General features: G+C 34.1%; 1 protein-coding gene across 1 annotated transcript; it reads left to right on the top strand.

The window, feature by feature from the left end:
* Positions 1-31,078: 31,078 nt before the first annotated feature.
* LOC141547687 (serine/threonine-protein phosphatase 2A catalytic subunit beta isoform-like) lies at positions 31,079-41,060 on the top strand. The gene is made up of 2 exons (XM_074276162.1): positions 31,079-32,113; positions 41,000-41,060. The coding sequence occupies exons 1-2, from the start codon at positions 31,169-31,171 to the stop codon at positions 41,021-41,023; spliced, it is 969 nt and encodes a 322-aa protein (XP_074132263.1). The 5' UTR covers positions 31,079-31,168; the 3' UTR covers positions 41,024-41,060.
* The last annotated feature ends 31,029 nt before the right edge of the window (positions 41,061-72,089 follow it).

Here is a 72,089-nt window from a genome sequence, read left to right as displayed (position 1 = left end):
GAATCTAAGTGGCTTTTCTTTGCTGCACCATTACCTAGATGCAAAATGAAATCATATCCTTTTACTAGAAATTTTAGTCTTTTGTAAGTGTCCTGCATGTAAAAGAACATTTTACATATTGAGTTTTAGAAAAGTCTTTCCTTTCTGTGTAGACACTACTGGTTTAGTCACCAAAAGATTTTCTGCATTTTTTTCTCTCTTATTTTGTCTTTCCTTCCTTATTCTTTTCTTCTTTGTTTCTCTTTCTTCCTTTCTTTTTCTTTGTTTCTTCTCTCTCTCTCTCTCTCTCTAGCTTTCTTTTCTGTCAAGATTTTAAAGAAACAGATGTTGATAGAATAGTAATGATGTGGTTGCACTGATCAAAGTTTATCAATCAATTAGGGCTATTATGGGAAATCTCAATATGGGAAACCCAACTATGGAAGGTCTTCTATAGAAAAGGAATTGAGCTTAATTTTGGATATTCTAAATCAATATAAGAGATTTAATTTTCAAACATATAGCATGGGCCTAATATTAAGTGGTCATATGCTTCCTCAGAGGCAGAAGGAAAGACACAAAACATTTGTACAAAATCTTAAGTAATTTGAAAAGCAAGGTAAATTCCTAGTTTAATGGGCAGGTGAGTTCTGGTTACATGGCCCTACTTTATTTGGGACTGCTTGAAAAATGTCAGAGTGTTTCTAGTTCTGTTATTGCTTGTGGGTGTGCAGAAGAGGGTTTGCCCCACCATTGGTATGATGTAGAAAAAAAAAAAGTGTGCTACATTTAAATCAGAATACTCAAGATGCAGAATACTGCATCTTGGCTGTATGATCTTCAGCAAATTACTTAAGTTCTGTTGGTTTCTTTATTTGTAAAATGAGGGTTAGAGAACTTCTAAGTCATTACCAGATCAAACATCCTATGATACTTTTTCAATGATTCTAAATTAAATTGTTGTCCAAATAAGCAGGTGACTTTGCTTGTGTCTTAAAAAACTAAAAGGGATATATGATTGTTGTTTAAAGATTACTCACAAAACACTGAGTCTAGTTCAAAAGTTCCCAGAGAGGTATACATAAAACATATTAAGGGATTATGGGGAATATTTGGTAACTATTGGAATGTCCCACAACCAGAATAATGCTGGAAAAATTATATACCAAATACAATTTACTTTATGAAATATAATAGATTTATTTTTTTCTTCTCATCTCCATCCAATGCACATTTATTAAGCACCTACTATGTACTAGGCACTGTGCTAAACATTGGAGATAGAAAAAGAAAAAAAAAAAGCCTTTCTGCTTTCAAGGAACTCATAGTCTAAGGAAAAGTCAGCATCACAAACAATTACATATATATGCACAGAGGTCTAGAAAAGCATCTAGTAGAATGTGGAATTTTATCTGGGACTTGAAGGAAGCCAAGGAAGCCAGAAAATGGATCTAAGAAGGAAAATAATTTCACATATGAGAAACAGAGGAAATGTCCAGAAGAGTGAAATGGGGTATCTTGTGTGAAAAATATCTAGGTAGCCAATGTTCTTAGATTGTGGAGACTATCTATAGAAGGAAGGTATAAAAAGATTACAAAGTTAGGAAAGCTAAACAGCTTGGATTGACAAAAAGAAGATTTTTATATTTAATTTTGAAGATTATATGTAGCCATTGAAGGTTTTTTGTTATTTGTTTTTAATGGGGTGGGGTAGCATTGCCATTTTCAGATATGTTTTAGGGAAATCAGTATGACAGTTGAATGGAAGATAAACTGGAGTAGGGAGAGACTTGGGATAAAAAGACTAGGCAGGAGATGATGAGGGTCTATACCAGGCTAGTGGTAGGCAGAGAAGAGACAAAAACATCTATAATAGATACGGGAAAAGTAAAATTATAACAGATTGGTTATAGGATATGAAAGTAAGGAGTCCAGGATGAACACAATTTACAACCCTGGGTGACTGAAGGATGGCAATAGACTTTACAATAGTAGAAAAGTCTGGAAGAACAGACATTTGAAGGGAGGGGGTGGCAGGTATTGAGTTCGGTATTGGCTAAGGTTGAATTTTGGATATCTATGGAACATCCACTTTGAAATTTCCAACAGTCAGCTGGAAAAGCTTTCCTGAAATCCTAAGGAAATATGTGATGAAAAAAGATTAGAAATCTGGAGTTTAGGAGGAAATAACACTGAACTTGGAATTAAATGACTCAAATGTTAGGCTTTGTTTCACTGCTTATTGGCTATGAGTGGGCAAATTGTTCAATCTTTCTGCAAGTGATTCCAGTTTTTTAAACCTCAGTTTTTCACCTGTAAAATGGAAAATATATCTCAAAGGAACTTGTAAAAATCCCACTTCATAAACCCCAAAGTGTTATTTTTTAAAAAAGACTTGTCTGACTGTTTTTCAGATCCTCATCGAATAGGTTACTAGAAGATTTAAACATCTGAGGATAAATTAAAATGCTAGGATTCTCAATACATGCAGCTTACTTTCCTAAGCAAGGCTTTTCAAATAAAAATCCAAGCTGTCTTTAATTTCCAAGGGGAAGAAAGTTCTGGCACTAGAATAAATAAAAAAGGTTCATGTTTTAGAACAAGATTAAATCTACGTGAGAAGAATGGAAAAATGGGCAGTGGCACTGGAGATGTTCAACCAAAGCTAAGTTCTAAGGTTAAGTCTTTGATGGGAATGGTAACTAATGTTTAGTGCAAATGAGCTATCAGTGGTGCTGAATTTTTAAATTAAAAAATCTCTAATAGTTTCTGCAAATAAAAATCTTGGGAAAAATTTCACAGGCCATTATCATTACTGAGGAATGAAACCTCCAGGTTTTCTCCATATCATATCTCTTATCAGTTGAATAAAAAGAGTGGAAATACAGGGTATACACCCTAGGAAAACTCTTATAGAAAGAACAAAATGTGTTCATTTTGATATTTCTATAATCTATTTATTGTACATGATTCAACATGCCACACACCATTTGGCTATAAATCTTTCTTATCTTTACAATAAGCTTAAGAAAGAGAGGAAGAGAAGAGGATAGGAGAGAAGAAGAAGAGAGGAAGAGGAGAGGAAAGGGAAGGGGAGGAGAGGAGAAGGGAAAGGGAAAGGGGAAAGAAGAGAGAGAGAGAGAGAGAGAGAGAGAGAGAGAGAGAGAGAGAGAGAGAGAGAGAGAGAGAGAGAGAGAGAAGGAGGAGGAGGAGGGAGGAAGGGAGAATGTGTTTGTGTATGAGTGTGGTATATTTTTTAAAGGAATAATTTCATTTTTTCCTTTAAAATTATTTTAATTCTTAGATTGTATTTTAACAATAATACAATTATACATTGACTGTTTTCTCTTTTAATTGATTTTTTAAATAAAGATGAATTATAATGTTTCTTATCCAAATTATACCTTATATTTAGAGAATGAACTATTTCTTCTCCTTTCTCTCAAAAGAAGGTAAGAGAGGAGAACCAGATGAGGCAATGAGGCTGGAAAAATTCCAAACCAAGTCAAATACTTTTTTTCCCGGACTTGGGTTGTAATTAACTGACACACTGCAGCATTAGCTTAGAATAGCCTGAACTTGCATAACCAAACTAATATTCTCCAAAGCATATTGATGCCCACAGGCTGATACCTACCTGCAGGTGTTTAAAAAAAAAAAAAAAAAAACTATATGGAAAGTGAATAGAAATCAAGGTGTTTTCCCAGCAGTAGGAATTAACCTTCAGAAGCCTTGTGGATAGTGGTACCTATACCAAAACATATGCAATGGCATATGGAAAGCCCACCTCTAAGCCTGTGCCAACATCAATAAAATAGGGTTGGCAGTTTACCCAAAGAATTACATTTACCAGAAAGAAATTTGAGAATAGTGACTCAAATGGTAATTTAATAATAAGCCATCTTTAAAACGCAGTAGACACTCAACAAATATTTATGAGATAAGATGGAAAGAGTTTGGGGAAGGGGATAGGCCAGAAGGGAAGGAAGAATGGAAGTGAATACACATTCACATGATGCCTATTATGTTTCAGGAATATTCCAAGTGCTAAGGGATGGAGGTGAGAATAGAGAAAAGAAATAATGGAAAAGTCCCTTTCAAAGTTCAGGTTCTATGATGGGAGTAGAAGGAGAATATTGGAGAAGAAAAGGGAAAGGAAGGAAGAAACAGAGAAAGAAAGAAAATAAAAGATGAATAAATGGATTATTGAGCTTTATTTTTTGTTACATATTTTAAATGACCAGTTCTTTCATCTAGAAGGCTTGACTTTTAGTGCAGGGATGTACTTTCATCACAGTAATAAAAAATTAGTTTGAAATAATCTAAGTTAAATCCTTAACATCTTCTGAACAAATTGATGTGATAGTTATGAGTCTTAGAAACATGTTCCTGATAGGACTAGAGGCTGAGGACTTGATTATGCAATTGTCTTAAGTCCAAGAATATATAAAACAAGATAACATGCCTATTAGCTCAATGGGAGCTTTGTGCAGACTCTTTCCTATTCTAATTATAATCTTTGAAGGCTCTGGACAAGATGAGATTCTTTTAGCTCTTAAATATAAGAACTTATGATTCTTTTGAAAATGAAGAAATAGTCCAAGTACCATTGGGTATAGGATAGACTGCTCTGGTAACAGGAAGGTTTTTATACAATGAGAAGATTATAAGATAAAGAATTAAAACTTAGTCATTTTTCCTCTTTTCAGTATATGAAATCCAATTATATCATGTCATTGACATTTTTGTTGCTGTCACTCTCTCAACTTCCTCAATTATTTTAGTATTGTTTCAATGTTCTCTACTACTTCTTTACCTCTTTCCTGCCATCATCCCCAGTAACTTCAGTATTCAGATTGGCCACATAATGTATCAATTGTCTCAATTCCAAAGACTTCTGCAGACCTATTGTTATTGCCACTCAGTTGTTTTTCCAGTCACATTTTCTCTTCATGACTCTTTTTAGGGTTCTAATGGCAGAGATTCTGGAGTAGTTTGCCATTTCCTACTTCAGCTCATGTTACAAATGAGGAAACTGAGGTAAACAAGGTTAAGTGACCTGCCCAGTTTTACCCAGTTAGTATGCATGATCACATTTGAATTCAAGAAGATGAGACTTCCTAATTCCAGGACTATCCTTATCTACTGTGCCAACTGGCTGCCCTTTCTCCAAGTCTTATACAACCCAAAAAGCATTTCTTATAAGTCTGTGATATGAAAAAAAAAAATGGCTTTCACTTCTGGGGACACAAAAACAAAAATGAAAGTCATTTTGTACTCTCCAGCAGCTTACATGATCATAACTTTATAACTCATCTTCACTTGACCTACATTACTCCAGTTCCAGAGATATCAGCATTTTTCTGTAGGAAGTCATGGAATTGACCAATCACTACAAATTCATATTGATGAGGTTTATAATTGAGGTACCTAAATGAAATTAGATTTAATTGGGCTCTAGTGGCAGGTTCGGGTACAGGAAGTCAAATGAGCTCCCCTGAAACCCTTTGATTCGGCGCAAGGATACAGAGTTAAATGAGGTCTAGTAATGGCTCAAAAGTCCCCTGTAAATGAATTTACAGACCCAAAAACCTAGATTGATGAAAGAGGTTTATTAGGGTTTGGAAATAAAGTCTAGTTAGTAAAGTTAAAGGTAGAGATAAAAGGCACTGGAACCAGAGTTCCAGTGGGCAGAAATCCTTTGACATGGCAGGTGTAAGGATGCCATGTTTGGGACCTCTGAAAAGAGAGGACTCCAGCTTGGCTCTTTAATAGGATCTTTGGCTACAAGCTGAAGGGGGCTTGTGGGTGGAGTCCCAGATTGGCTCTGTGCTGGGTTTCAGCCAGGGTTAGAATGTGAATTAAATTCAATGGGTTTCCGGACTGAGCCAGATAATAAAGATGAAAACTGTTTGTGCTTAGAATGGAGTCCCCTCCCTGAGGCAGAGTCTAAGGACGTTTTCTTTTTAAAGATTTTTTTTTTCAGAGTTTTGGGGTTTCCTCGTCAATATTACCTAACCTCAAGTGACTCTCTGATGCTAATAAATATTTCTTTTACTTTATTTTTCCCAAATTCTTAGCTCATTCCTCATAGAAGCTCTTCTAAAATGTTTGATATAGAATTTTAATATTCTATTTTTTTCTCACCTCTTATCCTTCTATCTCTCTTACCCATCTATACTTTTAATTTGCCTTTATCATGTCTTCTGATCTACTGACCCATACATATTCTCCTATCACAAATTTTATTTATTTATCTCTGTACCCAGCTGCCACTTTAATGTTTTTTTTTTTTTGTTTTTTTTTAGCAATCACTGAAGAATCCTGGTCTTGTTTAGTTTTCCTTTATTTATGTCCTTATTCTTCATTTAACACTCTCCTTTCAATTTATTCATCCCTGCTGCATTTTGCTGCAAGGGAAAATCATAAAGTGGACTTGGTTTTATCTCTACTTTATTATTATTGTTGTTATTCTAATTGTAATTGTTTATCATTATATTTAAATAGTTAAATATTATTAATAGTTTAATAATGATGATGATATCCAGTATCCATATAATACTTAAGGTTTGCAAAACATAAAGCATATATTAATTCATCTATAGTACATAATGTCATCTGGGCCTTTGCTATTAATTATACCACTCTTTCCACTCAGTAACTATTTTAAACTTGTCTGGCCTATTTTTGATCCCAATCCCACTGATTCCCATTTTTCCAAAAGATAATTATACCACACTGAGGCCATTTGATATAAGTTTCCAGTTTCCCTACTCTTACTTTGAAGCTTTCCAGCATTAGCACAAACTCTCTTTTGACTCTTAAGTCTCAAAAGAGGCATTACTCACAGAATCACAAAGTTGGAATGGACTGCATAGGCTATGTCCTCCCTAAGACTCATCAATCCACTGGTATCCCACTATCTCCTATTGACTCCATGCAATCTTTTTTTTCTCTGGGGCATTTGCAATTTCTCTCTCTTCATTAAGTCTTTTCCAACTACTAAAAAAAAAAAAAATCTCCCTGATCCTAAAGACCCTGTTCTTTTATCTTCTTCTATTCCATAACATCTCCAATCTTGAACTGCTAAAGTTCTTGGAAACTATATCCACACAAAATGTCTAAATGATACTTTCTCATTATATATGCTTTAATAAACTCTTTCATATGACTTTCAAATGAATATACTTCCTTAAAAGTCACCAGAGAACTCTACATTGTTAAATTCAATGACCTTTTCATCAGTCTTCCTCCTTAATCTTACTGGAGCATATGGCAGCATCAAACACCCACTCTATAGACTAATCTCTCTTCTCTTGATTTAGGAGACATCTTGTTCTCCTTCTTTAACTACTTCTGTTTTATCTCCTACACTTCTTATGCTTCCTCTCCACCCCCTTAATGTCATTATTTTCTAAAAAAGTCTATCTACATTGACCTTTTCTTTTCTACTTTCCTTGTTTTACCTTTCCTAACTTATCTCATTCACTTCAAGTATTTAATAACAGCATTCTTCCAAATGACTTCCAAATCTAACAGTCCTAGCCTCTCTTCTGAGGTTAAGGTTCATTTACTACTTCATTCAGGATACCTTCACTTGGATTCCTAATCAACAGCATAAACTCTCTTTTCCCCAATTCAATTTAGAAAGTAAATTCTGCTTCTAACATGAAGTTCCCTCTTCCTAACTCCATTGAAAATAAGAGGAAGGATTTTTTTTTTTCCTTTTAGACCTCACTTAATATTGTGTTTAGTAATTATATTGACTACATGAATACAAAAAAAAAAAATAAGCACCTCCTACCTTCATATTGTTTCAGGAAACTAAGATTATAAATTTGTCAACCTGGGTGAGAGAGGAAATTTCCACAAAAGGAGTTCCCCTATAGCAATGAAATCATAGGCTCAAATACCATTTCTCTTTCAAAAGAGAAGTCCTTGATATAAAGATATATACTATCAAAATGTAGCAACAAGGATCTATCTTGTCAATGCTGCAACCATTTTCAAAGTTATTATATATTGTGTATCTAAAAAAGACTAAACCTATTAAATAACAGTCTTCATTTAATTGCTAAATTTTATGTTATACCTTACAGAATCTTCACAATGCTTTAAAAAGATGTGACTTACTATGGAAGATGCAGAAGAGCTTCCCTTGAGTAAAAACAACTGTCCAATGTCATTTGAGAATTACAAATAGTAGCTGTGCTTAAGATTAAATGTAAAAGTATAAATCTTTGGCTATATAGACTTTTTCCTAGTGTTACAAGGCACAAAACAAAAACCAGAAAAGAGATGGAAAAGTAGCCTAATGGAAACAATTCTTTTTCTTCTCTGCTATTTAATGACAGTACTCTGTCATAAAATGATATTACAATGAAAAAAGTGATACCACTTTCTGTAATACTAAATCCATCCATTGAAACTTTTTATGTCTTTTACCTGAAGTCATATTTGCTTTAAAAGAGTACAATAAGATCTCAACAATTTGAAATAATGGAAAAAGACCACTCTGAAAAGGGAGTCTGAATTCTAGGATATTTTTTCTTTTAAGAAATGTAGTGTTAGAAATCCAACAAAAAAAGATGCAATTTCATAAAAATCAGAAAGATATAAAACAAGGTAAACTTAAGATATTACCTTCCATTTACAAAAATGAACAAAAACAGCATGGCAATAGGAAACAACATTGCTGAGGAGGCTACATGAAAACAGTCACATGAATAAAATTTGGTAGGGTTGTACATTTGGTGCAAACTTTATAAGACAATCTCACAACTTACAATGAGTCACAAAATGAATTATGCCTTCTGCCAGTAATTTCATTTCCATTACTATAAAAGTTTATAGATAGTTATGCACCACAATCCAGAAACTATATAGTTATTGTAATACATATGATTATGTGACTATAGATAATATATTTGTTTTGATTCTCAATTTCCTAATTCAGGCACTTTGATTTCATTAGTATTAGGAACTCAAAAATGAGAAAAATCTTTCTACCAATACAGATAGGTACTGCTTCTTCAATTTATAGTCTCAGAGATTTCCCTAGTACAGTGAGAGATTAAATAACATTCTCAAAGTCACAAAGAAGAACTTGAATCCAGGTCTTTTAACTTAAAGTCCTACTCTCTCAAGTAGTAATGGTGATTGATTACTTTTGGGTGGTTTTGCTTATCAAATAGAGTAATGCAATAATGTTTCTGAGATCTTAATACATGATTTAAAGATCAAATACTGAAATGATTTGTTGATTCCATAGATTTTGAAGTTTCTTCCAATGACAATGGTAGTGCATCTATGACTTCCCATATATGTGAGCCCTGCACATATTCTTTCAAAAATTCATCATAGTGTTTTTCACATGTTCAAATAGAAACATCAATAAAAGTGAGTATTTGAAAGGCCTTTGTTTTCATAGGAAGCTTCATAAGCAGAAGAATGTTTCCATCTATTTAAAGCCATCTAATCTCTATTCTTTAAAACTTTAAACCCAATTTATTGTCTGCCTCTACTATTTGTCCTATATCTGTTTTTACATATTAATATTTATATATCACCTATATCTTCTTCCTATCTGTCTACCTATGTATAAGTTCTAGTGGATATCCATTCAAATATATGTTAAAATCTTAGCAAAAGACATTCTTTATCCATTAGTATCTCTTCCATGGGTGGACAGAATAAACTTCTTTGTATGAGTATAAATCTCTTTTAAAAGGCTTTGCAGCATCCTTGAACTTGATGCAATTAGCATAATGTCAATCATAAACAGAAGCTTCTGGAATATTTTACTATCTACAGGGCATGACTCTTCAATGATCTTTGCACTAAATCTCCTCCATTTCAGGTGTATTTGTGGCTTATAGCTCCCTGTCTTGTGCCTCATTTGATGTTTATTAACATAGTATCATTGAACAAGACTATTTCTGTTGATTATTATCTTTCCCATGGAATCCTCAAAAAACAATATATGGATAAAACAAATAATGTAAAAGCTTTTGTAATATCAAATGTTGTTCAGTTGAGTCAAATTTTTTTCATAATCAATAAATAAGAAGCAAAATTGGATACAATATCAATATAATTGTCATTTGTGATTATTATTGAATAGTAATTATCTGTTAAAACTGTGTTTAAATTTCATTCTTTGGCATTTCTATGTGGCACTGAATAAGCCAGAAATAAAATGGATTATAAAAAAAAAAAATGCTGGCTGTCTTTCAGATATGACCTGAAGAGATTGTAGACTAGGATGGAAGAAAGAGACTAAAAATGACAAACCATGTGTAACTGTGAGTATAGTGATTGGGGGGTGAAAGGAACTTAGTAGGATATTATATTTTCTTATCTACTGTGGGAAAATGAAATAGAAAGGAATTGAAAATTAGTCTATAAAGCTGGGGAGAAAAGGAATAGGGCTCCTGATGATAGCAAAAAAAAGCAAGTCATAAATGCCTATTTTGATAGGAAAATGAGAAGGTCCATTTAATGAATTTCAGATAGAGAATAGATATCTAATTGTCATATGATTTCTATCAAAGAATGAAAGCACAACTCACTAGCAATGATATTCTATGGAAATCAGTCATGGGTCTGTTTACAAGTTTTATTTTCTCAGCAGAAGGTAAGCTTTTTGAGGGCAAGGATTATATATATATTTCTTCATTTTATCTTTTTCCCTTAAGACCTATCTCAGTCTTGCATAACAAATGCAAATAGCAATTAAATTTAGTCCTATCTCCCTGCTGAGAAAGAAAAAAAGTCCTTCAGGCAATAAATTGCTAGATAGTAGTACAAAGAATCCAAGACTGAACTTAGTGTGAAGAAACTCAGGGATTAAGACAGAACAAGAAAGAAATCATTAATGGCCTTAACAAAAATAGACATTAGTGGAGTTCATCACAGCCACAGCTGATTAACTCAAGCTTTTACCTACAAAGAAAGTTTTTGTAAAGTATTATTGCAAGTGATTTGCCCTTCTAGTCTTTGCCAGAAATCATTGTCATTACAGTTTCAGCTATTATGAGTCATCCTATAGGGAAAGGGCCAGAAGTACAAAAACAGAAAATACAAAACTACATTCCAAGTGTTCAACAATACCTCTCCTTTACTCTGGACTCTGACACAATATTCAATCATTCTTACAACATGTGTAGGTAAAAAGCAAAATCTCAATATGTCCTTTAGTTTCATGATCTGTACACTGACCTACAACACTAAAGCTGACAATGACATGCAAAGTTGCTGAGTTATAGGCAAATACAAGTCTCACAGTAACAGATAAGACAAGAGCATAAACTAAGAGAATCATGATAAAACTGTGATGTTATATATAATCATCATTAAAAATAATATTCTGGGATATTTAATATTAAATAATTTTCTTATCTTGATTCTTTTAAAGAACAATAACCATAATCAGATCTTTAACTTGGTATTTTTATATTTCAGACAAAAAGCACAAAGTAGGACCGAGGCAATCAACCCAAAAATGAGTCTGGATGGAATGGTTCCTTCATGGAAGAAAGACAGAGATCCTGGAATCCTTACATGATGCTGCACACATGAAGGAAACAGGGTAGGGCAGCAATCTAGTTTACTAAAATCTTGTTGCTTCTTATTTTAATTCAAAAAAATTATTGCTAACTAACTGCTAAGTGCTATTGTTATTTTCTAGGCTACCAAAGGACTGAAGGTGCTATCTGTATGCTCTAAATTTGACATCCTTAGCAGAGTCTCTGAGTCTCATCCTATTTATGGATCTAACTGTAATTCTGTTGTTGTTGTTGTTGTTGTTGTTTTTTCATTCCATTTCTAAGACAATAGAACTCCTCAATTTATTGTCACAAGGTAAAGGATGGTAGCAAATTGATACCCTGAAAAAAATATTGGTAATGGAGTCAGAGAACCTTCCCAATGAAGGCGCTTGACACTCACCTTGTCATTTAAATTCTGTGGACATTAATTCCTTTGTGTATACACTAAATGATGTCTACTGTCCCCATATAATTCCAAATTATTGATTGAAGGTATAAATCTCATTTTTAAGCCTGATGTTGTGAGTAAGTCAGGACTTCTTAAACTTTTTACACTCAAACCTTTTCACCCAAGAAATTTTTACTTGAGCCCCAGCATATAAGTTTATAAAATAGACATATAAATCAAACATTTACTGATAATAAATCATAACTTCATTACCTCCTCACATTTAATTATAAGAGCCCATATGGAGTCACAACCCACAGTTTAGGATCTAAGTCCCTTTGACTTTTAAGTGGGAGATCCTCATTTTTTTATATATATTGACCACTGAGGCAGAGAATGATTAAAAACAAAACAAAACAAAACAAAAACCTGCAGGTACTAGAAGAAATAAAAATAGTGTCTGACACCAGCTGGTAGCTTCCATTCAAATGGAAAAACAATGAACTACACAGATACAACTGGGAACCTAATGCTCTGCTTTGTCCATGTAGCCATAACAACAGTACTTCCTGGTCATAATTAAAAACTCTCTGGAGTAATTTTTTTTTTTTTTTTTTCAGGACACAAATCCATCATCCAACATTAAGAGCAGTAGCATGCTAAATAGTAGGCACCCTTCCATTTTCTCTTTTATTAGCAGGTAGAGGGCAATATTGTTACTAAAGAAGTTGTAAAGAATAAACTTCTAAAGAAACTTTATAGATTAACTAAAATCTTCCTTCTGATGTCAGCTTTAATTAGCTTAAGCTACTTGGCTGGAATGCCACCCTACAAGCAAAATTAATAGGATTTATTTAAAATAAGGCTGTCCTGTTTCCAGTTTCAAATTTATAAAACTCAAAAAGACTATAGGGAATTTGGAGATCTGAGTCACATTCACTATCCATTGATTAAAAAAGAAAGAAAGAAACATACCTAAAAATGACAGGAGACAAAATTATTGCACTCAAGTCTTTTTCATAGCACAGATGTAGGACAGATGTACACCAAATGTCAATCATTCTGTCAAAAAAAGATTAGCAGTGATCAAGTTGGGCACTGGGCTTTCCATGCTTTTTAGTGCTTTTATCACTGGCATAGATTGGGAAAGGATGATTCTTTCAAATAATGCAAAAGAAGTATAAAGAAAAGAAATCTAAACAAGCTTCTATTTTTTAATATGCAAGGAATTTCATTTTATGCAAGTTTTAATTTTTATTTTTGAAGAGAGTGTAACATTCAACTATTACTCCAATCAATGGATGTCTTTATACTCCCTCAAAAGTATTATTTTAAATTACTTGCCAAAGTGTTTTCTTTTGTATGTGTAGCTCCTTTTTACTCCCAGCAGTTAATGAATCATTATCTTGTTCAGGAGAGCCAGTGGTTTTCATAAGGATAAAATAGCTTTTCACCCTCAGAAGAGAAGGCAAGTGAAAAGAACTCAGAAAATGGCAGGGAGGTCTACAGACATGAATTTGGCATCTGACCTGTAAAGGCAAGGTCAGCAGTTCAGTCAAAATAATAACTTGTGAACATAATATGCTCAATTTATTGTGTTAAAATTAATTGTACTTTAATTGACCCACCAAAAATGTGTTAAAAGATTTGACAAAATTCAATGGATATTTTTTAAGAGTTAAGGTTATGTAGACCTTGAGGTCAAGCTCTTTAAAATTTCTCACTCTCTTCCATAACTTTCGATCTCTGAAAAATATTTTTCCTATGTATCTTTCCTGGAGCAGATTTTAATTTAATGTCTTAACTTTTTAAAACACAAAAAATCATTAATTTTAAACAACCAATAAATATTTATTAAGTACCTGTCACATGTTAAGCACTAGAGACACAGAATTAAAAGAAATAACTTCTGGTCTCAAGAGGCATATATTCTAGAGACAAACGAAAAATTCATATAAATAAATACAAAGTAATTGGGGTAGGAAGATTGGCAACTGCTAGGAATCAGAAAGACCTCCCATAGGAGCCAAAATGTAGGCTGGATTGTAAAGGAAGTTAAGGGATTTTCATGTTTAGAAATGAGTGAATTTCAGGTTTGGGGTTCAGCTTGGGTAAAGTTATATAGATGAGAAATAGATTATTTGGATGACTGTACATGAAGCATGCAAGAAAGGAAATTTGGCTGGAAAGAGACTACATAAAGCAAATTCATGTGTAATAATCCTGAAAAGGCAGACTGAAGCCAGATTGTTAAAGGCTGCAAATGCTAAACAGAAAAACTTATAATTCATCCTACAAATTTTTTTTTTTAGTCTAATTCTAGGATTCTTTCTGTTATATAATAGGATTGATAATAGCTTATATTAATGTAGTTTTTAAAGTTTATAAAGCATTTCACATATATTTTATTTTATCTTCACCATTGAGAAAAAGGTGATATAAATAGTCCCAATTCATGAATTTGGATAATGAGGTTAGAGGGAGATAAATTATTTTATGAGTCACAGAGTTAGTAAGTGACAAGACTTAAACTCAGGTTTTTGAATCTGATCTAATGCTCTATACATTTTCCCTCCTACCTGCTATTTTCATAATACTTTCTCCCATTTATACTCAATACAAAAGTTTTTGGGAAAAGGGCAGGGAGAAGGCTTTATCACATGAAATGCAATTCAAAAAAACATTAAATGTATAACATATGCAAGAAACTATGCTAGGTGCTGCTGGGAAAACAAATGAAAAATGAAACTATTTGAGACAAGAACTGTCATTTAATTCAAGAGATATAGTTCATATCACTGGGCTTTATAGTAGACTTAAGTATCAACTATAGGTAATTTCTGGGCCCATATCCTGTTTTTACTATTAATTTCTTATCTTTTCTTTCTTTCTTTTTTTTTTTTTTTTTTTTTTTTTTTTTTGATGAGGCAACTGAGGTTAAGTGATTTGCCCAGGGGCAAACAGCCAGGAAGTGTTAAGTGTCTGAGGCTAGATTTGAACTCAAGTCCTCCTGACTTCAGGGCTGGTGCTTTATTTACGACACCAAACTAGTTGCCCCTTGACTATTAATTTCGAATACTTTCCTTTTCCCCTCCTCAGCCCAAAGCTCAATTCCTAGGAACCTGGATTCTAATTAGAATTTTCTAACTGTCCTCAAGAAGACACTTTTATACCTCAACAGTTCCTAACTGCTCTGTTCCTGAATAGAGATAATCACAAAAACATCTCTGCAATGCTTTCTCCTACTGTTTAGTTATTCTATCTCAAATATCCTCCCTCTCTTTCTGGTTCCCATGAGTAAACATATAAGAATCCCTTATTTCCTCTCATTTCTTGAATATCTGAATAAATGAGACAGTGGGTTGTTTCTGATTTCAATTTTGGTTCCCTGAATAAATGCCTCACTATATTTACTGATCACCTAGTTCATCTTGGTTTTTATCCAGGTCCATATACATAACCTTGGATGTTTGAAAATTATTCTCAATCCTTCCATCACCACCTCCATCACTATGCTAATTTGTGGTCTGCCCAGGATCTCAAATATTTATAGATCGTACAACTTGGTGGACATTAACAACAAAGTAACTGAGCCTGATAATCAAAATATGGAAGATATTGAAGATGTAGAAGAAGAACAAACCTGTGAAAACGCAGTCAACTTGTCTTTAGATAATGTGTATCCTCAAATGCTTAGAGCTTTTCAAAAAAATTGGGTGATTTAGGTGGAACATCTACTGGATAGATTGTAAGCTTACCAAACAAAAGTAATTGAGTAGTTTGAATGTTCTCAAAAACCTTCAGGTGAAAATGTACACAGATAGGAGCTAAGTTCCAGGAGGAATTTTACTCTTGAAAGGAAGCATGCAATTCTTTACCAGCTAATTTTTGGTAAAAGAACTAAAATCTTCAATGTAATTTATGAATCTAAAAAGTAAAAAGTGATTGGAAACAGATAACAAGGGGATTTCAGAAATGAAAGAGAAGACTAAACGTGAAGAGGTGAAAAAGGGTGAAGAAATAGATGAACCCTAAAAGAAGTTCAGAATTTGTTGTTTTTGTGTGTTTTGTTTTATTTTTTAAATGTTGATTTGCTTGGTGCTATGATTCAGAAACATTATGAATCTACCCTAAAGCACTTGAAAGAAATTAAAGTGAAATTTTTAGATGTTGCCAACGTGAGGATTACAGTTGAATTTTACTTTAAACCCAATGAATATCACAGACACGGTTTTGCGAAAGACAAATTGTATGAAGTCATGATTTTGATCACTTCAACTTTAATGGACCACAAATTATGAGTTGCGCAGGGTGTCAAGTAGATTGGGAATAAAGGGGAAAGTGTCACTTTGGAAACTACTAAGAAGAAAAAGAACACAAGAAGTGGGGACAGTTTGAAGTGTGATGAAAAGAATTCAATAATTCTTTCTTCAATTTATTTTCTCCTGAATTTCCTGAGAGTAGAAGCTATTCCAGCTACAGACTTCAAAATTGGTCACATCTTATATGCAGGTATGCTCCAAAGAAGACAATTCTACTCCACCAGAGAAACTATTCAAATAATAATGATGATTATGACAAAGATGATGAAGAGAATGATGATGAGAAATGGGAGAAAAAAGGTGATCAGGAAAAATAATCCAAAATCTACCTGGAGAAAAGTCCAAATCCAACTGAGTACAAAGAGCCATGAACAATATATACACAACCAGATTAATTTATGCTTTATATTTTCTTGGTAGAATCAAGTAAACAATATTTATTGAAAAATGAAAATAAATTCTAGGGGTCTAGGCTAGAAGGTGGTGTGAAGGCAGGAAGCTGTTCCAGCTTTTTCAGTTTCCCTCAAAAAACACATGAAACTGAGCTTCTAAATAGTATGACAGAATGAAACCATTCTCCAGCATTAGTCTGTCTTAGAAAGACTTCAAGAAAGATCAGTTTAATTGGAGAGAAAGGGTGCTCAGCCCAGCTAAGGCAGTGTCTTGAAAAGTCAATGAGAAGACCTTAATCACAGTAGATCAGCACCTGAGATTCTCAGTCCTGGTTCAATAGCAAAGCAGACTAGAGTAGCAACCACCTGAGATTCTCAGTCCTGGCTCAATAGCAAAACAAACCAGAGTAGCAGCCACCAATCTCAATACAGAAGGCTACTCCAGAAAATCAGGCTGTTACATGCAGAGAGAAGATAGGGATACTCACTGCTATAAGGAAGGCAATAAATACAAGGGATCCCCGGGAAAATTTTGAGCCTGGAAAACCAGGCTATTGCCTGTAGGGAATGAGTACAGCTTCCCCCTGCTTTGAGCAAGACAGCAAGCACAAAGGACTCTCTGCTCAAAGCCAAAATTCACAATTGCACAGGAAGCTTGGGACAATGACTCCTGAATCCCAGGAGCAAAGCTCAACTATAAATATCACAAAATAAGAAAAAAGAATGGGAGGACAGAGCCAAGATGGCAGAGAATTGACACATATCAATGAGACCTCCTCCAAGCTTCCCTCAGATTAAGCCTCTGAACTGGTTTTGGAATAATAGAACCTACAAATATTTGGAGTACAACAAATTTCCAGAAGAAGATACTTTGGAAGAACTTCATAAAAGGTCTGTTTCAATTGGGCAGGGGAGAGATTGATGAGCCCAGATCACAGCTCAGTGTGACAGTGCAGAAAGCCAGGGATTTGCTATGTCCATGAATCCAAAAATCTAATGCAAGGCTTCTTAGGCTGCTCTGCCTTGGTTGCAAACGTAGTGGTTCAGCAGATTTGCTGCAAGACACTCAAAAGCAAATTTAAAAGGTAAATTGTGAGCCACTGAGCCCTGGAAGAACTAGGACCTAGTCATGCTTACCCTAAAGTGGCTGTCTTTCCTTTGGCTTAAGAGCAGACCTCAAACTTTAAAAAATGAGCAAAAAAAAAAAAAAAATAGAACTCTAACCATACACAGCTTTTATGGAGAAAGAGAAGAACATATTTCAAACCCTGAGGATCCTAAAGGTAAATCAACTCCAGATGAAGCCCCAAAAGGTGATATGAGTTGGTCCTTATTTCATAAGACTCTCTTGGAAGAATTCTAAAAAAAAATAAAGAGAGTTAAAGGAAAAATGGTGAAAGAAAATGGGATTTTTGCAAGAGAGTATGGGGGGAAAAAACCCAAAAAACTAGAAATTATCTGAGGAAAATTGAAAAAAAATAGATCTGATGAAATGGAAAAAGCACATAGCTCCTTACAAAATAAATATGAAAAAGAAACCAATTCTTGAAAAACAATTTCTGAAATGCAAAAAAAAAAAAAATGCAATAAGACATCAATTGGCCAAATGCAAAAGGAGATTAGAAAGCTAATTGGAGAAAATAATTCAGAAAAAATTAGAATGGAAGTCATTAGAATGACTCAATATGACTTCAAGAATCAAACACTCCCCCCCCCCCCCCGAAATGAAAAAAAAGTAGAAGAAAATATAAATCCTCTCACAAGAGGAAATCTATTCTGGGTTGGATCTCCAACAGCCACATTCAGATGGCTATGGTGTATTCATATAATACCTCATAAAATAAATTCATAAAATACCTCAATGGAAAAACAACTGACTTGGAAAATAGAATTAGCAAGTAAAACAGCCATTGAAGGAAAACTCAAGGAACATCGCAGCTAAATTTCAAAATGATCAAATCAGAGAGAAAATATTACAAACAGCGAAAAGGGAACAATTCGAATATTGAAGAGCCATAATTAGTATTACCCAGGATCTACATAGGTTCTAGGACATCCAGGCAGTTTTCCTTGATTATTTCCTGAAAGAGGATGTCTAGGATTTTTTTTTTTTTTCATCATGGATTTCAATTAGTCTCTCTATTCCTTTCCACCGTCCCTTCCTACTTCCCTATAGGGTGAAACAAGCTTATCTGTGAAGCTAAATGGATCTGATATTTTCTCTTTGAGCCAAATCTGATGAAAGTAAGATTCACACAATGCTCATCCCTCTCCTGTCTTTCCTTCATTTGCAATAGGTCTTTTTGATTCCTCATGAGATGTAACTTACCCCATTTTAACTCCATTTTCCTCTTCTTCCAGTAGAATCACCTTTCTTCCTCTAATTTCTATTTTAAATCTTCACAATAAAATCACATTATACCTGCACCCTCTAAGTATACCCATAACAGAGATACAGATCTCAAGATTTAGATATATCATCTTCCCATAAAGGGATATAAACTTTTTTAACTGCTAAAAGAAAGTTATTTTGTTCTTTCCTTTTTACCTTTTTATGCTTCTCTTGAATTCTGTATTTGAAGATCAAATTTTCTAGTCATCTCTGGTCTTTTCATCAGAAATAGATGAAATTCATCTGTTTCACTAAATATCCATCTTTTCCCCTGAAAGATGATGCTCAATTTTGCTGGATAATTGATTCTTGGCTACAGTCTAAGTTCCTTTGCTTTTTGGAATATCAGATTTCATGCCCTTTGATCTTTTAAAGTGGAAATACTAAACATATATGCACCAAGTGGTATAGCATCCAAATTCCTAGAAGAGAAGTTGAGAACTGCAAGAAGAATTATAGAGCAAAACTATATTAGTGGGGGATCCAACCTTGCTTTTGCAGAACTAGATTAATCAAACCACAAAATAAATAAGAAATAAGTTGAGGATATAAATAGAATCCTAGAAAAGTTAGAGTTGATAAACCATTGCAGAAGATTAAAAGGTAAAAGAAAGAGAAACACTTTTTTCTTGGCAGCACATGGAACCTATACAAAAATTGACCATGTATTAGGGCATGAAAAGCTCAAAATCAAAAGCAGAATTAAAGAAATAGTAAATGTATTTTTCTCAGATCATGATGCAATAAAAAATAAATGCAATAAAACCAAGGGGAAAATAGACCAAAAAGTAATTGAGAAATAAATAGTATAATGCTTAAAAGAATGAGTGGGTGAAAGAACAAATAATAAACACAAACAATAATTTCATACAAGAGAATGACAATAATGAGACAACATACCAAAATCTGTGGGATGTAGTCAAAGTAGTTATTAGGGGAAATTTATATCTCTAGATTATTACTTGCAAAAAATAGAGAAAGAGAAGATGAATTACTTGAGTGCACCAGTGAAAAAGCTAGAAAAAGAACTAATTAAAAACTCCCAATTAAATATAAAATTTGAAATTATGAAAATAAAATGAAAGTTAATAAAATTGAAAGTAAGAAAACTATTGAATCAATAAAACTAAGAATTGGTCTTATGAAAAAAAAAAACAACAAAATAGATAAATCTTTAATTTGATTAGGAAAAAGAAAGAAGAAAGTCAAATGTTTACTCTCAAAAATGAAAAGGGAGAACTTTCCACCAATGAAGAGGAAATTAAAGCAATAATTAGGATTATTATGCATAACTATATGTCAAGAAATATGATTAAGAGAATTGGAGGAATATCTACAAAAATATTGATTGCCCAGATTAACAGAAAAGGAAATAAATTACTTTAAAAGTCCCATTTTAGAAAAATAAATTTTTACAAAAGGTATTATTCAACTTGCTAAGAAAAATCTGCATAGCCAGATGGATTTACATATGAATTCTACCAAACACTTAAAGAATAATTAATTCCAATACTATACAAATTATTTGAAAAAAAAAACAACAGAAAAAGAAGGAGTCCTACCAAATTCCTTTTATGAGACAGGTATGATGCTAAACCAGGTAGAGTGAAAAGAGAGAAAGAAAATTGTAGATCAATTTCCCTAATGAATATTGATGCAAAAATCTTAAATAAAATATTAGCAAAATGATTATTGAAAGTCATCCTCACAATAATATACTATGATCAAGTAGGATATACATAGGATGATACAGGGCTGGTTCAATATGAGGAAAACTATTTGCATTATTGACAATATCAATAACCAAACTAATAAAATCATATTATTATCTCAATAGATGCAGAAAATGCATTTGATAAAATACAATACCCATTTCTATTAAAAACACTAGAGAGTTTAACAATAAATAGAGTTTTCTTTAAAATGATCAGTAGCATCTATTTAAAATCATCAGTAAGTATCATATGTAATTGGGACAAACTAGAACCATTTCCAGAAAGATCAGAAGTGAAACAAGTTTGCCCACTATAGCCATTACTATTGAATATTGTGTTAGAACTGTTAGCTTTGGCAACAAGAGAAGAAAAGGAGATTAAAGGAATTAGAGTAGGTGAGGAAATCAAATCATCACTCTTTGCAGAAGATATGATGATATTCTTAGATAACCCTAGAGCATTAACTAAAACCAATAGGAAACAATTCCCAATTTTAGCAGAGTGGCAGGATATAAAATAAATCTACATAAATCATCAGCATTTTTTTATATATTACCAACAAAGTCCATCGACAAGATATACAAAGAAAAATTCCATTTAAAATAACTGTTGATAATATAAAATATTGGGAGTCTATCTGCCAAGGCAAAGTCAGAACTATACAAACACAACTACAAAACACTTTTCACATAAATAAAGTCAAATCCAATCAATTGGAAAAAGATCAAGTGCTCATGGATAGGCTGAGTAAATATAATAAAAATGACAACATGACCTAAATTAATCTATTTTACAGATCTAGAAAAAATAATAACAAAGTTCATCTGGAAGAACAAAAGGTCAAGAATTTCAAGGGAATTAATAAAAAAAAATAAAAATGCAAATGAAGGTGGTCTAGCCATACCAGATCTAAAATTATGTAACAAACCAGCAGTCATCAAAACCATTTGACATAGGCTATGAAATACAGTAGGCAATCAGTTGAATAGATTAGGTTCTCAGTACAAAATGTCAATGATTATAGCAATCTAGAGTTTGACAACCCCCAAAACCACAGCTTTTGGGATTAACAACTCACTATTTGACAAAAGCTGCTGGGAAAATTGGAAACTAGTATGGCAGAAACTAGACATTGACCCATACCTAACATCCTATAGCAAAATAGGATTGAAATAGGTTCATAATTTAGATACAGTGATATTATAAGCAAATTAGAAGAACAAAGAATAGTTTACCTTTCAGATCTATGGAAGAGAAAGGAATTTGTGACCAAATAAGAATTGGAATTCATTATTGATCATAAAATAGATAATTTTGATTATATTAAGTTTTAAAAGTTTTTGTTCAAACAAAATTAATGCAGACAAGATTAGAAGGGAAGCAATAAACTGGGAAAACATTTTTATATTCAAAGGTTCAGATAAAGACCTCATTTCTAAAATATATAGAGAACTGGCTCAAATTTATAAGAATTTAAGCCTTTATGCAATTGATGAATAGTCAATGCATAGGAACAAACCAACTTCAGATGAAGAAATTAAAACTATTTCTAGTCAAATGAAAAAGTGCCCTAAATCACTATTGATAAGAGAAAGGAAAATTAAGATAATTTTGAGGTACCACTACACACCTCTCAGATTGGCTAAAATGACAGGAAAAAATAATGATGAATATTGGAGGGGATATGGGAAAACTGAGACACTAATATATTACTGGTGGTGTTGTGATCTGATCCAACCATTCTGGAGAGCAATATGGAACTATGCCCAAAGGGCTATCAAACTGTGCATACCCTTTGATCCAGCAATGTCTCTACTGGGCTTATATCCCAAAGATATTTTAAAGGAGGGAAAGGGATTCACATGTGCAAAAATGTCTGTGGCAGTCCTTTTTGTTATGGCAAGAAACTGGAAACTGATTGGATTCCCATCAGTTTGAAAATGGCTGAATAAGTTATCATATATGAATGTTATAGAATATTTTTGTTCTATAAGAAATGATCAGCAGGATGATTTCAGAAAGGCTTGGAGAGACTTATATGAAGTGATGCTATGTGAAATGAGCAGAACCAGGAGATCATTGTACACAGCAATAACCAGATTATATGTATTAGGGCATAAAAATCTTACAATCAAAGGAAGGCATACATAGTAAATGTTTCCTTTTCAGACCACAATGCAATAAAAAATATATTCAATAAAGGGCCAAAGAAAAACAGACTAAAAACCATTAAAAATTAAATAATCTAGTTCTAAAGAATGAATGGATCAAACAGCAAATCATAGAAATAATAATTTTATCCAAGAGAATGATAATAATGAGACAACATACCAACACTTGTAGGATACAGCCAAAACAATTCTTAGGGAAAATGTTATAACTCTAAATAATCAATAATATAAAGAGAAAATCAATGAATGAAAATATTGAATAACAATATTGTATTATAAATGTTTGTTTTAAAAATAAGAAAAAAGAAAAAGGAATTGGAATAGACAATGAGGAGGAAAACTGTCACTCTTTGCAGATGATATGATAGTATACTTAGAGAATTCTAGAGAATCATCCAAAATTTACTTGAAACTCTTAACAACGTTAGCACAGTTGAAGTCATCAACGTTTCATATGTCACTAATCAAGCCCAGCAGCAAGAGATAGAAAGAGAAATTTCATTTAAAATAACTGAAGACAAAATAAAATATCTGGATCTCTACCTGTGAAAACAAACCCACCAAATATATAAACACAATTACAAAACACTTTTCCACACAAATAAAGTCAGATTTTACAGATTAGAACAGTATCAATTGCTCGTGGGTAAGCCTAGCTAATATGATAAAATTACAATTTTATCTAAAGTAATCTACTTCTTCAGTGTCATCCCAATCACACTGCCAGAAAATTATTTTATACAGCTATAGAAAATAATAATAAAATTTATCTGGAAGAGCCAAAGCTAAATATTATTAGGGGAATTAGTGAGAAAAAATACAAAGAATAGTGGCCTTGCTGTACCAGGCCTAATTCTGTATAATAAAACACCAGTGATCAAAAACATATGGTTCAGGCTAAAAAAAAATAGTGGTAGATCAGTGGAATAAGTTAGTTATACATGATACAGTAATCAGTAACTACAGTAATCTAGAATTTGATAACCTCAAAACTCCAGCTTCTGGGATAAACACTATTTCATAAAAATTACTGGGAAAATTGGAAAATAATACATCTCGCATTCCATACCAAACCACATGGATACATGATTTAGGTGGAGAGGGTGACACTATAAGCAAATTAGGATAGCAAGGGATAGTTTCCCTATCAGATCTTTGGAGAAGGGAGGAATTTATGGCCAAAGAAGAACTAGAACACACTATAAAATGCAAAATGAATAACTTTGTAAACAAAATAACTTTGTTTACTAATAAAAGGTTTTGCACAAACAAAATCAACATAGCCAATATTAAAAGGGAAATCTTGGTTTTTTTATAGCCAGCATTTCTGATAAAGACCTCGTTTCTCATTTATGTGTCAAATTTATTTTGACAACAATATATTTTTTTATTTCCAAAATACATGCAAAAGATAGTTTTTAACATTCATCCTTGCAAAATCTTATATTCCAAATTTTTCTCCCTCCTTTTTCCTCACTTCCCTCTCCTAGACAGCATATATACAGTATATATTAAACATGTGCAATTTGTCTATATATATTTTCCAATATATATTAAATATGTGCAATTTGCCTATACATATTTTCACATTTATTGCACTGTACAAGAAAAATCAGATAAAAAAATGTCAATCAGATCAAGAAAAAAAATCAAGCAAACAACAAAAAAGGTAAAAATACCATGTTGTGATCAAATTTTCTTGAATCACCTCATTGTTGAAAACTCATTTTTGAAAAGAGACAAGTCCATCACAGTTGATCATCACATAATCTTATTGTTGCTGTTTACAATGTTCTCTTTGTCCTGCTCCTTTCACTTTGCATCAGTTCATGTCTCTCCAGATCATTTCTTGTAGACCAATAATATTGCATAACATTCCTATATCATAATTTATTCAGCCATTCTCCAACTTATGGGAATCCATTCAATCTCCAGTTCTTTGCCACTAAAAAAAAGGCTGCTAAAAACATTTTTACATGTTTAATATTATTTTCCTTTTTTAATAATCTTTTTGGGATTCAAGCCCAGTAGAGATACTGCTGGATCAAAGGGTATGCGAACCGTGTCAAATTTATAAGAATACAAATCATTCCCCAATTGATAAATGGTCAAAGGATATGAATAGTAAAAAGTAAAAAGTAAAGTTACCTATAGTCATATGAAAAAAATGTTCTAAATCACTATTGGTTAGAGAAATGCAAATTACAATAACTCTGAGATTGACTCTCACACCTCTCAGATTGCCTAAAATGACAGGAAAAGATAGTGATAAATGTTGGAAGGGATGTGGAAAAACTGGGATGTTAATGTATTGATGGTAGATTCTGGAAATCAATTGGGAACTATGGCCAAAGGGCTATCAAACTGTGCATACCCTTTGATCCAGCATACAGATCCATTCCTGGGTCTATATCATAAAGAAAACATAAAAGAAAAAAAAAAAAAGGACCAGCATGTGCAAAAGTGTTTGTAGCAGCTCTTTTTATGATAGCAAAGAATTGGAATATGAGAAGATATCCATCAATTGTGGAGTGGCTAAGTAAGTTATGATATGTAAAAGTAATGGGATATTATTGTTCTATAAAAATGATTTAGATAAAATGTTTTAGAAAAAACCTAAAAAATTTACATAAACTGCGATGATGAGCAAAAAAAAAAAAAAGCAGAACCAGAAATGCATTGTATATAGTAACAATAAGATTATGCAATGGTAAACTATGACAGATTTGTTTCTTCTCAGCAGTTCAGTGAAGCAAAGCAATCACAATAATCGTTGGATGGAAAATGCCATCCATATCCAGAGAGAGAACTATGGATACTGAATGTAAATCAACAATGCTATGTTCACTTTTTTCTGTTTATTTTACTTTATTCTTTATTTCTTCTATTTTTTCCTTTTTTCTGATTTTTCTCTCTCAGCATGACTCATAAGGAAATATGTTTTTAGAAACAAATTGCCATATACACCAAAAATTTTTGAAAAAAGAAAAAATAAACATTTAAGAACCAGTTTAAATCATAGATTGATTTTACCTAGCATATTAATGGGATAGTGTCTATTGGATATGTATAATGTAGTGAATCCTCTAATATATATATATATATATATATATATATATATATATATATATAGTTACATAGTTTAGTCCTTGTGAAGTCTTTTTTTCATGTAGCTATTGGATTACAACTGCAAAAGTTATTTAAAGTGGTCATTGAGATCAATAATCAATATTGATTTAGGGAATAAGGAAAAGGAAAGGAGAGAAGAGGAGAAAAGGGAGGGAAGGAGGGAGGGGAAGTGAGGGAAAGGAAGGAGAAGGAGGAGGGGGAGAGAGAAGGGAAGGAGAAAGGGAAGAAAGGAGGGTTGGGGGAAAGAGGAAGGGAAGGAGGGAAAGGAGGGTGGAAGGGAGGGAGGAGGGAAGGGAGGAAGGAAGTGAGGGAGGGAGGGATTGAGAGAGAGAAAGAAGGAGGGAAGAAGGGAAAAATGAAATAAAATCCTTCTGAAGAACCAACCAAAGTATTTTTAGCAGAGTGTTTGAATGGGTTTTAAATCTGCTTGTACTAGCTGTGCTTTCCTTACTGTAGTTTCCTTAAAACAAAATGCAGTGACTTTTTAACTCCTAGTTTAAAATATTTTGAAATTTGAATTGAGAATAGGTTAGTATACAATTAAGAATTTCCCATAATACAACATCTAATGTTTGTAACTATTTGTATATTGATTTTTAAATTTTAATGTGATATACTGATATATAAAAAACTTGGTCATCTTATCAAGAATGTTTACCATTGGGGTACCATCCTCCTATACTTGTATAACTATGTACATTCAAACAGAAAGATTTTTTTCCTTTTCTTAATGGCACTGTGGTTCACCAACTTAAAATCATCGTTTATATCACCATTTATAAGCCCATCTTAATTTTGTACATTTTAAAATAAATTACTAGAGTATTACTTCACAGTCTTTATTTGACAATTTGGAAGTCTACCCTTGAGATTTGGGACCTAATGGACATTATTTGGGAAAAAGTACTCCTGTATCTGCAAGTGTGAACAAACCAGCAGACAAAATTTTAAATTATAGCAAACCTTTAAGGATCATTACTCTTAAAATTAAATTTATTATGACTTGGCGATTGAAATTTGGGATAGAGTTCTATTCAAATTTCCTTGCTTAATATATGAGTATAGTGTAGATACATACTCCTATCTACTTATATATTTAAATATGGAGTATTATTTATTAACTTACTTCACAAGAATATTAAAACTTATTAAATATAAAAGTTGTTCTTGGTCAATAAAAGAAAGGAAAGGAATAAGGGAGGGACAGAGAAGGTGGGAAAAAGAGAGGGAGAGGGTGAGAAGAAGGAAGGAAGGAAGGAAGGGAGAGGGGGGAGGGAGAGGGGGGAGGAAGGAGGGAGAGGGGGAGGAAGGAGGGAAGAGGGGGAGGAAGGAGGGAGGGGGGAAGAAGGGAGGAGAGAGGAGGGAGAGGGGGAGGAGGGAGGGGAAGATGGAAGAACGAAGTGAAGGAAGTTAGAGAAGAAGGGAGGGAAGGAGGAAATGAAGAAGAGGGAAAAGGAAGGGGGAAGGAGGGAAGAAAGGAAAGAGGGAGGAGGGGGAGGAGAGAAAGGACATGAAGGGAAGAGAAAGAAAGGCGCTCTAGGGCCAAAACTAATTCAGTAAGTTCTTGTTCTCTTTAAGACTTTTCAGTGCAACCAATATAGGCTATCTCAGTGTGCTTTTCTCAAAGGCCCAAAAAGATTTCTGTACCTTTGCAGTACTTTCCTGTGTTTCAAAAATGTGCACAAAATGTTTCAGTCAGGTAATTGCATTGGTCTTTTCTGCAGTCTGTTCTGTGTTTTAAAGCTGCAGGAGCCAATTTTGCTGTCTTGCTTCTCCTGTAGTACTTATTAAGAGAATTAGATTGTGAGCTCCTTAGAAGCAAGAAATTACTTGTACCTATCTTAATATATATCCTGTGCTTTGTGCATAATTAGAGATTAATATTGTGAATAATTCTAGTATTCTTCAAATGACAACTCGGATGCTACCTGTTACATGGGGTACCCCCTTCTCTATCTTACTTCTTTGGAAATTGCATCCTCTCCTGCTACAGGGCTTTTTCATCCCTTTTGGGTCATAAATTCTGGCAGTTTAATGAAATGTGGACCAACCAATAGCACAAGTTGTATATGCTGAATACATGTGTTCTTATAATAGAATATGTGTGCTCTTTTAATATGAATTGAATTTGAATGTTGGTTGTTATTTTCCCAATTGTTTTTATTAGTTATGTCCAAGTCTTTGTGACCCCATTTGTCCATTTCTTGACAAACACACTAGAGTGATCCGCCATTTCCTTCTCCAATTCATTTGACAGATAAGGAACTTAGATAAACAGGGTTAAGTGACTCGGCCAGAGTCATAAAGTTTGTTAGTGTTTGTGGCTGACTTAATTCAGGGAGATGAGCTTTCCTGATTCTAAGTATGGTACTTTATCCATGGCATCTAGCACCTCCTCTCTCCCTTTCTATTCCCCCCTCCCCTTGACATATAGGGTTTTATTTGTGGGTACTAGATAAATTAATGCATGCAGACAATCCCCTAAAACTATAAAGAACAGAATAAATTCAGAACTGAAGTGTTAGAGTAAATTTTCTCATTTGGGAGTCCCTTACATCAATAAAATACCATCAGGTTTCTATCCCTATTATTGTAGATACAGTCTTGAAATACTAAATGTCTGTATATTTTCCTACATAGCAGACAAAAATTTTGCAGAAAGACTACTTAAATCATGTATTAGTAGTCTGAATAGAATGTTTGTAAGGCCTTCCTTATCAGAATTAAAATATTTACAAACAAATAAGAAATTTCAATGTGTTCACCAAAAGCAAACATGCAAAAATATGCAGTGCTCAAAAATACTTATGCACTTAAGAAGTATTGTTTCATGAGACAAAAAATTTTTCATTTTCAGACACATAAAAAGATAGAGAAAAAAAAATAGCATTCCATGGTAAAGATCTGGGGATTTATTATACAATTTTAAATACAATTACAATCTTAAAATATATTGTTTCAGCAGACCCAAATGTTTAATGTAGGCAAATCTCTCCTGAACTTTAACACTGACAATGTTAAACTGTCAGCAATGAATGTGAATGAGATACAGAAATGGACCTGCTATCCCACTGAAACTGATAATTTCTTCAGTGGTATGTACAGCTTTTAAACCTATTCCTAGCATGTCATACACAGGAATCTACCTAGCATGCTGGCTGGAGTCTTTCTTTTAGATTGACAGTTCTAGAACTTTTTGATCTCCAGGACAGTTTACTGCTCTTAAAAATTATGGAGCAGACTTTCATACTTCTGAATATCATAGAGGCCTAAAAAAAGCATTCTGTTTACATGAATTAAATTGATCCATATTTACTATATCAGAAATCACAGCTGAAATTTAAAAAAATATTAATTCACTTAAAATGACATTCATTTTAATACATGTTAACTTAATTTTTCATGAAAATTAACAATATTTTGTAAAACAAAAATACTAAGAAGAATGGCATTGTTCTTTTGGAAAATAAAGAAAAAAGAATCCTGTGAATTTTAAGGAAAGGTTTTTCTAAGATAAAAGTAACTTCTAAAACAAAGGAAACAGATAAAGGATTTGTATTTTACTTGCTTCCCTATTGATTTTGACAATATAAGCAAAATGATTCAATTTTTAAAAGATTCTATACATATTAGATATTTCCTGCTAACACCGGGAGTTTTGAGAAGACTGACCATAGAAAAAGAAGTATTTGCCAAAGGAATGAATCTGATCTTTAACTACATAGGTGACTATAATTAAAATCTATCAGAAACTCAATCTATATTCTTAAGAACAAATCCTTGTGATTTCAATATACTAATACATTTTTCTCTCAGTCTTTACTTTTTGACTTACAATCTTATAGAAGTCATGGTGGATCAAGTTCTCCAAGATCTCTCAAGGAATCCAAACTGGTAAACTCCCTCAAAAGCTTTACATGTTTTTCAAATCTCTTTAATGTCTTTCTTAATAGAAGACAGCTGGTTTCTCATACCTGCTTCTGTATTGGATCTGTTGCCACTTAAATCCAATCATACCAATATGTAGTTGGAAAGGGGGTAAAGATAGGATTTTAAAAGTACTATATAATTATATACTATATTAGTATATCCTATTAGGATAGGATTTTTAAAATACTATATTATTAAATATTATAAAATTAGTTTGACCTCACTGATACTCCATCCAAATGATCTTCAAAAACCCTACCACACTTTAAGAAATTCAGCTCTAAAACTCTTCTTTGTGCTGTTCCCCATAAAGAGGGAATCACCTAATATTTACATAGACTTTGCCACTATACCTTTTTCACTTCCACCAAGTAGAGCCTTGGCTTTCTTTCAGGCTCAGCAAGTGTTTTTTCTGATCTTCATCATCTTCTTGTATCCTCATGTGATAGTGACTACCAAATATTTTTTCCTCTTCCTCCATTACTCTGGAAGATGCTACTCTTCAATACTTCCCTCCCCCCCCCCCCACACACACAAGTGCACACAGGTTTCTTGACTTACTTGGCTTGTGGTATCCCTCCACTAAGCTGCATAAATGCAGGGACTTTTTAATTTTTCCTTTTTTCTTTTTTTGGTGTTTGGTTTGATTTCTCATTATAAAAACAGGGAATGCACCCGTGTTTCTACAGTTATTTCTCCTTTTGCATTCTGGAAATAAAACAGGTCTGCATCTGCCTGGAAACTTAGGGTCTCAAAGAGGTGCCTTGGATTTTTGGTAGGTGACTCTGCCAGTTTGATCCCAAACAGGTCTAAATGCTGACATCTATCTGTTATTCCAAACTGCTCCCTGGCACATGGTGGGCTCTTAATAATTTTTTTGTCGAATGGAAGAACAAAAGAATGAAGGGCACAGGAAATTAGGGGAAGAAAATCTCTCTAAACCAACACCGGCTCATTGATTCTTTTGAGAAGCTCGTTCCATAGTGGGCAAGTTTCTCCCAGCCCAGCCTTAGCCAGATGCAGCTGAGCGCGAGGGCTGAGGAGGAGGGGCTGCCAGGCTCGCGGATAGAGGGGTGGTTGGCCCCAGTCCCTTTCCCTCCCCCACAAGGGAGGGACAGGACTGTTTTGAGCCTCTTCTCCCGAGGAAGTGTATCCCAAGGGGAGAGGGCTTGCTGGCCAATCCGGCACTCCCAACTCATCCATGGCGGAAAGCAATTTCATGGAAGAGCTGGACCAATGGATAAAACAACTGCAAGAGTGTCAACTCCTCAAGGAGAAGCAGGTGCAGACTCTATGTGAGAAGGCTAAGGAAATCCTAATGAAAGAATCCAACGTTCAAGAGGTCTCTTGTCCCGTTACCGTCTGCGGTGACATCCACGGTCAATTTCAGGATCTTTTGGAAATCTTTAGGCTTAGTGGGAAATTACCGGACAAAAGCTACCTGTTTATGGGTGACTATGTTGACAGAGGCTTGAACTCGGTGGAGACTGTGACTTTTCTCATATCCTTAAAAGTACACTATCCAGAGTTCATTACCTTATTGAGAGGAAACCACGAGAGTCGAGATGTTACCCAAGTGTATGGTTTTTATGATGAATGTCAAAAAAAGTATGGAAATGCCAATGTCTGGAAATATTTTACAGACCTATTTGATTATCTCCCCATTACAGCTTTAGTTGACAGCCAGATATTTTGTGTCCATGGGGGTCTGTCTCCCTCCATAGATACCCTGGATCATATAAGAGCTTTGGATCGCTTTAAAGAAATCTCCATGAATGGACCAATGTGTGATCTATTATGGTCTGATCCAGTTGATTCCGGGGGATGGGGACCCTCTCCAAGAGGGGCTGGCCACACATTTGGACCAGAAATTTCTGAAATATTTAACCAGACCAATGGCCTTAAACTGATTTCCCGGGGTCACCAACTTGTCCAGGATGGTTACTTCTGGTGTCATAATAAAAAGGTGGTGACCATTTTCAGTGCACCCAATTATTGTTACCGTTTTGGGAATCGGGCTGCTATCATGGAACTGGATGATTCTTTAAAACACACCTTCCTACAATATGACCAAGCACCAGGAGGGAAGTGTCCTGACATCCCACTCCTACCTTATTCCTATAGAGAGCCTTGGGGAAAACCAAGGGTAAATATTGGGCAGTATTTTCAGAATTTTTTAAAAAAGTAAAGATAATCTTGTTCTGTGCATTGAGATGTGTCAGAATAAAATCCCATGCAGGGACAAAGTGGGCTACATTGATAATAATGATTAGTGAGCTAAAATTGAGGATGAAAAAACAACACTATATATTTTTTAAAATCAGTTCAATAACTTGCCTGTTATACATAGTTTTTGTAGTAACTTTTATTTTTTCTTTAGGACTGATCAAGCAGAAAAGGTAACGTTTTTGGCACTTATTAATTTGCAGAGTTTGTAGTGTTTGTCATATATTATAGACATTAGACTTTATTATTTTTATTTAAATTAACTTTCACTTGTCATATCACCCCTTTTATTAAAATATAGAAACTAATTTAACTAGTAAAATAACATGTTGAAGGGTCTCACCTCCATATCTTTTTGGCACTCTTATTTCAATAGTGTGGGTACCCCTATAAAGGCCACTTATCCATGAATGCCTAGTTCTGTGGTTTTTGTACATAATTTCTTTTAAATCATTTCCCAGGGATTCAATCAACATTCTAAGAGTTGGGCTTTCTTTACATCTCTCTCTCTTTTTTTTTTTCAGTCAATCAATAAACATTTAAGAGCCTACTAGATGCCAGACAATGTGCTAAGGGGATACAGAAAGAAGCAAAAGGTCTCAGAGTTTACAGTTTAATGGGAGAGAAAACACCCAAACAAATAGTTACAAAGCAGATACAAGATTAATAGATAATTGACAAATGAAGGTATTGGAATTAAGAGAAGTTGAAGAAGACTTCCCACAGAAGGTGGTAGATGCCTGTGAAATTAACAGGTTGTCTAAATGCTAGGAGGGAAAAGTACTGTCAAGAACACATAATATTTTTATTACATTATTTTGATATGTTTTAGAAGGGGAAGAAAGAATTTGAATGTTTCCTCTTCTTTTAAGTAAATATTTCTCAATCAGTTATAAATTATTTTCCAACTACAATGCTTTTTAAAATCGTTTTAAAATGTCTTATTTTATTACCATCTTTCTCTCAGTTGAAAACATTCTGAATATTTTCCACTTTCTGCTGGAGTCCTATTAAAAGTACAAATTATGAACACTGGGAAATAAGCATTTTTCTTTGATCTGGAAAGCTTTTTTTTTTTTCCTAGAAAATTATAATTTGTATTAGGTACTTAAAAAAAATGAACTTAGAATTTTTTTAAATTCCTATCTCTATAATAAAGGGTTTGAATTCCCTCAGCTGACAAAAAAAAAAAAAAAAAAGTATAAGGATATTGATTAATTGCTTTCCCTAATTTCAAGACCAGTACTCTATGCACCACCACCTTACCTAGCTGAAAACATGTAAACTTAAAAACATTGTTCATAAAAGTTTATGGATCAATGTGACTGTAATATGCAAATGGTTATGATCAACAGATCTGTTTGTAATGTCTCCAGTACACTTTATTGAATTCTAAATGATATTTTTAATTCTATATTCATGGTGGTTATTCATAATTTTTTATTGGGTTCAACTAAGAAAAATCTAATGACAATTTCTATCCTGCTATTATTACTTTGTAATTAATGTTCTGCAGATTATTATACAGTTAGATAAAATGATTGCAGTTTGTAACTGAATCAGGATGTTGGAATTAAAGTTCATGTTGCAAATATTATTATTATCATTATTATTATACAAGTAAAGCTACACTTCTGGGCTTTGCTTGATCAAGCTGACACAGTCCTAGGCAAGGATGCAAGCTGTTATCTGTCAGATTAGTTTTAAAGCTTTGATTTTTGAAAGGATGGCTTCAGCTGTTCCTGGTGCCAGGAAGTAAGTAGAAGGCATTGGACTTTTAGCAGAAATCATCAAACCAAGAAAGAGATAAAACTTTCAAATGCTAATGAATCAAAGCAACCTTTTATTGTCCCTCTTGGATTATATGGCGACAGCCATGCATAAGTCAAAGTCCCCCCCCCAAAAAAAAAAAAGAGGTTCCTTTTCAGTTTGGGGAGATTCAAACTTCTTACTGGCTCCAAGAGAATAACACTTTTCAGTAACTTCACCAATCATTAATCATGCTATAATTGATTTGTATTGTACTAACAAAGTCTGAAGATGCTATTTATAATAGGTTCCTTCCACTTAATGTTCAGGCATTGTAGTCAAATCTGATTTTGTTTTGAGGTTTTCTTGGCAATAATCCCAGAATAGTTTGCCATTTCCTTCTGTAACTCATTTTACAGATGAAAAAATTGAGGCAAACAGGGATAAGTGACTCACCCAGAGTCACACAGCTGGGAAGTCAAAGGACAGATTTGAACTCAGGAAAATTAGTTCTCCTGACTCCAGGCCTTACACTATTCACTGAACCACCTAGCTGCTCTACATTTCTACTGTTGCATTTTTACTGTAATAAAAGCTCTGAATCCCCATAACTATTGCATTGCTTTCTTACAACCCAGCTTGTAATTAATCACATGATATCAGAGCAGGGTTGTGAAAAAGGAAAATTTACTTATTATAGAGTAGCTGAATAAAATTAAGAAATGCATTCATAGCAAATACTATAAATTCCAATTTCCCAGAAAAATTCACCTCTCACACTTTTATCCCCAAGAGATATGAAGGCCTTGCTTCCCACGCCCTCATGCTGTCTTATTGGCATAATACTTAGAGTTTTGCATATGATGACTCATCCATCAGATGAAAATAGAAAAGGCACTGCATATCATTTTATGGATCCCAATCAATTCTCTTCATTTAATAGTTAATCTTGATACTGAATCCTAAATATTTTAAATGACTATAAGTGATATTTAATCTTTAAGAACCTTCAATATCTTCTGGAATAGAAGGGTGAGTTCTACTCAAGGAATCAATTTATTAAATCTTACATTACTAGGTACAGGGAGAAATGCCAGAAAACCAGAACAGAGAGTAACATAACACAAATCTAAAGCTAGGAATCCATTAACTTTGCAACCATTTTCTTTTCTTAACTTCTATTTCTTCCTCCTTTAACTCTTCCTCAGTCTAAGATGTCCTTATGGTATATGTTTGCATGTAGCTTTCTGGGAGGAGTAAGTGTATGTGCAGTCCCAAAGTCTTGGCAGACCTCTTGGCAGGTGAGAACACCTTACATTTATCAGTCCTATTGGAATTAATATTAAAAATTCACAATTACAGCATTACATAATTTGGGAGTTAGAAGGATTATCATTTGACATTTTGTTTGTTTAGTCATTCTCCAGTCTTATCTGATTCTTCATGACTCACTTTGACATTTTCTTGACAAAGATTCTAGTAAGATTTACCATTTCCTTCTCTAGTTCATTTTTACAGATAAGGCAAGTGAGGCAAACAGGGTTAAGTGAGTTGCCCTAGGATCATACACTTAGTAAATGTCAGAATTAGGTCTTCCTAATTCTACACCCAGCATTCTGTTTACTGCACTACCTCGAAACCTGATTAATCATCTACTTCAAATCATATTCCAAAAGAATCCCCACTATAAAAAACAGAAATGGTGGTACAATCCTTATTGAATATCTCCAACTTGAGAATGGGGAGGAGGGGACAAAGAACTCATCTGTAGAGGCAGCTCATTCCACTTTTAAAAACTTTGTAAGGGTATTGTATTTTAATGGCACTTCAATTTTTATAAAGCAAGTTATTCACAACAATCCTAGATGTTACAGGATAATCTTGTATAATAATTCTATGTGGGTAATAGTAAATTAGTCTAAGAAAAGTGATTTGTTCATGGTCACACAGCTATAGGTTTCCCTGGGAATTAAAACTGATCTTAAAATCTTATTATCAAAGTCAGAACTGAAATTCAAACATTTGTCTCAGAATTACAACTTCATCGCAATTGTGAGATAATTAGTAGGTACATATGGGTACATTTTACTTAAAATGATAATTTATTTGATTTTAACAACTGACCACAAGTGAAATTTGATTGTGTTGAATTATTCTTTCTATTGCATCTTGGAGTTTACTGGCTAGATTTCTTTCTTAAGCCTCATGCCTTAAACTAAAACCAATTTGATTCTCATTGGCTACCAATAGATCCTAAGCCAAACTCCATTTGGTCATTGTTTGGGTTCTGATAGATTCAGATCAAATATAAATAGCAATCTTTAATGCTTTGGTCAGAAATGTTGAGGTTTTCCTCCCAGATTCATTCATTCATCCATTTATTTAGATTTTTTGGACTACATGAAAGAGGAGATTCTTTGCCTTAATTGCTGCCCAACCTTAGTTACTGAATGGATGCAGCTTCAGTCAAAGTGAGATCTATTGAAGACCTTAGCTTCAAAAGGCAAAGGACTCCCATTTCATGCAATTTCATCTTCAGTCATCTTGATCTTTATCTTGCCACTGGACCCAGATGACTCTGGAGGGGAAGTGAGGCAAATGAATTTGCACAGCCCCCCTCACTCAAATCCAACTCACTTGCATGTCATGGTATCACCCCCTGATATCAATAGTCCTCTTCCAGAGCAAAGAACAAACAACAGTAACCATGCACATATTTCTGAAAAACTTCAAACCACCTTAGTGAAAGACTATATCAGTATCAGTTATAATGGAAGGTAGATAAATCACAGGTATAAGACCCCTAATGATCATTACAATTTATAGAGGGCATTTCTGGTTAATTTGGTCCTTTTCTTTTTTTTTTTTTTCTCAATAGTATTTAAAATCTCCAAATAATGTAAAGATAGTTTTTTAAAAGACTTTGTATTTCCAATAACAATATTTTGTGATGATCAACCATGATCTTTTTGACAATGAAGTGATTCAAGGAATTTCCATTAGACTTGTGACAAATCCATATTCACAGAGATAACTTTGGAGAATGAATATAGATCAAAGCATTGTATTTTCATTTTTTTGTAGTTTGTTTTCCTTCCTCATGTTTTTTTTTCCTTTCAATATATATATATATATATATTTGCTCAACATGATGGGTATGGAAATATGGTTAGAAGGATTGAACACATTTAACTTAAATCAGATTGCTTGCTGTCTTAGGAAAAGGAAGGCAGAAGAGAGGGACAAAAATTGGGAACACAAGGTTTTGCGAAGGTGAATGTTGAAAACTATCTTTGAATGTATTTGGAAAAATTAAAATACCATTAAAATAAACTTTAAAAATGCAAAAAAAAAGACTTTGTGTTCCAAAATTTTCTCTCTCCCTCTCTTTTTCTTTTCCCTTTTCTGATATAGGTCAATCACATATAATTATTTTAAATATATTTCCAAATCTGTCATGTTGTGCAAGGAAAATAATAAAAAAGGGAGCAAAACATGGGAAAGGAAAAACAAACAAAAAGGTGAAAATACTGTTTCCATTCACATTCAGTCTGCTTAGTCTAGAGATGGATAGCATTTTCTATTCCATGTCTATTGTAATTGTCTTGGACCACTGCATTGCTGAGAAGAGCCAAGTCCATCACAGTTGATCATCACATAATCTTTCTATTACTGTGTACAACATTCCCCAATTTCTGCTTATTTCATTCAGGATCAGTTCATATAAGTATTTCTGGGCTTTTCATTCTCATGAAATCATTAGCAATGAGATTGAAGATATATGAATATGCAAACAGGAGATACTGAGAAATATGCGAATAAATTTTGATGAGGAGGCTGTGTGACGAAATGGAGAAAGCACTAGTGTTAGAGTTAAAGAATCTGGATTTGATGCTTACTCCTGACATCCCCTGATAGCATGACCAGGGTGGTCAATTATTCTCTTCCTGACTCAATTTCCTTATTTCTAAGATGAGAAACTTGGACTAGATAACCTATGAGATCTTTTCTGACACTAGATTTAGGATCCTATGATATCACAGTGCAATGAAATTGTATTGATTCATAATAGATGATGAATATGACATTTTCAAAGAAATATGGAAAGACATATTTACAGGAATTGATCAAAGTGACTAGAGTCAGGAAGACAATGTACATAATTATCATAACCATGTGAAGGGAAAAGAATTCATAGTACTGGCTATAGCATTAACCAATCATAGTTTTATGATTAAATATATCTTACACCTTTTCTTAGAGTGGGATGGATTAGAGGTATAGAATTAGACACTCTCATAGATGGAAATATCTTGATTTGTGTGCTGAATTGTTTTTTGTTCAGTTGTTTCAATCATGTCTATCTCTTCCTGAATCAATTTTAGAGTTTTCTTGGCAAAGACAAGAAAATGGTTTGCCATTTCCTTCTCCAGTGTATTTTGTAGATGAAGAAACTAAGGAAATGAGAGTTAACTGAATTGCCCAGGATCACATAGCTAGTAAGTGTTGAGGTCAGGCTTGAACTTAGGAACATCTATCTTCCTGACTCCAGACCAGGAGGGTCTATTCACTCTACCATGAAGCTGCTCCCTTACTCGACTATACATACTTGTTACAGGGACAGATTTCTGCTTGGTAGAAGAGGAAGTAGGGAGTGGATTAGAGGATAATGATAGATGTGGGAAAAAGTATTTTAAAAATTAAAAAACAATATATGACCTAGCACTTTTATACGAGGTGTTCTGAAAAGATGATTTTGCTCCTATAGAGATATATCATTAGAACTATAGAACAATGAACCTTGAGTCACAGTTATATTTTCTGAACAAATGTTTATGAAAATACAAAAATAATGTGATATTCCTATCAAAGATCTTTTACAAAACAAAGGTGGTATAAATATTAAAATAAACATTAAGGTTTTTTTTTTTTCAGATTTCTCAAGAAATATGAACATATATACACTTTGAGGGAAGTCGAGTTTTTTCAGTCATTTTTCAGTCTTGTCTGACTCTTCATGACCCCATTTGGGTTATTTTGGCCAAGATACTTGGAGTAGTTTGTTATTCTCTTCTCTAGTTCATTTAACAGATAAGTAAATTGAGACAAACTGGATTAAGTGATTTGCCAAGAGTCATACAGCTAATGAGTGTCTGAGTCTGGATTTGGACTCAAGAAGAGGAGTATTGCTGATTCTAAGTCCATGCTCTATTCACTGGAGTTTCAATTGAAAGTACTCAAATTGACTCAGTCAGCTGATACCATCATCTGATGATGATATATCTTCCAAATTATTCCTAAGTACATCATTGAGAAAGATACAAATGGAAGAAAGAAAAAGTCAAAAGTCTCATTTTTCTTGAATGATTAATAGACCACAAGATTGTTAAGTACAAAGCATGATGTTGTAATAAGGACCCTGGATTACAAATTAGAGCTTCTGGTTTTCAATTCTAGACTGCTAACAATACTCAGATGACTTTTATTTAAGTATATATGTATTTCTTTGTGATTTCTTCTATTAAATTAGAAGATCCTTAAGGCCAAGGGCTGTCTTTTGCCTCTTTTTTTGTATCTCCAACTTAGCACAAAGCCAGGCATTTACAAGGCATTTAAATAATTGTTTATTGATTGATTGATTATGTTTATTGTTGGGAATATGAAATAGAAGTACATTGAGCTACACATAGAATAAAGAAGACTTGGTTTCTAACTCTGCCTCTGACACATATTGTGCATGTGATTAAGGATAAATCAATTGGCAGAGCATTCAGGTGACTTACTAAGAATATAAATAGCAGAATAGCTGCTGATTTTAATTAGTAGAAAAAAATTCTTATTACCAATGATGTCACAGGCCAGACCCAGAATTTAAAAAACAACAACAACAACAACAAAAAAAAACACTATGATAAGTAAATGTGGGGAAAGCAGTGCCTTGAAACCACAGACAGAGGATTGAAGTAAGGGAAAATTGGGTTCAAGTCCCACCTTTTAACCTATATTAATTTTGTGATACTTTTAAGTCATTTCCCCCCTCAGTCCCCTGGGCTCTTTAAGAAGAGAATTAGTAACTTTAAGAATAGAAGGAGTTCCTTTACTGAGATTTTCTTACACTGAAAAATATTGTAGATCTGAAAAAAAAAAAAAAAAAAAACAACAACTATATATATATATCCTTAAAGAGATAATAGTATAACAAAGGAAATAATGAAAAAAAGACAAATTTTATCTCAAGAAGTAGGTGGAATAACAAAAATATTTAGCTTAATACCTGAAAAGATAGATGAAATAGAAATAATACTTTTGGATTTTGACAGAAAATTGAGGTAAAAGGGAGGGATGTATTCTGAAGGAATTTACACTGTGATATTTTCTGTTCCTGCCCCACCTTCACCTCCCCAATAAACACATTTTAAAAATAAACTATTTGGGATGCATGTTTGGGCCTTTATCCCAATTACTTTATTTTATTAATCTTAATATTCATTTATATATTTAAATATTTACATTCATATGTAATTTTTCTTAGTGCCAATGTGTTACAGTGGAGAGAAAGCAGTAGATTCAGGGGCAGCAAGATTAGGATTTAAATCTGCCTCTTGAAATTGCCAGTTGTGCTTCTAGGTACAAATCATTGAAGCTCCCTGGGCCTTGTACAACTCTCCTTCAGTCAGTCCTATTTATTAAGCTCTGGAGAAAAAAATCTGTTGAATCTTTTTGTTGTTGTTGTTTTTCTTCTTTTCGTTTTAGATGATGGTTTATTTAGTAGGTCATAGCAATATATGTTGGTAAAGGGAGGGATTTCCTTTATTAGAATTTCTACTTGTATGAAATGAAAACACAGATCCTTCATGTATATATAAGATTTGTTTTACTTTAAAAGAAAATTCTGTAAGAAAAACATTATCAGCTTTAGTAAAATTTGGACTTGCCTAGAATGATACACTTCTGAAAAGTAGTTACAATTTACCATTGCACTAATAAATAATATATATAATAGACTCGGGGAAAGCATGACCATAAAGCAAGTATGTATTTTTCTTTTATTCCACAGCAACTGTTTTTTGATGACTGGTGATATTTGGAATGTGGTAAAATAGCAATTGAAAAACAGCAAGGAAAAATTACACTGTTACAAATGCCAGAGCATTCGTTAATAAAACATTTTATTTCATTCTATTTGAAATTATGTTATTACTTATTAAAACCAATACTAAAGCCTTCTATTTGGGGGACATTTCTTAGCTATTGTTCATATTTATTAAATATGGCCACTTCAATAAAAAGAACCATTAAAATGATTTGAGCATCATTAGGAGTTAAATATCTAAAAGCTAGTCATGTGTGCCATTGACAGATCTCATTATTTTCCAGTAACTAAAAGTATCACACTTTGTGCTACCAAAAACACATATAGAATTAGAAAGAAAATAAAAATAAGGAAATTTAAATGTAAAAAATCATTAATGTCAAATCTGTATGCATATCTTCTTTTAGGGAAATGTGGTTTGTATGCCAGACGTCCATGCCATTTCCCAGCTCAAGACCTTTCCACATCTTCCTATTATCTACAGGATGAATTACAAGCCCCTTGGCTTAGCATTTATAAAATCCTTCACAAGCTTCTAGTCTAATCTTTTCAGGTTTAATTCACACTACAATTCTTGCTTTAAGTAGAACACTCTAAAGAAAAAAAAAAAAATTTTTCATGCAATGCAGATTTGCCTGGGGTTTGGGGAAAGGAGGGAGGGAAGGAAGAAGGCCTAAAAGGATCTCATGCCAGTGGAGAGAAGGGACCAGCAAGCCCTTCAAGGACACATGATGCTACAAAGGACAGAATCTAGAACAGGGGGTCATTTGTTTTGGGGTCTGTCCAGAACCCAGAGGAAGAACACATTTAGGGGGAGAAAGAACTGGAGAAAAAGAACACAGTCAGGAAAGGACTAGTGATGGGCAGGAATGGGGATGGACATAGGGTACCAGAGGGTAGACTGAGGGAAAGCAATTAATCACTGAGCTAATGCAGCTAGAATTCAAAGATGGCTCAACTTAGCATCACTCTTGAAGTTGGTACCATGTTTTAGTGCCATTACTATTATCTTATTTCTTCTTTTAGACTTACAAATGCAATTTTGAGAGTATGTTTTCTGGAGTTAATTATTGTCATTGGAGAAGGGGAAGAAGTCAGAGAGGGTAATACAAAAGGGCATGGTGGGGATAAATCCACTTTACAACATGTACCAAAGAAGAAATCACATAGAAGGACAAATCAAAAAGATTTAATACTGAAAAAAAAAATGACCAGGTAATATAAGATGAGAAAAACTTAACAAAATAAGTCTTTTTGTGCTACCGTTTTTCCTGTGAACTTTCAGAAGACCTAGTACTTTGGATGGTTTTTATTTGATAAAACTATGAGAGGGCAGGATAGGCAGAAATAAGTAAATTATTAATATATATCAAAGGACAAAATTTTACATTGATCCATTGCAGAGGATCTTAATCTGGGGGTCTATGAACTGGCTCTTTTAATATTTTGATAGCTATATTTCAGTATAATTGGTTTCTTTTATAATTCTATATACCATTTTTATTTTTTAAAGTCCTTTAAAAAACATGATTTTGAGAAGGGGTCCATAGGCTTTGCCAAAATTCTATGATTGTCCATGACACAAAGAAATTTACAAGTCATTGGAATATTGTACTATGGAAGTATTTACAAGAAATGAAAATATATTCCAAAAATAAGATAGTCATATAAATTGATTAGAAACAATTTAGCAAAGAGAAGAGCTAAGCTTTCTAACTTACTAATTTACCAAAATGTCCTTGATCTGGCATGAGTCATGTTCCTCATAAGGTCAAAAGCTCTATGTAATGGAGTCTCTCCCTCCCTAATGATACCAGACAAAAATGGAAGTACTCTTCCTAGAACACTATGGTGACAATGTGGGGGATTTGCTCACCAGAGATTTCTTGAAGAAATTCATTGGACCATTTTTCCAATATCAGGCTTGTTCAGACCTCCAAAATAGCTATTTTCTTTTTCACTAAAGTCACACAAGAGTTTTATGTTTGCAAAGCCACAAGTAAAAGGGTTTCTATGACCCCACAGAGACCCTAGGGTCTTTAGATGGAGATGATGAGAAATTGCTTCTGCCAAGAACTGCAGATAGAAAAATTCTGCTTAACTGCCTCTCAGCAGTGTACCTTAGGAGAGGGCAAAAGAAGGTACTGTATTAGCCTAAACTTTCTTATCCCTTGTTTAAATGCCTCATGGCCATTGAGTCTCCTTGAATGGTACCAGTAATCCTGTTTATCATTATATATCTGGAGGAAAACTTAGTGAGACAAAAGTAATCCAAGGGAGGAAGGGAGAACTACCTGTATTTGATTTTTGAAAGAAAAGAAAGGGAAGGAAAGAAGGAAGAAAGGAAGGAAGGAAGGAAGGAAGGAAGGAAGGAAGGAAGGAAGGAAGGAAGGAAGGAAGGAAGGAAGGAAGGAGGAGAAGGAAGGAAGGAAGGAGGAGAAGGAAGGAAGGAAGGAGGAGAAGGAAGGAAGGAAGGAAGGAAGGAGGAGAGGGAAGGAAGGAAGGAAGGAGGAGAAGGAAGGAAGGAAGGACGGACGGAAGGAAGGAAGGAAGGAAGGAAGGAAGGAAGGAGGAGAAGGAAGGAAGGAAGGAAGGAAGGAAGGAAGGAAGGAAGGAAGGAAGGAAGGAAGGAAGGAAGGAAGGAAGGAAGGAGGAGAGGGAAGGAAGGAAGGAAGGAAGGAGGAGAGGGAAGGAAGGAAGGAAGGAAGGAAGGAAGGAAGGAAGGAAGGAAGGAAGGAAGGAAGGAAGGAAGGAAGGAAGGAAGGAAGGAAGGAGGAGAAGGAAGGAAGGAGGAGAGGGAAGGAAGGAAGGAAGGAGGAGAGGGAAGGAAGGAAGGAAGGAGGAGAGGGAAGGAGGGAGGGAGGAAGGAAAAAAAGGAAGGAAGAGAGGGAAGGAAGAAAGAGAGGGAGGGAAGGAAGGAGGGAGGGAGAAAGAAAAGTTTAAGAAAAAAAGAAGGGAGGGAAGGGAAGGGACTTTGTCAAGTTTGTCAAGCACTCCAACTACCTAATGCAACATGTTGCTTCATCTTAAATGAGTTCAGTAAGTTATAGAAAGATCACTATGACTAAAAACAAAACAAAAACCACCAACTTTGCCTCTACCTTTAGAATATTTCCCCTTTTAGGGAAGAAATGAATTTTGTCTTTCTTGACATCTCTAAACACACTGTGGCATACTTCATAAAAATTTCTCTGAACTGATCTAAATTAATCTTAATTCAGCAGATCATAAAGTAGAGTACTGGGCATGTAGTCTGGAAGATCTTCATTAAAATCTTAGCTCATTAACAATTGTATGATCCTGAACAAATCACTTAATATCTATTTACTTCAGTTTCCTCAACTGTAGAATGAAGATAATAATAGCACCTATTTCCCCAGGATTTTAATAAAGAACAAATGAAATAATATTTGGAAAATATTTATTGCAGTGCTGATAGTAATCAATCAATCAATGCTTATTCCTTTCCCCCTGTTTCTTGGTTATTTCTGCTAGAAAAGATTCCTGCATTTATAGAAAAGGTACACCATGGAGAGCAAACCTAACTCAAGAACTCATTCACTCTCATGAGGAAAAGGTCCTAAGAGAGTTAGAAAAACTTCTCAAGTTATTCAGTACTGAGATAGTATTTTCTCTGATGAATTTTTAAAAAGGAAAATTACAATGGAGCATTTTCAAAACTAAATTTTTTAAAAGCTGGGAGAAATGATTCAGAACACTTCAGGTTCATATGATATTATAAGACATTTCTCTGCCTGCAAATTTGTCATTTTTAATATCAGTCTCAAATAAAATGGCATTGAACCAGGGCTAGATTTTGCTATTTCTAGTCATTGTGGTTACTGCTATGCACTAAATAATACCCATCTAGCACCTCTCCCAAGAAAATGCATTACAGGTATCTAATTGCTTCTCACAACACTCCTGTGGGAAGAGACAGGAATTATTCTACTCTTTAGAGGCTGAGACCATGACATGTTAACTTAGTAGCCCAAGGACACAGAGTGGATTAGTAACAAATATAACAGTAAGAACCAGCCTCTCTGTATCTATATACTGCTCTACAATTTATCATAAATAGGCTCAACTTCTCATCAAATTATATAAGTTAGAAGATGTTGATCATTTCAATGACTAGTTTGTGTTTCTTAAAAGGAAAGGGTGGGGAAGTTACCTTGGCCAGAACCAGATTCAATCAGGTTTTACTAAGTTATAAATATAAATAGCATCATTTCAGTAGATTTGAAAAGGATCTTGAAGGCTAGAAAATTTTGTGTTCTGTGTATTTTGATATTGTGTGAGCAGGATCTACAGTGTTTTTTTTTTTTTTTTAAACTAATGAAGAAAATATATTCATCAAAATCTGCATTCACTTAGTAAACAAGTATTGAGCACTTGTAATGTGCAACCACCATGTCTGATAGAGTATAAATACCTTGAGAAATAAAACCTTTAGATCTGGAAGGGAACTTACCAGCCCATAAAACAATCTCCTCATTTATAGATGAGGAAATTAAGGTTGAGTTTAGTGCCTAGTAAGCGGCTGAGATGGGATTTGAATTCAAGTTTTCCAAATTCCAAACTTAGAGCTTTTATTTACTTTAACATATTAATGACCTCCAAGGCCATAAATTTTTTTCAATTATAACCTTTTATTCATTAATTTATTCATCCATTAATTCATTCAGTCATTCATTCATTTATTTATTTGTTGCCTTGCACAGTATGTGTGTATGTATATATATATATATATATATACACACACACAAACACATAAATGTATATATGTATGTATGTATTTTTTTTTTTTTTTTGGCTGAGGCAATTGGGGTTAAGTGACTTGCCCAGGGTCATACAGCTAGGAAGTGTTAAGTGTGTGAGACCAGATTTGAACTCAGGTCTTCCTAACATCAGGGTTGGTGTTCTAGTCACTATACCAATTAGCTGCCCCTATGTGTATGAATATTAAATATAACATATACATATATATTTAGAGCTACCAAGAATTTTAGGAAGGAGCATGCTGATAAATAATCTTTCTAAGAGGAAAAGGTAAGTAAGTATGGTACACATTTAAGTTTTATATGTATCATTAACATTTTCTCCATCACTTTCTTAACTACAATTAATAAAACAATAAATCAAGTCCTGATTTTATAATGTTTGCTTATAACAAGGTATAAAAACCTACACTGAGAATTTGAAAATCGGCTTTTCACAGTAGCTGACTCTAGCATACTCTTGTCTGGTGTTCTTAGGAATCATTGAGTCCTACTTCCTCATTTTATAGATGGGGAAATTGAGACCCAGAAAAATTAAATGGATTGCTCTAGGTCACAAAATAACTGTCTTATGTAGGACTGAGTAGCCACTTATTTATTCATTTTTTTGGATGAAAAGAAAAAAAGTTTATGTCCTCAAGGATCTTATATTGTTTTTTCTTTCCCTTCATTAGTAAAGTCATTCTCTAATTTCCTTTGACTGAATCACTTTACCAAAAAGATTTCCTATAAAAATCTTCTTGTATAGTTTTGTGAAGCACATTTTTCTGAGTGTTACTTCTCAGCCTAAATGTATTGCAGCCTGTTCTCTACCAGTTACTGTATCCTATCCTGCCCCACTTTGGATCTCTTGTCTATAAGTGACTATATGATAGAACTTAATATTGCACTCAGAATTTAATAAAAGCACCCATTATTTTTGTGTGAAGATTAACAGTTTGTAGCCTTTATTACACAAATCTTGTTTTATCCAGAAAATAACAATAGTTGATACAAATGCCTTCATCTGAATGATAAACATGACAAGTGTCAAAGAGGTAAACACACATTCTTATTTGTTAGAGATCACAGGGACAGAATCTCCAGCAGGAGTGTCAATACATGGTGTTGACATTCATATATTCACTGCATCATAGATTTAAAATGTGAAGAGATCAGAGAAGTCCCAGAGTCCAACCCTCCATATTACAGAAAAAAGACATTAAAATCCAGCACAAGTAAAACAATTTTTTGCAGGGCCAACATCTAGAAAATGTCTGAAGTAGGAGTCCTGCTGATCTGGGGTCCAATACTCCATCTAGTACCCTCAATAATAGAGTACATAGCAGCACTAATAACAGTTTTCATTGATTTCACATGACTAAGTCAAGAAGGATAGAAAATTGCTCTGAAGGGCAGGAAGGCAACAACTTTTAACAATAAATTTGGTAACTAATCTTTCTCTCTACCTAGAAGGTTGCATGGAGTCAGGCTATAAAGCAAATCTGAAGCATACTTATTAAACTTGCTTGCTCACCTCTGTTATTGTCAAAAGGGAGATTAGGTGAGTGTGGGGAACCCTCTTTTTAACAGAGTAAAACACTCAGGGGGATGGGAGTGGGAAATAATTAAAATAATATCCTGAAATTTCTTAGCAAACATTAGGGTGTTTTATACATATACAGATATGAGTGCATGTACATGTAAACATACATATATATGTGTATATACATATACATGCATGCATGTACAACCTATATATGCATTGTATGCAATTGAATGTATGCATGCAACATAATTATATGCATGTACATGTGTATGCATGCATATGTCATTGTTTGAAGGCACACCTATATATGCTTACATGTATGTGTATATATGTGCACTTGTATGAACTTGTATGATAACATTTTATACATGTGTGTACTTGTGTGTATTTATGTAACGGGTATATATATGTATACAAATATCCATGTGCAAAAGTATACATACATATTTTAATATATATGCATATATATATATATGTATATATATATAGTCACCTGTTGTTTCATGTTTTTTCCCAAGTACTTATGTCTGTGATTCTCCCTGCTTTGTGTATTCTGGAAGTCAGTTTCCCATCTTAACAAATAATTAAGGAACTGGAAAGTCATGAGTGACAGGTATGTCTTTGAACCTTATTTCTATTTTCTTGGGAAAATGTGTGTGAGAGTGATAAGATCCTGGTATTCAGTTCACAAAATCCTGCTATATTGTTCTTTGAGAATCTGTGGAATGATTTCCTCAAAAGAAACTTGAAAGTTGAAGGGTGCAAGTAATATTATTTCTATTCTACAGATAAGGAAACTGAGGTTCACATAATTTTGATGATTTGACCAAGGTTAAACAGAAATGTTGAGTCAGAAAATACCTTTTAAAGTTTTTAATAAAGGACTTATAATCAATTTTGTTATATTTAATGCAAACTTATCAAAAATAACATATTTTCTCCTAAAAAGGGAAATAGTTACTTCTCTTTTGGAAAACACATCACGTTTCAGTGAAGGATGATAGTTAAAGTTCAGGTGTCTTTGGCTGAGTTGAAATAAAGTAAATACATTACTAAGGTTTCATTAATTAAAATCTTGAGTAGAACATGAAACTGGGCTATGTTCATGAGGGGACCCACATATTAGAATTCCCTTTATGTGCCTGCCCAACAGAAGTAAAGTTACTTTCACATACATGGGGGTTCAAAGACTAGGGGATTTGAGGACAGGTCAGACTTGGATATAAAAGGCAGTAACCTAGAACAAAGGAGAAGCACTGCCAGTGAGCCCATCCTCTTATCCTCTGTTTTTGCCATTCTCCCACACCATTAATTTGCTGTATTGAAGCAGAGGATCTTGGGTGCAAAGCAGGTTTAAAGCTCTACTTCTACACAGCTTCTAAATTTCTTTGTCTGAGGGAAGTGATCTTGAAGGTTATAAGATCCTCATGGGGAGTTAAAAGGACTATAAAAATTAAAAAGACTCTCTAACTCCAAATCAAAGAGAAGCTTAAGACTAAAATGGTATACTGCTATAGGAGGAAGGTAGCTGAAAAGATGGAATATTATTTTGATGGGTATCTCTTTTAGAGGCTGATTATTTTTGTCTCTGCAGAGTAGACAAAGCAAGCCCAAAGACCTTTCTTTCCTCATGGAGAGAAAAATCACTTTTTCCTGGTCCAATGACTATGTTATGCCTTCCTAAAATAGTCTAAATTTGGTCTTTCTACTCCAATCTAAAAGAGAAAAAAAGAAGCTTCCTCTCATAGATAAGCATCTGGTAAGCATTGGTGAAGATGCCTTCCCTTACAGAGAACAGCAGTTTTGGATGAACTTGGAAGACGATGACTTTAGCTCTTTTAGTAATGGAGGAACTTCATTCCTTGACTGGACTAGAGAAAAATGATTTTATCTTCAGAATTAGAAAGAGGTCTATAAACTTCCAGAGTCTTAGTCCCTAGAAAGTCAAATTCTTTTGGAACCTAACTAAGTCCCAGTCATAGATCTTTTGAATTCCTTTCTTCCCTAAGGCTTTTTTTCCCCTAGTCAACTAAGTGCTACAGAATTCTTGTAGCTTTCATTAAATTCTTTATTGGGATTTGTTTAACCTACAGAACCATTTCAGGGGCCTTGCCTTCCCCCCTTCAACTCCCAAATCACATAGGCAGTATGAGGAACCTTAACTACAAAGTCAATTACTCTTCAGATCCTTCCTCCCCAAAGAACTAAATCAAATGTCCAGTGATTTTTCATATCTCATTATCCATGCTTGGGTTTTGTAGGACAAAAATAAAGAAGCAGAGATCCCTGCACCTGTGGAGACACCCTCAATTGCACATTTATACTTGCCTTTCTCCCAGATATAGACAAATATAATAATGTCCTTAGATAATCTGCTCATATTTAACCTGGGTTAAAAACCCTTCCTTCTGACATTCTCTCATATCCAAAGATTATTATCACCTTTTATTAAAAACTATATTGAATGACACAGCTTGTTATACAGTGCCCTATTCCTCTGCCTTTTTCTGTGCTTTTTTCATTCCAAAATAGATGGAAAGGAGTTTGGAGGTATATGAATCACATCTATTTTCTCAATATTTTAGTTTCATATTTTCATTTCTAGATAGAGATTATGGTAAAGTCAATGAATTGCCAAGATAATTGTAATCTAGATCTTTACAATGTCTCTTTTCTTTAAATCCTTCTCTATGTCCCCACCTGTCCTAGTTTTATTCTGGGTAGATTTTGCTCTAATGTTCCTTCCAGCAGGCAGCTAGGCACCCTGACTGTTATACCTGAGTCTGAAGTCAGGAGGACTGATTTTCCTGAGTTCAAAGCCATCCTTAGACACTTACTTATTGAGTAACCCTAAATAAGTTATTTCCTTCTGTTTACCTCAGTTTCCTCATTTGTAAAATAAGCTAGCGAAGGAAATGGCAAACCACTCCAGTGTCTTTGCCAAGAAAACTCCAAAATGGTATAATGAAGAATCAGACATGATTGAAATGACTGAACAACTACAAAATCTGCTTTGAGAAGTCCATTGTAGAGATTTCACAGATAAATTAGTCAGAATAGCAATCTGAAAAGCAGAAGGCCTTCAATTACTGGTGTGTTTAGCTCAAAGAAGGTAATACATGGAGCCTGTCTTAAGACATCAAGGAGCAGGAATAAGGAAAAAGAAAAGTTCAGAACAAACAAAATATATTTTCTAACTCTTTTCAATTTTATTTTATTTTTTTGGGGGGAGGAAAGGGGTGAATGGCACCAAGAAAGAATAACGTTAATAAAGGAAGCTATTTAAAGTAATTTAATATGCCTTTACTGAATTTTACTTAGCCTCTGACTCTAAATGGTTAGAAAAATCAAGAACAGAATTGCAAACAGAGCAAGGTAATTTGAAAAAGTGCATAAATTCATCCAGTCCATTTGAACTGACCTCAAATGTTTCAAATCATTTGTTTCAAAGCAAATACAAAGGAGTCAGCTTCTGATTTATTGATCTATTATTGACTAATTTATCGATCCATCTATCTGTCTAGAATAGCTAAAAGACAGATTGGAATTATATACTTCCAAAGTATTATTTCTCTATAAGGTAAACAAACATTTTAGAAAGGGAGTAAGGTGGGGGAGGTTACTCCTTAAAAAATGCAAAGAACATAAGTGGAAAGAAATAACTACATGTAATCCCTGTCCCAAGGCTTACTGGTGTGAGACTCTCTCCTTATAGGTCAAGATGAAGGCCTGAGCTAAGTGAAAGATGGAGTGAAGGTATTGAGAGCTCCAGCCTTCACAATCTCACTTTAGGACTCTTTAAACAAGTGACTTCTTCTGGCAAACATCTAGATAGTTAGCTTCTAGCTTTGAGAAAAAAGATAGGAAAAAAAAAACTCTCTCTTTCAGATTGCTGAAAGAAAAGACCCTGAGAAAACATGAAAGGAGCAATCTCCAATATGTCTATATCCATTTTGCTAGTCTAGAGACTTTGGGAAGTTTCTCCTTGGCTGAGATCCAGGACTCTCTCTTCCTTGAGCTGAATTACCTTGTTCTCAATGAACAAAATCTTTCATTCCATATTTTCTGGTAAATGTTCTCCTATATATATGTCCTCTAATTTCTGTTTTCCTATGATTCAGATAAATGAGTTTCATAATTGCTATGTGTTCTTTATGGAACTGGCATTAGGTGAGAAAGGGACCAAGTCTTAGAGAAAAATGTTGGGGTCCCTTTTCCCTCCAAAATGACACAATATCAATATGTCCTAGATGAATAATAATTAATGAAGCAGATACTGACTCAGTACTTCCTTCTCTATGAGTATAGAACAATTTTAGGCTCCGACCTCCTGGTTCTCTTCCTGAAAAGAATGATAGTCTTTCTTAAAGAAGGGCCTTAAAGAAGGCCTATTTTGCCTCCCTTTCAACCCTATGTAAAGACTGGCCCTTGAACAGCTGGACCTTCCTTAGGCTCTCTCTTCCCTCATGTACTGAAAAGTCTAGCAATATGCAGGGGATCAAAGTATAGTTACAGATAAAAGAGATAAATATGCTATGAAAGCAAGTAATTTTCTTCAAAAAGTAAATAGCAATTGTTATTTGCACAGAAATAAAAGAATCATTTTTGAAAAACAAATTCTTTTTGGATAAGAAATTATCCGTTCAATTCTCAAAAAGTTAATAACATAAATTTATCTTTATGATCATAATTGGTAATGACTAGAGTTAGGGTAACATGGCCATAAAAAGATATTTGTAATGAAATGCTCCTTGCCACTATTCATACAAAGATAGTGGGCTTCTGTCTGTTATTTTACAGTGGAATAAGAAATTTTCTACTTTGATTTACTAAATAAAATAATTTTATCCTAAATTTAGGGGAGGAAGGGAAGAGGCAAATTAAAAATGTCTATTTCTACTATTTTCCCTCAAATTAACAATGGTTTTTTAAACTGATGTGATTATTCTCTTTTGTGATGCATATTGTAACCCAGTCATGCCTGCTCCTCCTACATAATTCTCATTTATACCCTCCTGGAAAGTCACATGGAGATAAACCCAATATGCTGGTTTTCTTTTCATTCAGAGAAATTTAATATTCTTTGAAGGAATCTTACTTGGCTTCTTCTTGATCTAAGTGTATAGAAAGTTCCTTTCCCTTAATGCCAAAACAAAACAGAAAGAATTGAGTTTTTCCTCCATTCTATAAAATGTCATAAACTTAAGAGTCCTTATATCAAACGTTGATTAAAATTCCATTCTCATATTATTGAAGGACATTTGTTGAGCATCCCTTGTCAATCAAAAATCTTGCCAACACAAATGTAGTTTGGGATGAAGAAAGGAACTCTGACAAACATCTCCTCACAGAAACACAGTCCTAGTAAAAATTTAGACATGACTAATGAGTGAGCTAGCTAGCCTTTGGTGTGTGACAGTCCAATAGTGAAATCCCTGAAAGACAGTGAATGTGAAATGAATCCAGAAGAGGAATTTAGGGGAAAAAGTAAAGAAAATAAGAAAGCACAAATTAGTTCTCAAGTATTCTAGGAAGAGTATAGAACTGATTAAGTGGTAGAAGAAGATCTGAAAGTTGGATAAAATGAGATGGGTCCTGAAAACACAAGGTTTTCAACAGGGAAAGAAAAAAAAAAGGCAAAACATTTATCATTAGGAAAAGAAGGGGGAAACATGAATGATTAATGAGATGTTTTTTCTAGGTACCTTTTTCTCTTTAATTTTTAAATCATTGTGGATTTTGAAAACATCCTAGTCATATTAATTGTAAGTCCTACCTAGTATTTTGAGTGCACCAGCAATCCCCAAAGTGTCTTTTCTTTGAACCCCTGTCATGCTTGGACAAGAATCAGAGAATCAGTGAATTCTAAGATTAGCAAAGTGAGGTTTAGTTTTAAACTATGAACTTGTAAAATTAAAAATTCAGTAAAACAACATCTTTTAACTTAGTAACTGTCTCTCTTACTATCTCTGTAATTTTTCTCTCTCCTTTTCCTTTCAGTCTCTGTTGTCTGTCCCTAACTCTCCTCCCCCTCACGTCCTTTTTGTCCAACTAATATCATAGAAAATTTCATCATTTTGTTCTTGTAACTATTTTATGACAATTTGCTTAATAAATTCAAACAAAACTCATACTACCATGTTCAAAATAGAACCATTTCTACTATTAGGTGCTTTTAATTTAACTTCAGCAGCTGGGGTCAGTGGCCTTTCCTTTGTGGCCCAGAGTGACCTGCCTGGAGGCATGTACCTACTAGAAAAGATCCTGAGAGCACTGCCTGTCTTTAGGGAAAGATTCCCAAAGTAGTGCCTCATGTAAAGGTAATAGACCATATCAGAAAAATACATATTTGTAGACTTTGAAAATTGACAGATATGCAAATTTTTGCAGTATTTAGATAGAAAGTTTTAAAAATGAGTATTTTGACCCAGGCCATCTGGGTAAATCTTGTAAATGTGTACATAGATCATTTTTAAAATGCATATTTTGCATTTGTAATGATAGGTAGAAACATTTCCAGCAGGAAAAGTCTTCACAAGTACACAGTCTGCTTCCCTTAAGCACTACCAGCTTAATTTGCATTTAAGTTGCTTATGTGCAGTCTTGAGTGTGAGCTCCTAAAACCTACAAAACATTGATGGATTGAAATTGGAAATAGCTTGAAAGAGATCACTGAGAGCTGCCGTTTTCTTGCTGTGCCAGATTCTTTGGGATGTTTGAGCTCATTTCTGAGTCTTTCTCTTGCTCTGATGAAGAGAGGCAAATGACTTCAAGATAATACTCTGTCTCCTCAATGACAATAGTAGAGGATGTTGCTCCTTATGGAATGATTACTTTTCCTTCAAATTAATCAAAAAGCAGAACCATAAAGAAATTGAGGTAACTAGAGCTTTGTCAATACTTAATGTAGAGGGAGCTGAAAACACTTATAGTCTTCCTCATGGTAGAAACAATGAATCTTACCCCTTAGCAAAAAATAATTAGACAAACTACAAAGTCATTAGACGAATGAATAGAATAAGCTCCCACAGATTGCTGACCTCCCCAACAATGACTTTGTAACTCTGACCTGAAATCTTTGTCTTTCCCCCATAGAGTGGTATCTTCCCCAAATAAAGACACACATGGACATTTTCCCCCTACAGAACAAATGTTCCTGGTTTGAGCTCTTACTAAAACCAACTTCTGAAAGTTAAGACATTAAAAAAATAATCAACACTTTATCTTCTATGTCTTGCTATGGCCATAGTTTAAGATCCATTTTTAAGGCTGTCACTTGTGAATTCCAGACTCCTGCAGAAAAGCAAAAGCCTGAGAATGAGCATTCATCCTACAGTATTGTTAATAGCCGTTTCAAAGCAGTTCCTTCCATCACTTTTAAACAAAACTGTCACTTTGCGAAATTAGATTATTAATTTCCACAAGGCATGAATCTCAACCTTTGTGGTGTTTCCCCCCCACTATAATCACTAAGAAAAAGCTTATGAATACTTAATGACAAAGCAGACATTTGCATCATATAAATACCTTCTACCTCCTCCTCTGTATGCACTGGCTGTACTACCATCTGGCAAAGGATTCAGTTGACTGACACTGAAGCAATAAATTAATACAGTAAAAGATGCTACCAACAGTTTTAAGCCAATTAAAATGCTCTCTGCATGTTAACACGCTATGTCATGCTCCTGCCAAACAGCCAAGCACCAAAGCATAATGAACCATCCTTAGTTGAAGGAAAGTTTGTTGGAACAGTGGGATAGTTCGTCGTGGGCTCCCACTGAGTAGCAGAGTATGACCACTGAGAGAAGTCTATGTGGTAGAAAGAGATCAATTTAAAATCTCAGAACTGTCCCTCAGATTCCCCACTCTGCCACTGTATGTTGTTTAGTCATTTTTAAATCATGTTTAACTCTTGTGACCCCATGAGGTATTTTCTTGGCAAAAATACTGTAGTAATTTGCCATTTTCTTCTCCAGCTCATTTTACGGATGAGGAAACTGAGGCAGACAGGGTTAAGTGACGTGCTCAGGGTCACCAAACTAATACCTGAAGTAGGATTTAAAGTCAGTTCTTCCTGACTCTAAATCTTGCACTGTACCCAATGTGCCACCTAGATGCCCCATTATATTATAAAGTAAGCTTCTAAGAAAAGCAATTGAACACTTAAAAAATAAGATTTACTGAGTGTATCATTCTTCTGAATACATATATATATATATATGTTTTAAATAAAGATGTCCATTATCATCATTTTGGTTCAATATTGTACTTGAAATCTTAGCTTTAGGAATAAGAGCAGAAAAAGAAATTGTAGGAATTAGAATAGACAATGAAGCAACACTATCACTCTTTTCTGATAATGTGGTAATACTTAGATTTAGAAAATTACTTGAAACAATTAACAACTATAGCAAAGTTGCAGGATATAAAATAAATTCACATAAATCATTGACATCTCTGAATATTACCAGCAAATCCCAGCAACAAGAGATAGAAAAAGAAATTCAATTTAAAATATCTATAGACAATATAAAGATTTGGGAGACTATCTGCCAAGATGAACTTGGGAAGTATAAGAACAAAATTACAAAACACTTTTCACACAAAGTCAGATCTAAAGAACTGGAAAAATATCAATTGTTCATTGGAAGACTGAGCTAATATAATAAAAATTAAATTCTACTAAGTTAATTTACTTATGCAATTCCATACTAATCAAACTACCAAAAATCATTTTTATACAACTGAAGGAAAATAACAAAATTTATCTGGAAGGAAAAAATGGTTCAAGAATATTAAGGGAATTAATGAAAAAAATGCAAAGGAAGAGAATTAGTAAGCCTAAATTTTAAAATGAATGTTAAAATATCATATATGTACTTGGGAAATGTTTAACAAAATAAATGAAAACATATTTTAATAAAAAGAAAGTGAAAGAAGGGAAAGTGATACCATATCTTGTAGACAGTCTTTTTGAGAAGTTTTTCTTCCAAGGACAGAAAAAGACAATAAATATAGGACAATAGTAACCTAGGATGGAAAGATCAAGCGAGTTTTTTTTTTTCTTTTTTTTTCAAGATGTGAGAGATATTGGCATGTTTATATTCAATAGGGAATGGAGGAACCAATAAAAGAGACAAAAAAAATGAAGTGATAATATAGAAATGAGAGAGGGAACATTCTGTTGGAGGAAAGAAGATAATAGAAGGTTCAGCATTCTAGGGTCTCATCATGTGAGACAAGAGTAGAAGATGGATGACTGATAAGATGAAGAAAGGAAAAGGAACTCTAGACAAATAACCTTATTTTTATTCCTACATGATGGGAACCTAGTTGGAGCCTGGGGAGTTATGGGAGGTCTGAGGAAGAATAAGATTTGGAAGAATCTCAGTGGAAAGTAGGATGGTGTCTTGATAAGACAGGTATAGATGGACTATTTAGCAACAGGAGAAACCCAATTGAGGTGCTGTCATATAAATGTGTAATGAGCCTCTTGATTTTCTGCACCTTTCCTCAGAAGCACTTGTATAGGAATGAAGACAATTGATGGTGAGAATGAACCAAGATTAAGTATTGGCAGGGCTTAATTAGCAAGATAATAACAGGGGTAGGAACTCAAGTGAGGAAGACAATCTAGAGTTAATTTGGTTCATCAAGAGTTGAAATAGGGAAAAGAGGAAAAATTGGCTAGAACAGGGGAGAGGACCTGATAGAGAATTGAGGGGTCATAGGATTGAAGGTCATGGGTACTGATTGAGAAGTAGTGTTCTGTAAGAGAAGGCCAAAAAAAAAAAATATAGAAAGCCAATTAGTATGATGTAATAAGGCAATTTTAGAATTATTGACTCTGGAAGAGGTTATACTTGTGGTTGATGGCACAATCAAGAATGTAATCTTTTTTTGCACGCAGTTGAGGTAGGCTGGAAGAATAGCTCATGAGATATGAATAAGTTGAAGAACTGATAGGTTAGGATGTTTGAAGAAGAGTCAATTTGAATTTTGAAGTCTACTAATATAAGGGCAATAATTTGGGAGGAGACAAAAAATTGGGAGTCAGACATAAAACTCATTGAAAAAAGAAGGGTAGTAACCTGGGGATTTGTGGACAACAGTGACCAGGATTTCAATTGGCTGGTAGCTATGAATAGCATGAACCTCAAAGGAAAAGAATTTACTTGATTAATGTCGATAATTACAGAATCATAAACTATGATCTCCAGTAATAGAATGTTAGCAGTAGAAGGCACTTCTGAATTCACTTTAACTCACACCTGAATTAGATCCCCTTTACAATTCCCTTAACAAATAATCTTCCTGCCTCCATTTAAACATCTAATGATGAAAAGTCATTATCTGCCAAGGCAGTTTGTTCCACCTTTGATTATATCTAACTGCAAGAAAGGCTTTTTAATTTTATTTCCACTACCAAGACAAAATCTTACTGTCTGTGACTTCATTGCATCTAGTCCTTTGTATTTTCTGAGTAACAAGCCTAATACCTTTATACAAGACTATTTTTTTTCAAATATTTGACAAAAGCTGTCATGTTGCCTCTAATTCTTCTTACTTGAGGCAAAATATCTCAGGTTCCTTTAATTGATATTTGAATAACAGTTTCTGGTCCTCTATCTCTCCTGGTCATTCTTCTCTTAATGTTCTCCAGTTTATTAATGCCTTTCCTAGTGTATGATACTTAGGACTGAGTACATATCATTCATATACCTAAAAGAAAATAATATAACACAATTGGGATAAACAACCCTTGTTCTAGGATAGAGGGTCTACCTTCAAATTTTGCATCTGGCCATAACCTTAACTCTTTACAATTTACTTTCAGACCTCATTTTTCAAGTGAATTTTCTCTCTTCAAAGTAATTGATGATTTCTTAATTTTCAAATAAGTAGTGGACTTTTCTAAATCCTCATTCATTCTTTTAAAACTCTCTATAGTCCATGGAACTACCCATTATTATTGTCTTCTTTATGCTCTCTTCTCTCTAGGTTTTCATGAAACTATTTTTTTTCCCTCCTGAGGCTGGGGTTAAGTGACTTGCCCAGGGTCACACAGCTAGAAAGTGTTAAGTGTCTGATACCAGATTTGAACTCTCGGGTCCTCCTGAATTCAAGGCTGGTGCTCTATCTACTGCACCACCTAGCTGCCCCCTACATGAAACTATTCTATCCTGGTATTTGTCTTACCTATATTGACCACTCATTCTTGGTCTCCCTTGGTGAATCTTCATCTACATCATACCCATTAACAACAAGGGTCTCTTGAACTGCTGTCCTAACCCCCCTTCTTTTCTTATTCTATATTATTTTGTTGGGTGATCTCATTAACTCCCTGTGGATTCATTTATCATTGACTCCTCCTCTTGACTATCTGAACTAACTTCAATCCCAGATAATCTCCTACCTTCTTATAGAAGTTGTAGGACATTGGAAATCTTCCACACAATAAACCAATATATGTGTATGTGTGTGTATATAATATATATTTATTTTATATACATACACCCGAACATATAATACATTCTCCTATTAATTTAAGTACTTCCTTTTGATACCTCAGATCTCAGTTTTTAAAATGTTTAATTCTAATCTTTATTAATTATTTTTCTATCACTTTCACTAATGATTTTACTACTTCCCTTTTCCATCCAAGGAGCCTTTATAAGAAGGTTTTTAAAAGAATGAAACAGTTCAACAAAACCAACTAACACATCAAACATATCTGATTGCAAAAAAGAGAGAGAAGTATAGTTCCTCAAATCTCACCAAGAACCAAACTTGAGGAACTTTAGAGGCAGAGTCAAGATGGTGGAGAGGACTTTATTTTTGACCTTCTACAACCCTCAGACTAATAAGCAAATCCAGCCTCTGAATTAACTCTGGACCAGCAGAATCCACAAATATTGGAAATGCAACAAATTACCAGCATAAGATAATTTCAAAGATTGCCAGAAAAGGTCTGTTTCAATTGGAAACTGGAGGGAGGCAGCCAGCATAAGCAGGTTGAACACAGACACCAGCTCAGACAGTGCAGAGTATTGTGGCAGTGCAGACTCCATGTGGCAGAAAATCTATGGGAGGGAATCTAGAGCAGTTTTGAGTACTCTGTCCTGATTGCAAGCCAGTAGATCAACAGAGAAGTTATAAAACATCCAACACAAACACAAAAGGTAAATAATGAACCTGAGATGCCAGAATCTCATGGAATCTGGCCACATCCACACAGCACCAGGAATGAGTCAGCACTGACCCAGCACAGCTGTAGTCATTTATAGAGGAACCCTCTGTTTGTAGAGGAAGTTTAAAAACTTCCCTTGCCCTAAAAGCAGACCTTAACTTAAAAAAAAAAAAAAAAAAAAGCAAAGAAAATTCTGACCATAGATAGTTTTTATTGTGAAAGAGAAGAACCAGTTTCAAATCCAGAGGAGAAAAAAAAGCAGATTATCTCCAGATTTCATCCCAAAAAGTGATATAACCTGGTCCCCATCACACAAGGCTCTCCTAGAAGAAATTTAAAAGGATCTTAAAAGAGAGCTAGAAGAAAAATGGGAAAAGGAAATGAAAACTTTGTAAGAGGATTTGGAAAAGGCATATAACTCATTAAAGGATAGATTTGATAAAATGGAAAAAGAAAATAACTCTCAGAAAAACAGAATTTGTGAAACTGAAAAAAAAATAACTTCTTAAAACAGAATTTGTAAAATGGAAAAAGAAAATAACTCCTTAAAAAACAGAATTTGTGAAATGGAAAAAAAAATTCCATAGAACAAAACAATTCATTTAAAAATTCAATTGGACAAATACAAAAAATTAGGAAAAAAAAGTAAATGAAGAAAATTGACTAAAATTCAGAACTGAACAACTGGAAATGAATGTCCCAAGAAGACAACAAGAATTAGCTAATCAAAACAAAAAAAATAATGAAAAAAATAGAAAAAATGTAAAATACCTAATTGGGAAAACAAATGACCTGGAAAATAGACCTAGAAGAGACAATCTAAGAATTATTGGACTCCCTGAAAACTATGATTAAAAAAAAAAAAGAGCCTAGACACTATTTTTCAAGAAATCATCAAAGAGAACTGCCTGGTTATCATAGAATCAAAAGCTAAAATAACCAATGAAAGAATTCACCAAACACCTCCTGAATAGGACCCCAAAATTAAAATCCCAAGGAATATTGTTGCTAAATTTCAGAACAATTGGACCAAGGAAAAATATTACAAGCAGCCAGAAAGAAATAATTTATACTGAGGAGCTACAATAAGGATTGCCCAGGACCTAGAAGATTCCATTTTTTAAAAATTAATTTTACAATCATAACTTTTTTTTGACAGTACATATGCATGGGTAATTTTTTTTTTACAACATTATCCCTTGTACTCCCTTCTGTTCCTAATTTCCCCCTCCTTCCCTCTACCCCCTCCCCTAGATGGCAGGCTTTTCCATATATATTAAATATGTTACAGTATATCCTAGATACAATATATGTGTGCAGAACAGATTTTTTTGTTGTTGTTGTTGCAAAGGAAGAATTGGATTCAGATGCTAAAAATAACCTGGGGAGAAAAACAAAAAATGCAAAGAGTTTACACTCATTTCCCAGTGTTCCTTCTCTGAGTGTAGCTGATTCTGTCCATCATTGATCAATTGGATCTGAGTTAGATCATCTCTTTGTTGAAGATATACACTTCCATCAGAATACATCCTCATACATTATTGCTGTTGAAGTGTATAATGATCTCCTGGTTCTGCTCATTTCACTCAGCATCAGTTCATGTAAAGCTCTCCAAACCTCTCTGTATTCATCCTGCTGGTCATTTCTTACAGAACAATAATATTCCATCACATTTGTATACCATAATTTACCTAACCATTCTCCAATTGATGGGCATCCATTCATTTTCCAGTTACTAGCCACTACAAAAAGGGCTGCCACAAACATTTTGGCACATACAGGTCCCTTTCTCTTATTTAGTATTTCTTTGGGATATAAGCCTAGTAGTAGCACTGCTGGATCAAAGGGTATACACAGTTTGATAACTTTTTGGGCATAATTCCAGATTGCTCTCCAGAATGGTTGAATTTTTTCACAACTCCACCAACAATAGCAGATTCCATTTTAAAGGATTGAAGGGCCTGGAATCTGATACTGCAAAAGGCAAAGGAACTTGGAATGCAGCCAAGAATAAATTACCCTGCTAAACTGAACATTTTCTTTCAGGGAAGAAGATGAACATTCAATGAAGCAGGTGAATTCCATTTGTTTCTGATGAAAACACCAGAGCTAAACAAAAAATTTGACTTCCCTTTAAAGATAGGACCCAAGAGAAGCATAAAAAGGTAAAAAGAAAAGAATTCTTGAGAACTGTATTTCTGTTATGGGTATACATAGAGAGTGCATGTATAATCTGATTTTACTGTTATAATATAAAAAAGAAACTAGAGGTAGAAAGAGGAATGTACTGGAAAAAAGGGAAAGTGAAGGTAAAATGAGGGAAATTACATCTCAGGAAGAGGCAAAGAAAATCTATTATAACTGAGGGAAAGAAGAGAGGGTGGTGAATACTGTGTGAATCTTACTGTCATCAGATTTGGCTCAAAGAAAGAATATTAGACATATTTGCTTTCACCAAGAAACTTCTCTCACATTATAAAAAAGTGGGAGAGGAAAGGGGGAAAGGGAAAGGGCAGGCTAAATAGAAGGCAAAACAGAAATAGTAGGGGAAAGGTATAAGAAAGGGGGTTGTCTAAAGTGGGAAGACTGCTTAAGGCAAATAGTGCTCATAAGTCAAATACTAAGGAGGAGGAGGGAAAGAGGTAAAGGAAAGAGATAAGTATAATTTGGGGTTAATAAGATGGCAGGAAATACAGAATCAGTAGTTTTAACCATAAATATGAATGGGATAAACTCTCCCATAAAGTATAAATAGATAGCAGACTGGATTAAAAGCCAGAATCTACAATGGGTTGTTTACATTTAAAGCAGAGCAATGCATATAGAGTAAAGGTAAAAGCCTGGAGGAGAATCTATTATGCTTCAGGTGAAGTTAAAAAAAAAAAAAAAGTCATCCTTATTTCAGATCAAACAATATCAATATTAAACATATATGCACCAAGGGGTGTAGAAGTTAAGAGATTTGCAAGAAGAAATAGACAGCAAAGCTATAATAGTGGGAGATCTCAACCTTGCACTCTCAGAACTAGATAAACCAAACCACAAAATAAATAAGAAAGAAGTTAAAGAGGTAAATAAAATACTAGAAAACTGAATGAAGACAGAAAGAAATACAATTTCTTTTCAGCAGTTCATGGAACCTATACAAAAATTGACTATATATTAGGATATAAAGACCTCATAATCAATTGCAGAAAGGCAGAAATAGTAAATGCATTTTTTTCAGATCACAATGCATTAAAAATCACCTCTAATAAAAGGCTAGGGGAAAATAGACCAAAAAGTAATTGGAAACTAAATAATCTCATTCTAAAGAATGCAAATCATAGACATAATCAATAATTTCATCCAAGAGAATGACAATAATGAGACAACATACCAAAATTTGTGGGATGCAGCCAAAGTGGTGATAAGGGGAAATTTTTATATCTCTAGATGCTTACTTGCAAAAATAGAGAAAGAGAAGATCAATGGATTGGGCTTGCAACTAAAAAAAGAAAGACAAAGAACAAATTAAAAACTCCCCAATCAAGTACCAAACTTATTCTAAAAACAAAAGGAGAGATCATTAAAATTGGAACTAAAATTCTATTGAATTACTAAATAAAACTAAGAGTTGGTTTTATGAAAAACCCAACAAAATAGATAAACCTTTAGTTAATTTGATTAGAAAAAGTAAAGAGGAAAATCAAATTGTTAGTCTCAAAAATGAAAAGTGAGAACTTTCCACCAATAAAGTGGAAACTAGAACAATAATTAGGAGTTACTTTGCCCAATTTTATGCCAATAAATTTAGCAAGCTAAGTGAAATGGAGGAATATCTATAAAAATATAGATTGCCCAGATTAACAAAAGAGGAACAAAATCACTTAAATAGTACCATTATATAAAAGGAAATAGAACAAGCTATAAATCAACTCCCTAAGAAAACATCCCCAGGACCAGATTGATTTACATATGAATTCTAAAAAATATTTAACTCCTATTACTATATAACTCCTATACTATATAAACTATTTGAAAAAAATAGGGACGAAGAACTTCTCCCAAATTCCTTTTATGACACAGACATGGTACTGATACCTAAACCAGCTAGGATGAAAACAGAGAAAGAAAATTATCTTCCTAATGAATATTGATGCAAAAATATTAGCAAAGTGATTACAAAAAATCATCCCCAGGATAATATGCCATGACCAAGTAGAATTTATACTAGGAATGGAGGGCTGGTTCAATATTAGGAAAACTATTAGCATAATTGACCATATTAATCACCATATTAACAAAATTAATATGATTATCTTAATAGATGCAGAAAAAGCATTTGATAAAATCCAACACCCATTCCTATTAAAAAACACTAGATTATAAAAATAAATGGACTTTTCCTTAAAATAGCATCTATTTTAAACCATTAGCAAACATCATATGTAATGGGGATAAACTGGAGCCATTCCCAATAAGTTCAGGAGTAAAACAACATTACCCACTATCACTATCACTATTCAATATTATATTAGAAATTCTAGCTTTGGCAATTAGGGAAGAAAAAGAGATTTAAGGAAATAGAGGAAGTAATAAGGAAACCAAATTATCACTCTTTGCAGATGATATGATGATATACTTAGGAAAACCTAGTGAATCAACTAAAAAGCTAGTAGAGTAATACACAACTTTAGGAAAATTGCAGTATACAAAAATATATCCATATAAATCCTCAGCATTTTTATACTGACTAATAAAATCCAACAGCAAGTGATACAAAGAGAAATTCAATTTAAAATAACTGTCAATAAGATAAAATATCTGAGGATCTATCTGCCAAGGGAGGGTCAGAAACAATGTGAGTAAAAGTATAAAACACTTTGTTTCCACACAAATAAAGTCAAATGTAAGCAATTGGAAAAATATCAAGTGCTCTTGAATAGGTTGAGTGAATATAATAAAGCTGACAATATTACCTAAACCAATCTGTTTATTTAGTGCTATACCAATCAAACTCCCAAGAAACGATTTAACTGGCCTAGAAAAGATAACAAAATTCATCTGGAAGAATAAAAAGTCAAGAATTTCAAGGGAATTAATGAAAAGTAAACAAATGAAGGTGGCTTAGCTGTACCAGATCTAAAAGTATATTAAAAAGCAGTGGTCACCAAAAGCATTTGGTATTGCCTAAGAAATAGACTAGTTGATTAGTGGAATAAGTTAGGTTCACAGAACAAAATAATCAATAACTTTAATAATCTAGTGTTTGACAAGCCCATAGACCCTACCTAGCTTTTGGGATAAGAATTCATTATTTGACAAAAACTGCTCGGAAAATTGGAAACTTGTTTGGCAGAAACTAGGCATACTCATACTTAACACCATATACCAAGATGAGGTTGAAATGGGTTCATGATCTAGACACTAAGAATGATATTATAAACAAATTATAAGAACATAGGATAGTTTACCTCTTAGAGCTGTGGAAGAGGAAGGAATTTGTGACCAAAGAAGAATTAGAGATCATTATTGATCACAAACTAGATAATTTTGATTATATTAAGTTAAAACCTTTTGTACAAAGAAAACAAATGCAGACAAATTAGGAGGGAAGCAATAAATTGGGAAAACTTTTTACATTCAAAGGTTCTGATAAAGGCCTCATTCCTAAAATATATAGAGAAGTGACTCAAATTTATAATAGTTCAAGCCATTCTCCCTTTGACAAATGGTCAAAGGAAATGAATAGACAATTTTCAGATGAAGAAATTGAAACTATTTCTAGTCATATGAAAAGGTGGTCCAAATCACTATTGATCAGAGATATGCAAATTAAGACAACTTTGAGATACCATTACACACCTCTCAGATTGGCTAAGATAACAGGAAATGTTAATGATCAATGTTGGAGGGGATGTGGGAAAACTGGGACACTGATACATTGTTGGTGGAACTGTGAACTGATCCATCCATTCTGGAGAGCAACTTGGAACCATGCTCAAAAATTTATCAAACTGTGCATATACTTTGATCCAGCAGTGTTACTACTGGGCTTATATCCCAAAGAGATCTTAAAGGAAGGAAAAGGACCCACATGTGCAAAAATGTTTGTGGCAGTCCTTGGCAAGAAACTAGAAACTGAATGGATGCCCATCAGTTGGAAAATGGCTAAATAAGTTATGGTATGGGAATTTTATGGAATACTATTGTTCTTAAGAAATGATCAATAGGATGATTCCAGAGAGGCCTGGAGAGACTTAAATGAATTGATGCTAAGTTTAATAAGCAGAACCAGGAGATCATTATACACAGCAACAGCAAGACTGAACAACTATCAATTCTGATGGAAGTGGCTTTCTTCAAAAATGAGATCATTCAAATCAGTGTCATTTGTTCAGTGATGAAGACAGTCTTTTATACCCAGAGAAGATTGTGGGAACTGAATGTGGACCACAACATAGCATTCTCACTCTCTCTGTTGTTGTTTTCTTGCATTTTGTTTTCTTTCTCAGTTATTTTTCTTCCTTCTTGATCTGATTTTTCTTGTGCAGCAAGATAACTGTATAAATATGTATATATATATATATATATATATATATATACATATTTGATTTAACAAATATTTTAACATAGTTAACATGTATTGCACCAACTGCAGGGAGTGGGGAGGGGTGGGGAAAAGGAGGGGGAAATTTGGAACAAAAGGTTTTTCAAGGTTCAGTGTTGAAAAATTATCTATGCATATGTTTTGTAAGTAAAAAAGCTTTAATAATAATAATAAAAGAACCAAACTTGGGCTCTAAAATTACACAATTTTCAGTTTTGATATTTTTTTCAAAAGGACTAAATCTAATACCTCTTCTACATGAATTCCCTATATTCAATTGAAAACAGTATTTCCATTCTTCTTGAATCTTTCCTTTTTTTTTTTTTTAAAGCCCAGGGCTTCAAATCACATGACTTTTAGCCCCTACATTATTCTGGTTACCTTTTCTGGTCATTCTAAAGATTGTTACCCCTTAATATCCTCTTCCAGACAACCTTGTCCTCTAATACTCTAGATGAGCTCTGAAAAGGACAAAAGGACATTTTGATTACAAATGTCAAAAGTACAAATTTTCTCATCAGTCCATTCTAATGTTACTAATAATATGCACTTACTTTCTTCCCCTGTCAGGAAGGAGTCCAACTGACTATTATCAGATGTAACCAGACTATACTGTTTGTCTAGAGTGATTGTGAGGAAGGAACTCTTTATCAACCTCCATTTTCTATCTCTCAACCTCTGTACATCTTTAAACAACCTTTGGAGATATTGATTAGCATATCATTAGAAAAGTATGAGATCTGGCATGCTAAGTATTCCCTCTGGCTCCTCTTTGATCCCCCCTCTGAGTTCTCTGACACTTCTCCCCCCTCTTTGATCGCTCCCTCTGAGTTCCCACCTTTACTTCCCAGGTTTCCCTGAGAAACCCTTAAGGCTGTATCTCCCCTATAAAAGATGCTAATGATGAAGATCTTTTCTAACTTCTTTCCTGGACTAAGCTCATTATGAGACATTCTCTCTCTCTCTCTCTCTCTCTCTGTGTCTCATAGTGTCTGCCCTCTGATGATATCTTTCTCCTTACTCTAGTTAACTCTGGGTTAGTCTGCTAAAACTTCTCTATGGATTTAACCTATCAGTCAATGGTTTACTCCCACCTCAGAGTATTTCCTTTCTCCTGGTTAATTATGAGTTCCCCTGAGGAACTTTTGATTGCTAACTCTATGTCCTCCCAATTTTATTTCACATTTGCCACTCCTGGTGCCTATTTTACCTTTTATTTTGTCTGTTACCTCTTCCCCTAAATAAAACTACTTTTTAGCAAACAGGATGGTGTGAATTTGTCCCATGTTATTTCAAAGTAGGAATTGTTACCTTGATCTCGTCATTAATGTTTCTAAGATCTCATTAGGCTACTGACATATTAAAGTTATAGACAATTAAATTAGAAGAGGAATTCTGGCCCTTTCTCACAAATGAGGAGGTCAAGTTGGGGCACTAAATTTTATGAAGAGGATTTATCAACTGATGATTAGGAAAGAGCTACTAGGCAGACTGTGTCTTTGGCACATGATATTTGAGTATCTTCTGAAGGAAGTGATGAGATTTTACCTGGGGAAGAGAAAATATGTAATAGGAGAGGGAAGCAGATGTGATAGCTGTCAAGTGTTTGAAGGTTGATAGTTTCAAAAAGAAATTAGACTGGGGGCAGCTAGGTGGCACAGTGGATAGACCACCAAACCTGACATCAGGAAGACCTGAGTCCAAATCTGGCCTCAGATACTTAATACTTTCTAGCTGTGTGACCCTGGGCAAGTCACTTAACTCCAATTGCCTAAGCAAATAAAAAAAAGAAAAGAAAAGAAAAAGGAAAAAGGAATTAGATTTCTTTGTTGTGTCCCTTTGGTACAAAAGTAGAGGCAGGAGGTAAAAGTTGTAAGGAAGCAAATTTAAATTTGTGCATATGCAGGAAATCTTTGTGACTATTAGGGACATTTTATTAGGTAAGAGGTTCCCACAATGGAGATACTTAAACAAAGACTGAAAATGTTTTCTCCATTATACAAATGATTCTTTGCTTAGTATGAAGGGGAGTAAATAGATAACCACACAGGTCCCTATCTGCTTGTAATTCTCTAAATCTTTTAGAACTTTTCATCTGAACCAGTTGCTGGCTATTCATAGTCAGTCAGATAATAAATATTATCTAAGCATTTATCTTCCAGGAACTGTGCTAAGTACTAGAAAGGCAAAAAAAGGAGTCTTGCTCAAGAATTTTAATTTAATGAAGGAGACAACTTGCAGACAGCTGTGTGCAAACAAGACATTTCCAGGATAAACTGAAAAAAAAAATAGGGATTAGAAAAGATTTGTTTTAGGAGGTAGAAATTTTGCTTATGTTTGAAGGAAGTCAGGAAAATCAAAGAAAGAGGTAGAGGGTTAGTTCTAGGCATGAGGAACTGCTACTAATAATGGCTAGATTGCAAGGATGACCACTTTTGTATAAAGAACAAGAGGCCTATTGGATAACAGATTACATTGTGACCATAAGGTATAAGAAAACTGGAATGATAGGGTTGAGGGGGTGAAGACTGATGATATTATAAAGGGCTTTGAACTTGATTTGGAAGCTATTATACTGATCGTGGATCAATAGGAAGCCATTGAATTTTATTGAGTAGGGGGAAATATGGTCAGACCTGCACTTTAGGAAGATCCCTTTGATAGGAGAGTGGAGAGTGGGCTATAAGAAACAATGTAGGAAGACTAAATAAAAGTGCCTGGCATTATCCATTATATGATGAAGACATATCAGGGTAGGGTAGTGTGAGTGAAAAGAGGCATATGAGTGAAGTATTTTTTAAAAGTAAAATTGATTTGGCAACAGATTAGATTTGGAGGGGTGAAAAAGAGTAAGGAGTTATGGTGGACATTTGAGTTTGCAAACCAGGATGGATAGATGTTGGTGTCCTTTATTATAATTTGAAATTAAGGAAGAGAAGAAGACTTAGGAGGAAAGATAATGAATTCGGTTTTCAATGTATTGAGTTTAACTTGCTGGCAAGACATCTGATTTGAGATGTCTAATAATTGAATGTAAGACTGTAGATCAGGAAAGAAATTAGGGCTATATAAAGAAATTTGAGAATCTCTGATATAGAGATAACTGAATCCTTTCCTTGGGAGCTAATTAGATGATCAAGTGAAATAATATAGAGAGGAATGAGAAGAAGGTCTAAAACAGAATTTGGAGGGATGTCCCAGGTTAATAGGTGTGATGGGAATGAAGATCAAGCAAAGGAGATTGAGGAAAGATTAGATAGGGAAGAGAAGAAACAGGATAGAATAGTGTCCAAAAAAACATAACAAAATAAAACCTAGAGAGAGGAAAATAGCAAGTTATAGAGGGTGATTAACAGGGCCAAAGACTGCAGAGTGGACAATAAAGATGAGGACTGAGAAAAAACCCATTTCCTTCTGAGAATGAGAGGCATCATACCTTTGGTGAGTTAGGGGGATGTCTACCCCAATGTGTGAAGACATCCCTGGGCAGGAGAGATTAAGAGCAATATGCTCAGAAGACCAAGAAGGTGGATGAAGTGGGAGTTATGGAGCATTTAGAGTTTGGTCATACAATGAAGGGGCCATGATCTTCCCCTGCATCCTGGGGCATCTGTTCTGACTTTTGTCTAGAGACAAGACAAAAGATTCATCTTCCTGAGTTCAAATCTGACCCCAGATATTTACTAGTTATATGAGCCTGGACAAATCACTTAACTTTATTTGCCTCAGTTTCCTCATCTGCAAAATGAGTTTGAGAAGGAAATGGCAAACCATTCTAGTATCTTTTCCAAGAAAATCCCAAATAGAATCACAAAGAATAGAATACAAATTAAAAAAAACCAACAACAACTGAACAATAATGAAGAGAATGGTGGAAGACAGAAGGCAAAGAGAAGAAGGAAAAAGATTTCAGACATAAAAGACAGCCAGTGAAAGTATGGAGTCTGACAATGGAAAGCCAGGATGGCTTAGTCATAAGAAGGCTGGAAAGGTAGGAAGAGAGCAGGTTATAAAGGCTTTTAAAAGGCAAACGAATTATATTCTAATAGTTTCAAAAGATTTTAATCATTGCTTTAGTAGGAATTTATTGCATATAATGAAGTTTTAAGTTGAACACATTGCTATCCAATTATTTTGCAATACAATCATCAAAATATTAAAAAAAATCATTCATCTGATCCCTGGTTAAGAAATATTGTATTACAGGTTGACAAAAATCTAATTTCATTAAAAATTTGAAATTAAGCTATTAGGGCATTGGCCTGAGTTAGAACTAATTTTCTCTATCTCTCGGTTTCGATCTTTGAATGGCATTTTCATTGTTTCTATACTTAGTCCCACTCTGATGTTTCTTGCCACCTGCTATCTCACTTTGCCTGGATGCCCTGGCAACATGTGGATTTCTGTTTGCTTCTTACTAAAGCTGACATTACACACAGCTGTAAGTTATGCCTTCCCCAGCCTCTCAGTCATACCCCTGCTGCCCCAACATGGCTCTCTGCTGGCTTCTAAAGATTGTGCCTGGCTGACCCTGGACCCGATTTAACCCTTTACATCCGGCCATAATGCCTCACAGCACTACACTCTAGGTAGCCTTCCTTGGTTTTGACCCACAGCATAACAGTATCTCGCAAATGGTTGTTTGTTTGGTTGTTGTCCTTCATTTTTGAAGAGGACAAAAATGACATTGCTATATGAGAGGCAAATTATAGTATGTCCAACTATGTTTGATCAACCTATATGAGCTCGAAATGCTCTACTACAAGTTGGGTACAGAGAGTCCACAGGAATATTTGGAGTGGAGTTGTCTCTAAATTTGCACAAGTCATGTTTCTATTGAACTACCATAATTCTGCTTTGCTCTTGGGCACAATATACTCCTTGCTGTGACATGTCATATTAGGTCCTTTGCAAGCATCTCTTATGGCATGCAATCAATTCCAAAGTTCTTCAGGGAGGTTTTGAGAATGTTTTGGTATCACTTCTTCTGATCATCATGTGAATGTCTTCCTTGTGTGAGTTCTCCATAAAATAGTCTTTTAGGCAATTATGCATTTGGGATTCACAATATGGCCAGTCCATTGGAGTTGCACTCTCTGTACTAGAGTTAAATGCTTGGCAGTTTAGTTGCAGAAAGGGCCTCAGTGTCTGGTACCTTATCCTGTCAGGTGATCTTTAGAATCTTCCTAAAATAATTCAAAAAGATGCTGTTCAGTTTCCTGGCATGGCACTGATAGACTGTCCAGGTTTCCCAGGCATACAACAATGAATCAGCATAATGATTCTGTAGATCTTCACTTCATTAATCAATTAATACCTCTTGTCATCTATATTTTCTTTTGGGACTTCCCAAACACTGAGCTAACTATAAATGTGAACATGTCAATCTCCTTATCCGTGTGTACATCCCTGGAAAATATCCTCCCAAGTTAAGTGAATTTATTCACAGAATCTCTCCATTTGCTTAAACAATGGTTCCATTTATGTATGTTAGAGAACCTGTGTTTCCTTGTTGTTATTAAGGACTAGTATTATTTGGCACATAGTAAATACTATAAAAATATCTGTTCCATTCTTTACTAATTGTTATCCCTTCCTTTTGCCACATGAACACAATGTGGCATAGGGGATTGAAAACTGACCTAAGAGTTAGGAAAATTAAGCTTCAAGTCTTACCTCTGACTGCTACTACCTGTGTGATCATGGACAATTTTCTCGATGACCATGGATAACTTTTCCCCATTTAGGTTTCATGTTCTCTTCTGTGCTTTTTCTATTTTTGTTTATCTTTATATAATTCATTGGGACCCTGACAAGAGTTTAATTGTGCTAAATTAATTCTCCTTGGTGGAGAAAACAATTGATTTATCTCCCCCTCAATCTATTGCTTTTGCCTTCTATTTGTTCTGCCCCAGCTTCCATTTTAATTCTTGAATTCCATCGGAATGACTAATAAGGATAGT

Source organism: Sminthopsis crassicaudata, chromosome 6, assembly GCF_048593235.1.
Source record: "Sminthopsis crassicaudata isolate SCR6 chromosome 6, ASM4859323v1, whole genome shotgun sequence".
Taxonomy (NCBI): Eukaryota; Metazoa; Chordata; class Mammalia; order Dasyuromorphia; family Dasyuridae; genus Sminthopsis; species Sminthopsis crassicaudata.
Note: the sequence above shows the minus strand (reverse complement) of the source record. Positions and strands in the feature narration are given on the sequence as shown.

Bases quoted from the DNA above. Each gene is read 5' to 3' on its own strand.
- LOC141547687 (XM_074276162.1), top strand. From the start codon at position 31,169: ATGGCGGAAAGCAATTTCATGGAAGAGCTGGACCAATGGATAAAACAA. The intron at 32,114-40,999 runs GTAAATATTGGG...TTTATTCCACAG, and splicing joins AGCCTTGGGGAAAACCAAGG to CAACTGTTTTTTGATGACTG.